Consider the following 72,089-nt stretch of genomic DNA (forward strand, 5'->3'; position numbering starts at 1 on the left):
TCAATGGATTCAATTGAGGATCAGTTCTTGGTGTTGATTTGAAATGTTCAAATTGACAAGAGGTATTTTGATTATATATGATATGATCAGTATGATGTATCTATTTTTAGTAAGTTTTTTGTCAAAAATTGTTTTGAGATTTCTCTCTCCGAAAAAGAAACTCATAAAAGCTGTCAAGCAAATACGGATTTACTAAATGACAACTTGAGCAAGCTAGACGATCGTGTAGTGTTTTGTAAGCGATAGACACAGTACTAAGCGATGAGTTAAACAATCGCTTAGCTTTTGCTAGACGATCGCTTAGCTTTTGCTAAATGATTAGGCATCGACCTATACGATAGGTTTCAGACATCTCCCACAAGCCCGATCGTGTACACGATTGTTGCTTCCTCCTTCATCTGCCTCAAACCAAGTCCACGCAGAGCCCACCCTCTAGATTCTCACACCGAGAATACCAAGGTACCCTTCTTGGTGGTGTCATACTCAATTCGACACTGTCAAGGTTCTGTGGAGGTCGTTTGTGTTGTTGGGGTGTTCGTGACCAAGGCGATCGTTGAGGACGAGTGTGTGAAGTGTTCGTGTTATCTAGCAGTCATGTTGTTCGAGCCTTTGAGGTTGCTGTGTTCGAGCATTCGTGAGCAAGGAGCGTGGAGATGAGTCGAAAAACGTTCGTAGCTTTTCTCCTTGTTCAGTTGTTGTTTCATGCTGTAATTTCTGTAACAATTGCATAACTGTTTGTTTGAGTTTACGACTGTAATTTGTAATGTTCATACATGATTGTAATTTGGAATGATCTATTTTCCGCTACTCATGGAAATCTCGGATTCGATTTCCTTCACAATCAACTATATGATAACCCTTCACAAATCGCTCGTAAGTACAGCTGGGCCAATTTACCGTTTTGCCTCTGTAGTTACATCTAACTCCTTAAGTACCACTGATTCCTCTAATGAAAAATAAGTCATAGTCCTACTATGACTGAGTCCTCTCTTCCAAAGAGAGGGTGTGGCCACTATGTTTAAAACCCGTAATCAGTTCTTAAAGGAGCAATTTATCTACTTACCCCTGCTTCGGGGAAGGAGTGAATTTCGTCTTGTGTAGCTGAGTTCCCAGCTCCCCAATCAGACGAATCCTCAAAAAGATAGGCTTGTTGAGTTGGCAATCTGGCCACTCTCACCCATACTAATCAAAGGATCACCCTCATAGGCAGGAGTTCCCAACTCACTCAGGATTAAGGTCATGTCACCTATGGTCATTTTAGTGAAATGTAAGTCTCATTATCAACGGCGTTATATAAAGAGACTAATCATCTTTGTATAGGTCACCTATGGTCATTTTAGTGTTAAACATTTTATTTTATCAATAACAATGACTTGTTGATTTTATATCTTATTATGAAAATCCAATAAACGCATCCTTGGCTATAATCTGAATGCTGTAACTTTATGTAATGACATAAACAGGATCAAGTTGACAGTATATAGCCTAAATGGTCTAATAAGTATATGGATGAAATTGGGTATCTCATTCTGGTAACACTATTGGATGCGGCCCACTCTATAGTTGTTACAAGAAGTTGTAAGGTGCTACAAACGATGTGATCTACAAATCGTTCATGTTGAGACATGAGAGTGTGGGCCTCCTATGCAATGAGTTTGCATATAGACTGGATGACGAAAATAGTCACTTTTCTTTATAACGGTCGTTTACTGTTAAAACTGACTATTTCATTTATTATATAACCTAGGTTAACTCGATCTTAATTCTAAGCTAACTATGAACTCCTGTTTGTTCGGGATTATCCTTTAATCTACAAACGGTGAGAGTAGTCCAACAGCACTACTCAATAAGCTTACCATTTTGGGGATAAAACCGGATGAATAGCTAGGGACATAGCCTTGCAAGATGGAATTCACTCCTACCCTATTTAGGGTTAGCAGATAGGTCGTTCTCTTAAGTATTGATTCCAAGTCTTGAACAATCGGGAACCCGCCTTCTCATGATAGAGAAAGGATTTGATTTCTTAGAGATATGAATCAGAATTGTTCATTAGAGGATCATTAGGAACTTAAGGAACAAGATGTATTCACAGGGATAAAACGGTATTTTTGACCTAGCTATGATTACGAACAACCTGTGAAGGATCGACTTATTGATTATGGTTATGGACATAATATATCTACAGTGAGAGAAGTTCAACTATGGGCTATAGTGGAGTGTCCCATTAGTTAACGAATGTGGGTTAGATCGGACTAATGAGTTTAGTCGATTAATCTCGAATCGTTGGAGCCCATGATCTATAGGTCCACGAGGTCCCCCTAATAGCTTGTAAATGGATAAGCTTTAGAGTAGCTTGAGAAATTAATCTGAGACGTTCAAATTAAATGAAACAAGAGAATATATATTTAAATATGATTTAAATATATGAAGATGATTATTGTGCAAAAATTAATTTAATATTTGATATTAAATTAATTTATGAAATTAATATTAGAAAATCATTTTTCAATCAAAATGGTTTTGAAATCATTTTGTGTTTTAAAAGAAAAATGAAAATCGTTTATGCATGTTGCACAAAATGGAAAATGCACTTTTTCCATTATCTTCATCTTCATGCTCACACAAAAGTCATTATCTTCTCTTCATTAATTCTCCAAGCATGAGTTGCAAGCCATACACTTCATTTCTTTGCATGTTCATCTACAATACATAAAGAAGTTTAGAGTCATTTGAGAAGTGGGAAATGCAAAAATTTTGAGATAAAATCTCTGTGAGAAGAAAAGGGTTCTTCCTATCCGGCTACTGTGTGTTCTTCATTGTTCTTCCTTTTCAAGCTGTTCTTAAGTCCCACAACTCTACCTAAAGCTCCAAGATGATAGTAGAGAAGGCTTTGAGGTGGCTCACGGTGATTTCTGGTGAAGACAGCCGCTGTATAATCAGATCCTTGGAGAGTTCTTCAAAGGTATGATCTTGAAACCCTCTTTTTAGAAGAGCATGCTTTATTTTCTGCCAAAATTAGTGAGTTTGAATGCTTATAGATCCTTGATACTTCTGTTGCATGTTATTTAACGCTTTCAGTAACATCTACAAAGCGGGTCGTATCCATAATATCACTAGGATAAAGTATCCCTCCTTTATCCTTATACTACAGACCATTTAGGTTATTACTTACGGCATGATCCACTTTTATGTCTCACATACATGCTTAAGTTACATGAAATAATCACAGATCTTAGTTTATTGGATATGAGTAAATGCAAATAAAATAACATTTATTTTATTAATAACAATGTGTACAAAATGTTTTCAAACTACGAGACCACCAAGAGAATTAGGACACCTATCCCAACACTTTGAACATGTATCAAAACAAAATTTTGGTTCTGATGAGGTAGCATTGTTATGCTGTTGAAATTTTTGTTGATGTTTTTAAAATTTGTTTTTGGGTGAATGTCAACTTAGCTTTCATAAGATCCCTTAAGTTGTGTTTATTCTAGGGTTGTCATCGTATGCCTATGCCCTTTAAGAAAGAACAAGCACAACATAAATTTTGTGCTCAATGCTGCTTAATTTTGGTGGATGCATACCAAGAACGTAAATAGGTCTTCAAAAAAAGATTTGGTTAGATATTCCACGTATGACCAAAGACCTGAAAATGATTTTAGAGGAGCCAAGTTCAATATGATTATACTAGCAATAACAAGATCGATACTATATAAAATAGGATCTAAAGCCACCAAAGAAGTGACAAGAGTCAGAGCCATACTCCCAAGTTCGAATCGAAAGGCCCAACTTACAAACAGTCGTCCACGATGTCCCACTTTGGAAGTGGGGGCTAATGTTGTGGATGAATTTGGGCCCAACTAAATAAGCCAAAATCAGGAAAAGATAAGATAGGATAAGATAAGATAATTTTATCCTAGCTTATTTGAGATTAGAAAAACTGATATCTTAATTATAATAGGATTAAGATAAACCCTAGATCAAATCCCTTATAAATACACCATTATAACTCTATATGAGATAACTAAAAATTTCTGACTTCTTCTCTATTAGAAAGTTCTAACCTTTTCTTTGTTTTATAGGTCCTCTCTTTCTTAAATTACTAATTTACCGTTGTTGTCAAAAGTCAAGTACATTTTTCCATGTCTAGATTTTGTTGTCTAGGAGAAAAACAAATTTAAGAAACAAATGTTATGATTATGTGTTCTAATAATGATCCATCAGGAAACACAGCAGTAATAGGCTTCACTTATCAGCAATAAACAAATGACGCAATTTAAAGATGAGTTTGGACTTTGTCATGGCTTTGAAAGCAATATATACGACCACACTCAATTTCCTTTATTTCGCCTCCAACAATGACAACATAGTGACAACAATCGGAGTTGTTTGTTCTTCCCCCGACAACCCTTGATGGTCGAAAGCAACAAACAAAATCTTTCCAGATACCAAACAAATCAAGTATAGAGGACAAGAGCGAGAAAAGTGCGCCAAAATCAAAATATGCAAGAACTAGAAAGTGAATAAGAAAATGAGAGCAGAGAGAGAAAATGAAATAGAACGAGAACGAGAGTTGAGGAAGTGAGATGGAATTAGAACAAGAGTGAGAAAAGAAAAAATAATTCGAAAAAGGGCTCGGAAACACTAGCAAAAGATTAGAGACTTTGTTTTTAGAAAGGGTCAAATTTCCTTTTTGAAAAAAGAATTAAGTTCATCTCTATAGAAAAATCCCATGGACCACTTTGATCAAATTATATGTTAGCTCCATGTTAAATGTTAGCTCGCATGTTTATATGGGCCTTCAAACTTTCCAGTTGTTTTTAATACATCTCTATATATTATTAGACACGTTTTTAAAAATTTTAAACCAATTGAATATTAGTTCGAAAGTTTAAAAATTTGCTACATATTTTCTTCAAAAAATCAAACACTTATTTGGCACAAAATAAATGTTCAGAAATATATTCATCACTTATTCAAATTTTTGGATGTGCCTTGAAAGGTAAAGGACTAAAACTTATAGTTTAATGAAACATGTTTTTTTTAACCTAAATAAGAATAAATCGGAAGTAATTGACATGTATCTATTTCTTTAGATTCAAATCTCCATACTTAGTCTTTTGTACTAAAAGAACCAAATCGAATATGATTTTCTTATATCTTGAAATTTTGAAAAGAAAAAAGCTAATTGAATGCCAAAACAAGTACTCGTAATTTAAAATCACTATAGAAATTAGGGCAAATATCAACTTACACTCCTAAATTTTGGGATATTCGATAAAACATCAAACTAGTAATTGTATCTCTTTAAAACCTAAACTTTCATAATTGAATCCATTTAAGACCACACGTTACTAATTTACAACTATTTTTACTTGATTCCATTTAAAATCTCGCCAAAGTCACCTAAATAAAATTATTCTTATAAAAAAGTCCATCAATTTACCAAAAAGAAAAACAAGCATGTAATTCTTTTAAATAAGTGCATAAAAATAGAGAAAGACGAGCAAATGAAAATATGCTCAAATTTTGAAAAATCATCGTTAAATATTTTATTTTCACATTTCTCTTTAGTTTACTTTTTTATATATAATATGGGGAGAAGGATATCAAACATCTAACCTCAAGATTGATAGTACCTCTTTAATTTACATAATCCTTGCATTAAAGAAGTCTTGTTCACTTGAAAAAGTTATGCATTATCGCTCCTAAAATGAAATTCAAATGAAGAGTCCAAATTGATTCATTAATAAAAATTTAAGATTTAAATTTATACAAATCATCAGTTTTAAGTTTAAGTTAATTTAACTTCCAACCTTTAGAAATATAAATGGATTCTTTCTTTAAAAATAATTCAAAATCAAGTAGAAATGCATGAAAATCAAAGACAAAGACAAAGTGACCCTATAATAATGTGAAGAGAATAATTCAATAGATCATCATCAAATTATTGAATTGTATGTTTATTGAAAGAATTCAACATAGAGAAACAGAATGTATCTAGGAAAGGGTATTTTCCACACTCACACACATGGTTTGTTGATTCTCTTCTCAGCATCAAAGTATGCAAAGAGTTTCACTTTTTGGGCATATCATTCTCTAAACTTTTTCAAAACTAACACAAACCCTTCAATGGGATAACAACATTTTGAAGAATTTTTAGGAAAAAAGTCAAAGCAAAAATTGAAAACATATGATTCCACAAACAAAGTTGCATTTTCATTTTGGTTAGATTTTAAATTCCGAAAAAAAATTAAAATTTAGTCCTTGAAATTTTAAAAGTCGGAATTTAAATCTTATACTTTGATAAAAATTTCATAAATAGTCCATATTGTAGAGATTATTTATGAGAGTTCTATCAAATCCTAGGGACCTAGAATCTAATTATGAACAATCATTGAGATTAAATTCTAATTTTTTCCTAGTTATAGGAAGAAAATTTGCAATTTAATCTTTCAATTTTTTTTAAATATATTTTTGGTAGCAAATTTAGAAATTGAATTTCGATTTAAATAATTGTTCGAAATATTGTTTGATAATATATATATTTATAAATCATAAAATTAGTTATTTTTTTGACACTATAAAATCAATTGTAGTACTCACTAAATATTATGATGGATATAAATTATTTTAATTAATTTATGGTCATGTTTTATGTTAAAATTTTTGTACAATGATTATTTTGTAATAAATATAATATGATTTAAAGTACATATTAAATTTAACAAAAAAAAATTGAGTCTATAACAAATATTATTTTTATAAATTTTTTATTATTTTAATATAATTATGCATTTAGAATTTTTAAATTCAAAATCATAACAACGTCGTTTTCTCAAGTTTACACTATTTGGATCACAAAATTCAAAAATGATATTCAAAATAGAATCTAGATTGCTTATCGGGTACATCGCTGAACTTAATAAATTTGATAACACAAAATAAAATCTAAATTGTCTATTGAACAGACCCTAAACCTTCCTTTAATTCGATAATAAAATCGTTGAATATTGAGGCTGAAATTTATGGAGAAATTCTTTTGCAATCTATTGAAATTTGAGATGCTTCCCTTATTTGAAAATTTACACGACTGGACAAGATTATTGTAGTTGCATTTGCAATTCTGCAATTTTTATCCTTAACCATCATAAAACATGAAAAATATAAGATCAAACTCCCAAAATATCAAGGATCAAAATTATCTGACATTCTCACAAGAATTTTTTCTATTCTCACATGACCAATTCCTAAATTAAGCCAATAGTATGTCAAAATAATTCAATCATTTTGGTTTTTAGAGGCTTAAGTCTCATAATTGAGACTTACAAGAAACCTAGAGAGTAACTTTGAGATCAAAAAACTTCTCTTTCCAAAAAAAAAAAAAATGGAGTGTCACACCCTTGACATTATTAATCGATGCCTTTGGGAGTTTGATCTTATATTTTTCAAGATACTAAGTTGAGTTATGAAGTTTGACATTCATATATTTGTGGACTTAATATGCATGTAGAGTGAGAAGTTTGTGTTTAGGGTGGTGTATAGTTGATTAATTATAAGTCGAGATATCTGGTACAGTTTTTTTTAATCTAAAGAAGTTGTTTGTTAACTTTTTATTCAACCATTCAATTAAACATATATTTTCCTAATATTCAATTAAAAACTTCACATATATTTTACAATTTTTTGCATATAACTATTATACTTGATTTAGATAAAATACTCTTATTTTATACAAATAACAAAATTATAATTTTCACATGAGTGGAATATATGAAAAAGAAAAGAAAGGAAAGGTTGGAAAAAAAAAGAAAAAGAAAGAAAAAGGCGAGCAAGGGGTTTAATATTTAATGGCATCTTATGTCAAATGTAAGTTATGATTTATATTGGATGAATGTTGCCCTCTTCATAAACATGACTTAGAAAATTTTAACAACATTAAAATGAGAATGCACATTTAAAAAAAAAATTATTTATTTGTTTTATGAAAAAATACATCTCAATTTTTTTTATGTACAAATGTATGTGTATTATATAGTTTTTCTTATGAAATAAGAAATGTTATTGTTATTATTATTCTTTTGTAACTACATATGTATTGTGGGGTTAAAAGAAAATATGGAATGTGTTAATGCTATTGTTTAACATGTCGTTTGGTGTTTTATATATATATATATATATATATATATATATATATATATATATATATATATATATATATATATATAAAAAAAAAAAAACTTGAATTATGGCCTATTGGGATAGTCCCGGGAAAAAATACATTTCAAAAAGTCATTTTCATTTAAACACTTTTTGCTCTAAAAGATGATCATTAAACATTATGAACTAATAATTTCCATCTTGTATTAAAAAATACTTTTACTTGTTGAGCTTTTTTTTTTTGTTTGTAGTTTTTTTAAGTGCATGATCGATTAAGTTGGTTGTTAAACTTAATCGTCAAAGTTAGTTGTTGGAGATGATTGATGGAGTCGGTTGGAGGCGATCACCAAAATTGATCGACAAATGTGGTCTTCACCGGAGGTAGCTGTCATCGAAGTTGCCCACTAGATATGGTCGTCAAAGAATCAATGATTGTTGTCAGAGTTGGTCGTAGGTAATGATTGTCGAATTAATTGTCGAAGGTAATTACCAAAGTTTTGGCATCAAAAGTGGCCATTAGAATTGATCACCAGTGTGGTATTTGTCAGCGGTAGTTGTCGCACGCAGTGGCATTAGAGCATGCCATCAATGATGATTGTTACCAGAGTATGGCGAAAATAGTCGCCGATGGTGGTTGTTGTGAGAGTTGGTCGTCAGTGGTGATCGTCGAAGTTGACCATTAAAGGTAGTCGTTGAGTTTGGCATTGAAGGTGATCTTTGGAATTAGCATAGATGTGGTCTTCGCTAGAGTTGGGCGCCAGAAGTGGTTGTCGGTGATGATCATCAAAGTTGGTTGCCTGAGGTAGTCGTCAGAAGTAGTCATTGTAATTGATCGCCATATGTGGTCTTTGCCAGAGGTAGATTTACCGTAATGTGCTAAGAACAAAAGTCTAGAGAGATAGGGGACTCAAGGATGGAGATGGAGGCCCGAGATGACAAGCAAAATGCTAGTAGGACCCACAATTGACTAATAACTATCCATGACCTTAGGAGACTGATATGAATAGATTAGTCAGAATCCATGACTTTAGGAGACTGATATGAATAGATTAGTCAGAATCCATGAAAGAGCTTAAAAGATTCATGGAAAACCTTAGCAGGACCCATAAGGGAGATTAGAAGACTCATGTGGGAGCTGAGAGGACCTAATAGAAGCTTGGAGGACCTCATTAATATCCCTATATGATTTTGGTAGGACTCATGAAGAATTTAATACTTGAAAATTTAGTAGCCAAAATAAAATACACGAAGTCCAATGACCAAATTACGTGCCAGTAATTATAAGCAATAAAAGAGAATAAGAAAATTCATTACGATCGATGGTTTTTACCAAACGTAGGAGGGAGTTAAAAAAAAATAAAGTTAAAAGACTAGAATATACATTTTGAAAGTAAAAAAAAAAAAAAAAAAAGATTCGTTTTTTTTAAATATAGACACAAATACCAAAAAGAACCTAAATTAACTTGCATAAAATTAAAGCTAATAGTAGCAAGTCAACAACCACCATAAAATTTTGGATGGGTAAAAGCGAGAGAAATGCAGAGGGAGAAAAAATATATTTTTTAATTTTCTAAAAGAAAGAAAGAAAAAAAAAAAAGATTTCTGCTGATTGAAGAGGTAAGTATTATCCAAAAAGTAGAAAATCTGAGAAACAAAACAAGGTTTAAACTTCGTAGTAATATAGAATAGGATTGATGGATACGGTATTAATAAAAAAAGCTAAGATCATAAGATGAATGATTCTCAAAGTGGTCCTCTTCAAAAAGCAGCTGCCACTGCCACTAATGCAATGCCAGCAATGGCTGACCCATCAAAGATGCTTCACTATCCGACATCCTCAGTTTATTATCTTTAATTTAACTTCTCATTTCATCAATTTCAATGCTTTTCCAAATAAATTCTCCCTCATTTTTCACTTTTCCCTCTCTTTCACTCTCCCAAAATATTCTCCGGGTCGACCCGGATTCAAATTCCGGCCTAAACTCTATTTTCAACCTCAATCTTGCCTCTACTTCGCTTTTTTGAGTTGGGTTTTCTCTTTTCCCATCTGGGGTTTGCTGTTTTTCGTCAAATCATTGAGCTTCTTTCCCCCTTTAATGGCGGATTCTTCTGGATCTTCTTTGCTGAAATTACTGTGTAATGTTGTTTATGAGCTTCCCCTTTTCAGTTTGAGCTGAAAAAGACTCTTTACCCATTCCCCCCCTTCTGATTCCAAGTGGATTTCACTTTCACTTTCACTTTCACTTTCTCGTTCCCACTTTTTGTTTTGGTTTCTCCCTTTTTCTTGTTGTTCTTTCTTTTGGGAAACTTTGAAGATGTTGAACAGCAAAATGGATTGTTGCTGTTTCTTGCGATGCTTCGTTGTTTTGGTTGTTTTGTTCTCAGTGGTTTGTTCTGTGGCGGCCATCGGCGCCAACTGGGGAACTCAATCGTCTCATCCGCTGCCGCCGGAGACCGTCGTTGGGATGCTGAGAGACAATCAGATTCAGAAAGTGAAGCTGTTTGATGCTGATTATGGAACTCTTAGAGCTCTGGGGAAGACTGGGATTGAAGTGATGGTTGGGATTCCAAATGATATGTTATCCACTTTTGCAAACAGTGAGAAAGCAGCTGAGAAATGGGTTGCAAAGAACGTCTCTGTTCACTTTAATGACAACAATGTTAACATTAGGTGAGTTTTTTTTTTTTCTTTCTTTCATGGCTTCTTGTTTTGTTTTGTTTGTGTGTTTTTGGAACTTTGGCTGACTTTTCCCAATAGAGTTGCTTTCTTTGAGTTCATTATAGTGTCTTAATCAGTTCCATATTTGTTGACTTATCAATTTGATTTTCTTTTTCCTCATTAATTAATTCTAGTAAGGTTAGATGTCATATCTGAATGATTGAGATGAATTTTATGTGTAGAGAAGTGGGAAAGTTATGTGATTGGTGCTTGTGTGCTATGGCAGACAGGTACAAATGTTCAACCATTGTCACTAGAACTCCTATATAATTAAGAATTAGCATATCCACCTAATAGAGTTTCAACTCTGCAAGAGAAAAATTTAACTGAGTTCTTGATCAGCTCCCTCGTCTTTTGTGGCTCTTGTAAGACATAATCTTAAAAACAAGGATGAGAGGACCTTTCAGTAGTCATAGAGCTGAGACTTTAATCATAGTTGGCTTACAGATAAGATTATCAGCTTCCTAGACCATTATTTTCTCTCCTCTGTAGCTTTCTTTTGTTTCCTTTTATATCCATTAAAGTCTGGGCTAGCTTGCATTTGTGCCCTCCCTGACTATTTTTATCGGACACTTTGCGCTACTAATTTGATTGCCTAGGTAACTTGGAGGATGATCAAGTTTAGCTTGGTCCTACTAATTTGAATGCCTATATTGAGAGATGTAACGCCCAAGTGTAAGAGAGTACATGGATGATACTCCAAAGTGAAGCGTGCATAGCTTGGAGCAATTCTATGTTGGGTGACCTTTTATGAAATTTGTAAGTGAATTCCGAGGTCATCAGGTGCCAAATCAATTTGGAATTTCTCGAATGATCCTTCCTTTTACCATGTTGTTCTTTGTCCTGATTTTTGCGCTATGATCTGTACATAGTGATTGAGTTTCCTCTGCATGTTGCACACTTCAGCCTCTATTCAAGTGAAAGAATTCTATTATTTTTCAGATGAGATTAATTGGAAGAAGCTCTCTCCCAACGAATTTTACTAACTGCTTATAGCAATCTATCCTCTCTAAAGTCACTTGTCTAATGAGGCAAGCAGAGTATAACATTTCCAAGCTACCTTTTTCACAAAAGTTAGATAGACCTGGTTTTCGGTCATAGCCTGAAGCTACTCACTCAATTCCGCCATCTGGAACAATTCCCATTAGTGCCTATTATTTGTAAAATTTTAAATCAAGAGGCAGAAATCTTCCATCCTTCTGATCAATCCTCACCTTAAGTCCGAAAGATTCTAAAAGACTCATGAACAGAGAGTTTGGATTAGAGTCTTACAATTGGTCATGGTTGAGGTAGAACGATGGTGCTGCACGACATAAATGGGAGGACTGTGATATGTCATGCAGGAAACTCAAAATGTTTTGCTCACATTGCTCAACTCATGGTTGATTTCCATGAAACTACTCCCCTTCTTTGAAATGGTCCGAATGATGTAACCCCATCATCCTGTCCTTTTCTGCCCAAAGAATTTTTTATTTTTACCACAACTTTTTTATAATGAAAAACCACACTTTCATAGAGGAAATGAAAGAATATACAATTGGGTAAATACAAAATGTCAATCTCAACCAATAGGAGCCAAAACTAAAACTAAAATCAAAGGCCCCACAAAACTGAATAAAAATACTCTGACTAGTAACTTTTCATGTAAGGAAGTTCATTTTTTTCCCCTATCAAATTCCTTGTTTGGTAGTCGAATTAGAAAACATCACTATTGCTGCTGCTTAAGAAGGGCAGAAAACCATCAGTTCTTGATTGTGTCTCTGTTACACTTTCAAGCCATTGTGAAACTTGAGAAGACTAAGCTTTGTGAGAATGTAAATATATAATATGTATGGATTAATTTTTTTTAAAAAGTAAGTTTTCTGGTTACCTCAAACTAAGGAGATGAACGTTTCATAAATTGCAATTTTATTAAAGACGCTGTATTTTATTATCATGCAATTACTTGCTGGAAAAGCCTTTCTTGCTTTGATCGATTCAAATGAAAAATAAAGAAGTTCTCATCTTATCATGTATGAATATGCAAGGTCGAATACATTACTGGCTTGCTTGAGCAGCTGTGCATGTTTCATGCCTCATGTTTGCATGTGATTTTTGTGTATTGTCCTGTACTTTTCTTAAGCTGACAAAATGTCATGCATTCCTTGATTTAATTCTAAGTCACCAAATTACTGAATTATGAATTTTCAGGTATGTTGCTGTAGGGAATGAGCCTTTCTTGGCAACTTACAATGGAAGCTTTCTCAGTACAACCTTTCCTGCTCTACGGAATATCCAGAGAGCCTTAATAAAAGCTAATCTAGGCAACCAAGTAAAGGTAACCTGTCCGCTGAATGCCGATGTCTACGCATCCTCAACCAGTTATCCATCGGGTGGCGACTTCCGAACTGATATACATGATTTGATGCTTGCCATTGTCAAGTTCTTGAGTGATTCTGGTTCTCCATTCACAGTGAACATTTATCCCTTCATCAGTCTCTATTCCGACCCCAACTTCCCTGTTGAATATGCTTTCTTCGATGGCAATGCATCACCCATAGTCGATGGCCAGACAACATATTTCAACATGTTTGATGCAAATTACGATACCCTTGTGTGGGCGCTTCAGAAGAATGGCTTTGGAAACTTACCGATCATTGTTGGGGAGATCGGTTGGCCTACGGACGGGGATCGTAATGCAAACCCCATCTACGCCCAACGATTCAATCAAGGCTTCATGTCACACATATTAGGCGGGAAAGGAACACCAATGAGGCCGGGTCCAATTGACGCCTACTTATTCAGTCTAATCGATGAAGACGCAAAGAGTATTGATCCAGGGAACTTCGAACGCCATTGGGGCATATTCTACTATGATGGTAGACCGAAATACCAGCTCAGTCTTGGAAATTCAAACAACGGATCCTTGGTTGGTGCGAGAGGTGTGCATTATCTGGAAAGAAAATGGTGTGTGATGAAGCCATCTGCTCACCTTGAAGATTCGCAGGTTGCGCCAAGTGTCAGCTATGCATGTTACCATGCTGATTGCACCAGCCTTGGGTATGGGACATCATGCTCAGGCCTAGATGCGAGGTCGAACATTTCATATGCATTTAACAGTTATTACCAGAGGAGTAATCAGGCAGAGGATGCTTGCAAGTTTTCAGGGTTGTCAACAGTGACAAATAATGATCCAAGCTTTGGGAATTGCAGGTTTGATATAATGATAGAGCCATATTATGGAGGGGCAGAAGGAAGATCAGGATGTTGTTTCACAAGGCTTTTAATGTTGCTTTCTGGGCTTGTTCTTGTTTTGTTGACAATTATGTGAATTCTTGAGGAATTCTGGATTCTAATTTATTTGTATGTCTTTAGGTATCTTTTGATGTGTAGAATTGAATCATTGATGCTGAAAATGCTGAAATTGTTTAAATTATGTAGCTGCCTGAAAGCTATGTTTACCCATTGAAAGAAATGGGATGGAAATGTGGGACCCACTGTTTAAGATTGGGGGAATTATTCTCCATAAAGATCCCCTGGAAAGTTGTCAGCAATTTTATTGGTTTTTATAGAAAAATATTAATTTATACCTCTAAAATTTAGGAAGTGTATCAATTTAAACTCTAAACTAATAATTATATTCATTTAAACATTGAATGTTTATAAGTGTATTAATTTATATTCTTTATTATTGTGACATCTCGAGTTTAGGAGGAGATATAATGAATTGAAATCACATCGAAATGAAAGGAGTCCTGAAGATATGAAAGTAAGTTTAAGAAAGGTTTAAAAAATTGAAAATCGCTATCTATATCAAGAAGGTGTATCTTCTTTTGGTGGTTCAATCATAGGAACTTCAAAGTGTGTTTAGTTTGAAGCAATCCTATGATGGGTTACCTCCTAGGAATTTTCTTATGATGCATTTGAGTGGTGAAAAAGCATGCTGAAAGGAAAATTGTTAGTTTGTGGGGACAGCTTTCACTTCTACGAGCATTCAAGGCAAGTAAGGATGACCTAATCAGGTTACAAGGAATGCAAGGGAATGCCAAGGCAATTGGATTCCAAATCTTAGTCTGAATCCTGGGCCTGAGGCATTAAAATATATTAGTTAAATGTACTACTTTTGAAGCTTTGATATGGTTTTGATGACATATTAATTACATTTAATTTAGCATATCAATTGTATAGGATATACTTCATATTTTGTATAATAGTTGACCTGCATATTGTAGACATCGTATTTGGTCCGACTCGATTTTAAATCTATGTTTTAAAATATTTTTTTTTTTGGTAACTTTTACATATTAATTGCCTATATATAAATTAATAATGAGCATATTGAGGAGAAAAATTAAGATGGGAGAGTGATAGGCAGAGTACAATACAAGTTGAGATTAGAGTGAAAGTGAGAGAAAATTTAATTATCAAAATATGTTAGAGAATTTAATATTAAATGTAATAGTTTTATACTATGTTATTAGATGTTAATTTAGTTTTAGGTTATTTCATTTGTAAAAGTTCATTGAACCTTAGTTTATAGTATTTAACTTTGTTCTTCTTCTTATTGTAAAAGTGATTGAGAAACTTTAATATGAATCTCCAAATTGCACCTCTTTAGACATCTCTCTGCCTCTCCTTAAACTTCACATGATATCAGAGCTCAATCTTGGACATTCTACATCTTTCTTGAAAATGGGTCCTCAACCACCATTGGAACTTCAACCTCCGACCGTTGTCACTCTTTCACAATTATGGTAATACTCATCCTCTATACACTTTTCTTCAACCTCTCTAGAATCATTCTCCTCTTCTTCACCTCTTAAAATCTTCTTCATCGTCTTGTTCTTGCCTCTTTTAATTCTAAATCTCATTCTTCTTCTATTTTGAGATTTTTTTTTAAAAAAAAAATCAGAATTGTTATAGATGATTTTGGACCGAATGACATAATTGACATTTAAAAATGATAAAGTTAAGAAAAAGTATAATATAAGTCAGTGGAAATTGAAGACCAAAATAGGCTAAAGAAAAAAATAGCTGGCTTGGATCATACTCAGCCTCAGTCGAGCCTTGAAATGCCTAACGGGATGTACATTACGCATGTCCCAACTTAAGAAAGCATCTTAGGACCGAGATATGGCCCAAACAAGATGCTCAGCCTCGGCCTTGCCAAACATAAAATTGGGCCCACCTTTTGGCCTGGTTGGTCGTCTAATATCCTTAAACGATTCTGAAACCCTAGGGAACAACCTAGGTCAATTTTTCCTATAAATACATTCCTTATGACTCCATATAAGGTAACTTAGAAGTTCTGATTTCTTCTATACATCTCTAGTTCTTACTCTCATAAATACACCCGTTGGCTTCATATAAGGTAACTTAGAAGCTCGATTTTTTTTTGTACATCTCTAGTTCTCACTAACTTCATTAGAGCCCTTTGCAGGTCCTCTCTTATCTAAATTAAAAATTCACAGTTGTTGTCACGTGGAGGCCAGGTACCTTTACCCTTAACCAAAATTTGGCATAAACAAGAATCATGCCTAAACTTCTTTATCTCCGTCTTCTCCATCAAATACATCTTCATCTTCTTTGTTTTCTCCTCTAAATCGGTTAGTGAAAATTTTCCAACTCTTCACCAAAATATATATATATATATAATATCTCTTGTCCTTTTGCTGAGTTTCTTGTACTTTGTTGAGCTAGTTATGTAGTTTTTATTGTTTTTTTCTGGGTAGCTCTACCTCCTCCACATTCTTCAAAATTTCCAAAAATCTCATATGCATACTTCTTTATCTTATTTCAATTTGTTGAAACACCTCAACATCTATATTCTACCTAGAGATGTCCACGGGGCAGGGAGCTGGGGGGCTGGGGATGGCTTTCCCGTCCCCTGTCTCCACTACCCATTTTATTTTCCATCCCCACAAAATTCCATACAAGGATCGGGGTGGAGATTCTCCACGGAAAAATCGTGAGCATCGGGTCCCCTGCAAGGAATTTTTTCCTGTTTGGATTTTTTTACAAAAAAAAAAAAAATAATTAACTTAAATCACTATGTCAAATTTTTTTACTTAAATAGTTAAATATCCTACTCATATGTGACAGATATCTGATTAAAGTATTTAATTTTCATAATTTCTAAAAATTAAAATTTAAATATTACAACAATATATCCTAATCTCTATCTAATAAGAAATAAATATATCAAATAAAAATTTATATATAATTAATTAACTATATAATTACATATATATATTATGTTATAAACATAGTTTGTATATATACATAAAAACTCATTGTGATTTTATATATTAAAACCTTATATAAAAATTAGATATGTATAACTAGGGCGGGGATAGGATCGAGATGAGATCGAAGAATATATTCTCCGTCCCCGTCCCCTTTTAGTTAACGAAAAAAAAAATTTCCACTCTCTAATAGGGATTCTCTACCTCATTCGATGTGGAATCCACGAGACTCCAGCCCTGCGAGTTAAATGGATATCTCTAATTCTACCTATTTCTTCTCATAAAAAAAAAAGTTATTTTATGTGTCAACGTCAAACCCTAAGCCAAAATGGATGATGTTTTTTCTTTGCTTCCTCCGAACTCTTTAACTTTTTTCGTATATTAAAAAAATTAAAAATAAATCTCATATTCTCTCTCTTATTTTCTCTTATCCCCATAAAATCAAATCAAATTTCATATTCTCTCATATCCTCTTTCTTCTTAATTTCTCATTCCTTTTATTTTCCTATCAAACTAATCTCTCTCCTTAATTAATCATGTCTTTTTTTCTCTCCCTTCATTTATTTCCTCTCACTCTCAAATACTACTAATCTCTCTAATTTAAACCTTTTCTTTTTCTCAATTTTTTCTCACCACATTTCTTATTACTTTTTATATCCTTCCTCTTCTCATTTTTTTTTTCATAAATGAGCAAAAAGAAAATGAAATATTTTTAGTTTAGCCATGGAGAGAAAAGAGAGAAAAAGAGAGAAGAGAATGTGAGAGAAAGAGGGAGAACGAAAAGGGGAAGAGAGGAGAGAAAATAATCAAATAACAATGGATACTATTATTCCAACGATTAGACCTTTCTTGGATATAAATTATCTATTTCGGATTTTTCATTTTTGTGGTACGGAAACGAAAAGACTGGAAATAATGGACAAGGGATGAGAAAATCTCCCTCCCGCTCAATGATACATGAATGATAGAATATTTTCTGGATCAAAACGTTACTTTACTTTCCTTCGGTCTCTTTACTTAGATTTCAGTGAAGGGGAGGACGAAATTGTCCGAACCCTTGTTTTTTAGTTAGGTTTAAGTCTGACGAGAATAATATTCTACAACAAGCAATTCATTTATTTTCAAACTGACCCATTTACTATCTATTATTTGATTGACTGATCCTGTATATTGCAATGGCTGAAGAGTCAAATGTTTTGGCAATTCCTGAGGGGGATGAATCAAGATAATTTTGAATAAGTGGCTTTTAGGGGTCCTTATATATATATATATATATATATATAGTTTTTTTTCTTTTTAATTCACGTATATATGGATTTTCTGATTAGATGAACCTTTTAAACTTATTTATGAAAACTCATGCATTAAATTTGCCAATTTTAAATATGGGACTCAATCTAAATACACTTATTCTTCATAACTCGAATAAAAAATGTAGTTTTTCCTTCTTTCTTTATTATCTTAATTCTTTTTCTCATCCAATCTCAAAATATCTCAATCTCTCTCTTCCTTCTCTAGATCTCGAACATTTTTCCTTCGTTCCTTTTCTCTCTCTTTTCTAAAAGAAAAAAAAAATCTATTTAAAATTTATGTAGAATCTTGTTCATCAATTATCTTCAAGCTTCGAGTCGTTCAACTGCCACTTACGCTTGTGAGGATGTTAGAGTATTTAGCATTAAGGTCACTATTTAATGGTAGTGCGAAAAGTGAACCCCATTTAATTACCTTTAGTATTATTTATTTGTGTTTTCTATCCGTACTAACACATGGAACCCAAATCCAAATTTGTAATAAAAAATCCAAATTGATTGATGAGCGGAGCGTGCTCAATCCAATTGCGTATGGAAATTACGTCGTACTATTACCGCTATAGTTATCGTAACCTTTATTGTTACTGTTTGAGTCGAAAAATTATGAATTTTGACACTTCTACTATTATCGTTACTATTACTGTTTCGTTTGACTTTTAGAGGTAAAGGTAACGATAACGGTAACGATAAATGTGACAAAATTTATAATTCTAAGTAAATGCGATCAAAAACAATTTAATTATATTTGCGATTCAGGCTCATTATACTTGATCCATCAATAAAATTTCATTACGATTATACCAATTTTAATAAACGTGGTCTAAATGTAATAGTTTTACCGTAGATGTTAATTTAGTTTTAGGTTATTTCATTTGTAAAAGTGATTGGCCCTTGTTCGTAATATTTAAGTTAGCTCTTCTTCTTATTGTAAAAGTGGCAAACGAGGCTCGACTCCTCGAATATCCAGCGAACCAGATCCAATGACCGATTTCAGACCCAACAGGGCTCACGCACAGTTCCGACAACCCACTACCCATGTGACTACTCCGACGAACAATGCTCGACTCCGGTGAAGCTCCGGTGACGCCGAAACAGCAGTCTTCTAAGGATGGAATGATGGTTTGTTGAGGAAGTGAAGGAAGGAAATTAAAAGAGAAGAGGAAGAGGTTTGTTGAGAGAGGAAGAAGAAAAGAAAGAGGAAAGAGGAAAGAGACAGTAAAATTGGTAAAGCTTAATAGTGATCCCATTTATTTAATTTATTGTTTGATTGATTTTAATTTTAATCATTTTTTTTCAAATCTTCAAAATAATGTTTCAAATTGGTTTTATTTTTTTAATTAAATTTGCAATTTGGTATTAATTGAGATTTTGCTAAAACAAACTTCAATTTTGTTGATTATGTTTTAATTTCCGTTTTCTAAATTACATTGCAATTTAAGTTTTCAAAAAGAAATTCAAAGTTAAAAGGGTGTCAAACCCTCAATTTATTTTAATGAATTTTCAAAATTTGTTTCAATTTGAAGTTTGGGTTTGAAATTTTCATAAACAAATATTAACTCGACGTTAAATTTGAATTACGTTGAAGTTTAATTTTCAAAATACCAAAAACTTATTTTAATTTGAAATCTCTAAATTTGATTTTCACCTCAATTTATCAAAGTAATTTTAATTGGAAGGGTTCACTACTCATCATAATAATTGATTCATATTATATTATTGTCAAATGTTTTAATTTTAAAATAAGAGTGAGATTTAGTGAGAAATTGTTAAAAATTAAATTTTGACATATAGGTGTTAATTTAATGTTGTATTTTAAAATTGGATTTCTAATATATAATAATTTCTGTTGATGAAATTTAAATAAAATTGACTATAAATCATAGTTCTATCTAGATTGAGGTATTTAAGTTGACTATAAGGGGACACATCTACTTGCAACTATTCAAGTAGTCACATTTCATTTAATTTCATTAAATTGTTTTAAGTTTTCTAATGGCTCCAAATCACTCATGATTATTTCAATATTTTATATGAATTAATAAAATTGGGACATTTTTAATAAAAATAAACAAAATTTTCACTCTCAAATGAATACATATTTAATAAAATAATATGAATAACAAGAATAAAATGTTTTCAAATTGGTATTGTAGGATATTGGTATATTCTCTAAACGACCCCAAACCTAACTTTGGTTAAGTAGACCATATTCTTTCTTTTAAATGGATGACCAATCACACCTCCATAATGATTGGTGGCAACTTTCCAAATCTTTCACCTCGAAAGAGAGCTTTAGGAAAAGATGTTGGTTGCTCTGCGTTGTATTGATGTTGCGACACATATCATATTTAGAAACGAAAAAGCATATCCATGATAGATGATATGCCAAATATGAAGTATATCATTGACATTTCAATTGTATATCAGTACTTATTTAAAATGTTTTTAAAGTATATTCTTAGTTACTCAATAGTGTATTCTCATTCCTTCAAAATGTAATACTAAGTATTACATTGATGTAACAATAGTTTATTGATGCCCATTCAAATATCATTTAAAATAGAACATTTATGTACCAATAATATATCATTAGTTATCAAAAATTCATTTCAAACACATCAGTAGTTTACATTAATATATCAACTCATATAATGGAATTTCAAGTATATTATTAGTATATCAATAGTTTATCAACACTCATTTAAAATTTATTTCAATTCAATAGAGTATCAACATTCATTAAGAACTCATTTCAAGTATGTCATTAGTGTGCCTTCAAAAAAGTATATCATTAGTTTATCAATAATATACCAACATTCATTCTAAATTAAGTTTCACGTGTAATACTGTAGTATTAATAGTATATATCAAAAGACTAAATATCTTAAACTCTGAAAAAAATAACCCTCCTTAAAATTTGAAGACCGGAGACTGTAGACTTAGGATACAAAACTTCGCTCAAGTTTTTGAAGACTTTGAAGCTGAAGCTTCAAGAAGACTTGGAAAAAATTCCTTCAATGTTTGAGATAAAGATAGAAACTATACTAACCAAAAACAAATCAATACAAATACGAATTTCATTCAACGAATTAAATTTCTTTGGAAATCTCGTAAAATAGTCTAATAAATCTATGAACTTTCATTTATAAGCCTCACCCATTTTAAAAAAGATAATAATAAATAAACTAAATTTTTCGTCTTCCTGAACCTGAAGTTTTCAAATTTTTAACTAATGGATGTCTCTTTTTTTGAAAAAAAAAATGTCAAATAGATGATGACTTATTATACACAAAATTAAACATTGTGTTTAATAAAACATTTAATTAAAAAATTCAAGTACGTTAAAAACTCTATTAGATACAAAATTAAAACTCCAACAACCTATTAGACACTTTTTATTTATAATTTTAGAGACCATATAGATACGAATCTAATAGTTAATTGTCTAACCTTGTAATTTAACATCAACATAAGAGTCAGATATATCATAAGTTAAGTGTCTATCCTTGTGATTTAACAACAATATATGCATATTGTTGAACTTAAAAAAAAAATTGTACTTTAACTTTATATGAAGCTTTAGGCATGGGAATAAGAGTGGGAATGGGTAAAGGATACCCATCCCTTGTTTGGTACAAATTTTGAAGTTTTAGGCATCCATGCATCCATTATACCCATGAATGATACCCATAGAAAAAGATGTGTTTTCTTTGTTCCCATTCTATCTCCTCTTTTAATGCATTTCTTTATTTTTTTTTATTTTATATATTATTAAAACTAATTAATTAAATTATTTATTATATGAAAATTAAATTTATATTTTATAAAACCATATTAAATTTTAAATTATAGTGTATGATTTTAACTACTCATATTTAATGAATTAATTAATTTAATATATATATATATATATATATATATATATATAAACAATTTAATATATCCTTAATATTTATTTTAGTTTAATAAAGTAATTTATATGTACACATATATACCTATTCTTATTTTTTAATAAACTGTTAATAACATATGCTTGTAGTTAGTTGATAATCATTATGATTAATATAATGTAAATTTAATTTTTAATAATTATAATTAGTTCATTATTGATTAATTAAAATTCATAGCTGTTTTATTAATTAATACATCATAATTATATAAGTTCATTAAATTGATCCCATCAAATTATGTAATAAGCAACTTTAATGGTAAATTGCTCATTTTACAAATACTTGCAAATAATAATTTAATTAATATTATTATTTGATTGTTAAATAATTAGTTTTTCTCAACTTTGAACTAAATTTATTGTTTATCAATTAATCTATTAAAATTTTACAGAATTTTCATAGATTAATCTTACAAATTAAATACAAAAATAATTTATTTCCATAAAATGCTAATAACATTCTTATGCACAACCAAACACAGTCACCCTTGGTTTCCATTGTTCTTATTTAGGCTTATTATTCCCAAACATTATTAATTTCTGGGTATCTATAAAACTTTATACCAAATGGTCCTATATGAAGTTGTGCCCATTTACCAAGTTGAACATAATTCAACTGACTTAATGTTTGTACTATCAATCTCAAGATCAATATTACTGTTTGTTAAAAGTCAATAATTTAAGAATAATGTGGGCCTAATAGAATAAACCTTTGACATGTCAAATGCTAAAAAAATAGATGTACTAGAAAATTTCACAACATAACATAGATATGAATATTCAATTTTTGAAAGAGACAAAAAAAAAATGGATATATATTTGATGTTGAAATGATTGTTTATTAATGACATTGACCATTGTTCTCCGAAAACATTGGTCCACCAAAATAATAAATTTCTTAAGAAAAAAAACATTCCTTTTTCCATTTTTTGAACCATATAGTTAGTTTGTTCTTCCACTTCAATCATTCCATTTGTCAGAGAATGAATTATTTCTGAGTTTACTTTAAGCCTTTCCCTTTTAACCCATTTCCCATTTTTGGAGAAATGGTGAGATGGAAAGTCCAATGGCTTCCAGTGGAGGAATTCTCAGAGCCGAAGAATTCTTTGTGTGTGAGAGAGAACGAGAAACAAAGCCCTTAAACCAACAATTTCTCTCTTCAAATCACACAGAGAAACAACAGAAAGACAAACTTAAATCGTTTGTTTTTCTTGTTCTTCCTCTAAATTTTTCTTACCATTCAATCGCGAATCTCTCTCTCTATCTCTCTTTATCTATTTCGTTTTCTTATCTTTAGCAGGCTTTTTCATTGATTGTTCATAGTTGTCAATACCTTTCCCTTTATTCCCTCTTTTGATCTTTGTAGGGGAAAGGTAAAAGAAAACATTGTAGGGATTTTGAAACCTAGTTTCGAATTTGGGGATTTGGGTTTTGCTCGAAATCGCTGTGAAAAGTGGCTATAATCATGGATCTCGAGCGCCAGGTTTTTGTGGGTTTGTTGTTATTGTCATTTTGTTTACCTGGGTTCTGCAATTTGGTGTTTGAAGTTCAACATAAGTTTAAGGGTCGAGAGAGATCACTGAATGCTTTGAAGTCTCATGATGTTCGTCGCCATGGTAGGCTTCTCTCTGTCATTGATCTCGAACTTGGTGGCAACGGACACCCTGCTGAAACAGGGTTAGCCATTTCTCTTATGATATTTTCATATTCTTAATGTTTATTTCCTGTGTTTTGGTCTCTGATTTTGATGGTTTTGATCATACATTTTATTTGTGGGATGTGATGATCCTTTAGTCTTTGTTATATTATGGTTTCAAATGGTTCTAGAGATCAATTTTTTAGATGGTTTCATGTTGTCTTAGTTCGTTAAATCAGAAATCTGGACTATGTTATTATGCATAAATTATGTTTTTGATCATTGAAGCTTGGGTAGGATGACACAACATAATGCCACACCATTCTATTCAAATCATGACTTTGTTACTTAGGATTTATAACTTTCAAATCATTTCTCTTCAAACCCATTAAAGGAAATTTGTTCTGTCACCATCAACGGTTGAGACTTCTACTTATTTCCTTAAGGTCAGAAGGTCAAATTCCACTCCATATTTGTTGTACTCCAAAAGATGAAAAAGAAATATGTTCTTAGAGACCATTTAGAACCATTTCTAAAGGTTAGGGATCAAAGTTTTGGATTTCCAAACCTAGGGATTAGAAGGAAACTAAATCCAAACTTTTGGAGACTAGATGATAAAATGAAAAAGCGAATGATTCTCAAATGGGTTACGTTTACAGCTTACCTCTCATCTTTCCTGTTAATTCCTTTGTGCACTTGGGATATTAAATGGTTTCTTTTGGTGATCCATAAAGGTTATACTTCGCCAGAATTGGCCTTGGAACTCCTCCAAACGATTACCATGTGCAAGTGGATACAGGGAGTGACATTTTATGGGTGAACTGTGTCGGTTGCAGCAATTGTCCGAAGAAAAGTGATATTGGTGTATGATTCTTCAACATTGAAATTTTCTGTAAATTGGTAACATCTGGTGGATCATGATGAAAAATAACCATCGATTGTTCACTTACAGATAGAGTTGCAACTGTATGATCCGAAGGGCTCCAGCAGTTCAAGCTTGATTACTTGTGATCAACCATTTTGCTCGGCCACATACGATGCTCCGATCCCTGGTTGCAAGCCAGATCTACTCTGCCAATATAAAGTTATCTATGGGGATGGAAGTGCAACAGCTGGATATTTTGTGAAGGATCATGTTCAACTCCAACAAGCAGTAGGAAACCGTCAAACTAAAGTAACTAATGGCAGTATAATATTTGGGTAATTCCTTTTTCTTTTCCTTGGTGGGCTCCTCTACTTTTATTACCTAACATTTAACAACCTTAACTATGCACAATTTTACTTGCGAGCATACAATGTTATTATTGGAAAATGAAAAGTATCCTACATTTGTATAGATAAAAGGGTAAACTAGACCAAAATGTTTAGCATTAATGTAATGGTGTTATAAGGTTATAAATACAGTCTCTGAATCATATATGAATTAAGATACAATTAAAGAAGGAAGTTATTACTCAGATACTGAATGAATTGTGGATGAACCGAGAAATAATCTACATTTATTTTAATAAGAAACCTCATTAAGCACTTACTGCTATAGTCAATTAACATAATAACTGCTGGCCTAGAAGGTCTATTTTAATCCTTGTGATATTTGCATCTGGAAAAGGGTTGGGTAGGAAAGTGATACCGATACCTGATCAATCAATTAAACAATCTCGTCATACTCCGAAATCTTCATTTATATTGTTGCTTCTTTAATGATCGTAATAGTCTAGGCTTAATTTGGTAAACATTTAGGCTCCGTTTGGTAACAATTTCGTTTTTGGTTTTTTGTTTTTGAAAATTAAGTCTATTTTCTCCCTATTTCTTACAATGATTTGCATCTTTCTCAAGTACAATGATTGAATTCTTAGCCAAATTTCAAAAACAAAAACAAGTTTTTAAAAGCTACTTTTTTAGTTTTAAAAAATTGGTTTTTTTTTGAAACCATTGGTAAAAAGTAGATAATAAAGGGAGAAATTTGGATATGGAAGAAGTGTTTATAGGCTTAATTTTTAAAAACAAAAAACAAAAAACAAAAAACAAAAAACAAAAAACAAAAAATAAAAAACCAAATAGTTACCAAACGGGGTCTTAGTTTTTGGTCTTTGATGTTTGAAAATTAAACCTATTTCCACTCAATTTCTTACATGGTTTGCATGTTTCATAAGTATAAGGGTTGAATTATCAGTCAAAATACAAAAACAAAAACAAGTTTTTAAAAACTACTTTTTTTAGTTTTCAAAATTTAGCTTGGTTTTTTAAAATATTGGTATAAGGTAGATAATAATTAAGAAATTTTGAGGTGGAAGGGATGTTGTATAGATTTAATTTTCAATAACTAAAAACCAAAAAAGAAATGGTTACTCTACGGGGCCTGATCTATTCAAATGTCTCCTCCTTGCTTTGTTTCAAATCCTGCAACTCTTTCTCATTACAAACACTTGGACTTATTTTGAATCGAGATATATGATGTGTCTAGCTTCACTTGGACTTATCTCTGTTTTTTTTTTTTTTTGGTGGGAAGTTTCGAGATATGGCTTCCAATCTAATCCAGTGTTTAATGTACTTTTATTCTCTTTAATTGAGCACTTGTTGATCATTAAAAGTTTCACCTTATGTAGTCGGAAAAATCTTAAGATCATACAAGTTCAGTTAACTAATGCTGCTTTTACTTCTTTATCTCAAGTTGACTTGTGTGGTTTAGGTGTGGAGCTAAACAATCTGGGGAGCTTGGTACGTCATCCGAAGCACTTGATGGAATACTTGGTTTTGGACAGGCTAATTCATCTATGATTTCTCAGTTGGCTGCAACTGGGAAGGTGAAAAAGATTTTTGCACACTGCTTGGATAGTATATCAGGGGGTGGGATTTTTGCAATTGGAGAAGTAGTTGAGCCAAAAATGAAAACATCACCAGTGGTACCTAATCAGTATGTGAACTACCTCTCCAAATCTTATTTGTTCTGATCTTCACACATTTTCAAGCTGCTTACCCTCCTTATCAATCATATTTTGTCCCTTATGATGCATAAAAAATTAAGAAAAGATGTTTTGTATGAGTCATTTTCGTACATGTTTGTGAACATTTTGAAATTGTTAAAATCATTTCTATCGCGTTATCATATTCAAAGTCACCCCGAAACGTGTCTTTAAACACTCAAATACAATTTAATGTTTAACTTTAGAGTTTTACACACTTTTCATGTCATCAAAATTTGTTTTAAATGATTAAAAGCATGTTTTAGAATGATTTTGAAAATAACAAAAGTGATTTAACCATTTCAGAATCACTCCAAGCATGCCCTTATTTTGTCCCACTAACTTTGGCTATTCCCCCTTTTCCTAACACTTGTCCAATAAGAATTCCATGTCACCATTAAGTTCGTATTTACTTTTCAAAATTGAAGAATCCCCGTCTTTCGGAACTGGCTTTAACTTTTGAAGGTCCTACAAAGCGTGTCGCATGCTTCTGTACTTGACATTTTTAAAGTTTAAAGACTAAACCAAATAGGTACAACAACCAAACTTGACATTCCAAGTTTATGATTGAACAAAGTTCGTTTTTTTCCACTCTCCAAAGTTTGCTTCTTGTGTACAAGAATTTAGAAGTCTTCTACTTATTACAATGAAGTTTTTTACATTTTACCTTTTTTCCTTCTTCCATCTACAAATTTCAGGGCTCACTACAATCTTGTTCTAAATAGAGTTAAGGTAGGGGGCACCGCTCTTGATCTTCCTCTTGGAATATTTGAAACTGTTTACAGAAGAGGAGTAATCATTGACAGTGGCACAACACTAGCTTATCTTCCTGAGAGCATTTACCTGCCATTAATGGAGAAGGTACTGAGCAAAAATTTTGCTTCTTTTTGTAAGCATTTATGCAACTAAAGTCTAAATTCCTTTTTCCTAAAAAAATATATAACTTGTGTTGTAGATCTTGGGTGCCCAACCTGGTCTGAAACTACATACTATTGATGACCAGTTTACTTGTTTTCTGTATGATGGAAAGTAAGATGCTTACTCTTATCCTTATTGTTTAGTACTCTTACAACTAGACATATCATTTGATGTTTGGAATGTACATTATGTTCTAGCATTTTCGATTTTGTTGATGTTTAAATATCATTCAATGACAGTGCTGGGAAGAAACTTAATAGCAGAATAGTGACCTGATATATATAAAATATTGTGTTTGAGATGTTTTTAGTCTTTCTTGGATTGAAAACCCACCTGATCCTTCTAGTCACACAATCCAATTACTAAGAGGAAAAGAGGGTGATGATTTTCATTACATTATTTAGAGGTTTGACAACTTTTTAGAACAGGACATATGAATAGACCATATTTGATAAAAAAAGTTCGAATGTCATAATCACCATTTTATTGTTCAATTTTAACGTCATCAAACAAGTTTTTGATCGAAAACTTTTGAAAGATTAGAGACGGAATTCGACATGTATGCTCTTGGGACTAAGTGTTGTATATGGGGACTTCCATTCAATCTGTTGAAGTGAAAATGCTGTCATTCTTGATATTGTTCGACTGTTCTGAAGAAATTTTGGTCACTTTTCTATTTTGTTTTGTACTATTTCAGTGTGGACGACGGATTTCCAACAGTGACATTCGAATTTGAGGAGGCCCTAATCTTGGTTGTTTACCCTCATGAGTATCTCTTTCAGATTCGAGTAAGTAATCTACTTTTTGTTAACATTTTGACTGTTTGTTTTTATTATAGTCGTTCAAACTTTTGGACCTTAATATGCTTTTAGTTTACAAGTTTGTTTTTTCGTTCTAACTTTTTGGGATGAAAACAACTTACAAAACTATTTTTTTACTTATCAAAATGGCCAAGTTTCAAAAGAGTTTTCAACAAGTAGATTTTAAAACCGTTTAAATCTTATGAACTTTGCCTGAAAGATCGTCTTAATGTTTGACATTGACTTCTTTCTTTTTCTTTTTAAGATTATTTAACAGAAACATGATATAGATACTTGTTTGCTAAGGCCCCATTTGGTAATGACTTATTTTTACGTTTTTTTGTTTTTAAAGGCTATGCTTATAAAGACTACTTCCACCTATAAGTTTCTTCGCTTTGTTATCTACTTTCTACCAATGTTTTTTAAGCCAAACCAAAATTTAAAAACTTAAAAAAGTAGTTTTAAAAAACTTGGTTTTGTTTTTAGAATTAAATTAAAAATTCAAATATTTCTTTAAGAAATATGAAATAACATAAATTTCAAAAACAAAATCGTTAACAAATGAGGCTTAAATTATCTTAAGAGTATATTTTCATACAAACAATTATTTAAAAATCACAAGTCATACGTAGTAATAGTGGGGTTAAGTACTAAAGTTCGAGAACACGTTCAAATTTTTGTTAAATAATCAATAAAAAATCAACCACAATAACTTAAATATATTTTCATAGACTAAGAAACCATAAAATCTATTTTTTTTTACAAGAAACAAATTCTATTAATGATAAAATCTTAAAACATGAGGGTTATGAATAATGAAGGTTCTCTATGTTTTGGGGTGTGCAGGATGATGTATGGTGTGTTGGATGGCAGGATAGTGGAGCTCAATCCAAAGATGGAAAGGAAGTCACTCTCTTGGGAGGTATCTTCTTATCTTCATTATCATCAATGTCTTACCATATGTTTATACTGTTTAGGTTAAAATATCATTTCAATCCTTGTTCTTTTGATAAATCTTGAATTTAGTCCTTACAACTAGTTTATTGTTGATTTTTCGGTAACTTTCTATTATCTATTAGCATTTTGACTATAAATTATGAGAACATATTTGCAAAGAAGTTATTATTCAATTTCGATAAAAATTAAATTTGAAGAACTAAATTTAAGATTCATTAAAAGTACATGAACCAAAATAGTAAAATTTTGGAAGTACGTGAATTGGGTTGGTATCTTAGCCAACACTTTTAGATTGCAACTTAGATGAAGGAAGTAAGTTAAAATATCATTTTGGTCCTTGTACTTTGGAAATTATTCAATTTTAGCCTCCCTACTTTTATGACCAATTTCAGTTCATGTATTTTCAATAAGCTTTAAATTTAGTTTTCGTTACTAGTTTATGGTTGATTTTTCAAAAACTTTTTATTATATATTAGCATTTTCACTATATATTTTAGAAACATATTTGCATGCTATTATATTTCTTTCCATGAAAACTATTATTATTTAACCAATTTCGATAAAAGTTAACTTCCAAGGGACTTTTAAGGCTTATTAAAAGTATACAAGGACCTAAAATTGAACAAAATTTGATGTACGAGAGTCAAAATTGTATTTTAACCAAGAAAAGAAAAACTTAATCTAAACTTTTTAGTATATTGTTTGACAATTTTAAAACCAACTATATGATGACCATTATGGTGCATATTTTAGTAGAATGTTAGCTTGATTTCCTTTTTCATGGGTTTTGAATTGCAGACTTGGTTCTTCAAAACAAGTTGGTTTACTATAATCTTGAAAATCAGACCATTGGTTGGGTTGAGTACAACTGTGAGTTTCTATCTACCTTAAAACTTAATTTCCTTTTTGCTTTTTATTCAATCATTTTCTTATGGGAGTTGAAATAAATTACTTGAAAAAAACTCAAATGAATCTAACCTAAACCATTTTGAAGAAAATAATTATTTCTAGATCGAATATTAAAATAACTATTCTTCACAATTTTAAGATTAATAGACCAAATATGCTATGGTTGGATTGAGTTGCGTCATTGTTTAACTAAGGCCACTTGCAATGTTGACAAAGGAAAGAAAAACAAAATTCATCTACCTAGGATTTAATATCCTATGGGTTTTCTTGACGCCCAAATATTGTAGGATCAGACAGGTTGTCTGTGAGATTAGTCGAGGTGTGCATAAGTTAGTCCAAACACCCGTGGATATAAAAAAAATTCTTTTAAAAAAAAAATCAATAGCTTGTTTAAGATACTCAAACCATCTTTTAACTTTTCAGTTTGAAAAATTATGAAAAGTTAAAAAAATTATGAGGTAAAGAATAAGCTTACTTTTTATTCATTGGCTATATATTTGAAGGCTAAGATATGGTTTGATGGAATGGGATTAAATTGATAAGAATAGAAGGAAATGTTAGATTTTGACCATATGTGATGCATTGGTGGATTGAACAGGCTCTTCAGGCATAAAATTGAAAGATGGAAAATCAGGAGAAATTTATACAGTTGGAGCCCACAAACTGTCTTCTGCAGAATCCCTTGTAGTGGTTGGGAGACTACTTCCATGGTGCTTGTTAGCTTTCACCTTCTTTTTTATTCAATAGATTCTTTACAACAGGCACAACATTTTTTTTTTCTTTTTCAATTTTTGTTGTACCATAATGTAATCCCCCAAAATGGAAATAACTAATTCCTTTTCCCCAGAAAAGAAAAAAGAAATCCTCAGTTTTCTTTTGTTGTTTCTTTGAATTTGTTGATATTGGAAGAGAGAGATTTGTTTGTGAGTATATATATATTTGTGAATGAAGACAATGGAATGGTTGTTGTAATTTGCTTTAATGCTAATACTGAATTGATACTTATGTTCATCTCTCTTTTCACTTCATTGTTTTATTTAATTGAATTCTAAACTCCCAAAAAAAAAAAACATTTTGTTAGTTCAAATCTGGCCTTAGATGGAGATGGTTAATCCATTACTATAGAATTTGTTTTTTTTTTTCCTTTTTGAAAAATATCATTAAGTATATCAATTTATATCTTATTACGTTTTGTTTAGAAAAATCTTGTGTGAAATTTATAATTGTATCAATTAAATCCTTAAATTCAAATAAACTTAAATTGATCAATTTAAATTCTTAGTCAAAATTTCTTTTGAGAATTGTTCATGCATTGATTCTAATTGGCCATTTTGTAAAACCGACATTTGAAGAAATCTACACACATTTGAGAATCAATGCATGAATGATTTAAAAAAATAATTGTAAAGAAAAGTCTAAATTGGTTGGCTTATAAAAATTTAGGAGTATAATTAACTCAATCATAATTTTCATACAATATTAGTTGAACGACATATGGAGAAGAGTGTAAAATTGATACACTTACAAAAGTTTGAAGTCTAAATTGATAAAATCACCAATTCAAGGTTTTAATTAATACAACCCCCAAAATTGGGGTATAAATTGATGTTTGCCTTTTTTCAATATCTGTAAATATTTTGACCAATTTACATGCACCTCAACTAATCTCATAGATATATAAATGAAGCATATCTTTTGCTCATGTTAACTATCATAAGCGTAGGGATACAATTATAGATTAAATTTAGGGGTGATTTTACTTTTTAGAATACAACTAACCATTATAGTTATATCATGCATCCAAAGCTAAGGATGTTGGTCGGTTCGGTTTTGTGAATTTTCGAATCAATTAAGAAACAAACCAAATCAATCGATTTTGTAAATAAGAGATCCAAACCGATGTCTAATAAAAAACAAAACCAATTGATTGGTTTTATTTGGTTCAATTTATCATTGGTTTGATTCTTGGTTTTTAAAATTATATTTTTTTCTTCTAAATTTTAATTTGTATTTTCAATTTTGTTTCGAATGGGTCCTTTTTGCAAATTTTAAATTAAAATTGGGTCAATTTCTTTTTCTATAGATTGAAATTTGACATTTTTTTTTCTTGACACTTTTTAAATTAAAAAAAAAACATGTACACTCCATATTTATTTGTCTTTTTTCTAAACAATAAATATAAATACACCATAATAATTAAAACACTAAAATATACCTAATGTTAAAGTTGATTTTTAAGCGTATATATACCTTCGATTCGGTTTTGATTGGTTTTTCCATTTAAAATTCGATCCAAACCAATATTTTTTGGTCTTTTCCAAATACAAACTAATATATCTAATTTTATACTAAAAATCCAAACCAAAACCAATGGGTTGATTTGGATTGGTTTGATTTTTCGATTTTTCGGTATTTTTGTTGTACTCCTATCCAAAACTAGGGCAAAGAAAAATCCATGATTACACACATACATTATTGTTCGACTTTGACTAAAATATGAAATTTTCGTCGTAAAAAATATACATTAATTACACACGATGAGGTTTCGTGTAATGTAGTATAGAGAACATACCTTAGTATTGTTGCATTTACAGTGTGGCCCTCAAAAACTGTACAACAAAATAGAGGATAGCCAGCAGCAGAGCAAATTGGTATGCATCTCTTTGGAAGTTGTCCTCACCTTGAAAGAACTACATACAATTCCGACGGTAAGTGATTAACGGTATGTTTGAAAATGCTTTAAATTGGAGTAATTTAGGTTCTGTTTGTTAACTATTTTGTTTTTTATTTTTATTTTTTAAAACACTTTAAACTACTTTTTGAAAACTACTCTTTCTAGTTCTCAAAATTTGACTTATTTTTTAAATCATTGGTGAAAAATAGATAACAAATGAAGAAATTTGAAAGTGGAAATAGTGTCTATAAGCTTAATTTTTAAAAATAAAAACAAAAAACAAAATGGTTATGAAATGAGGGCCTTAGTTAAGCACTTTAGTATAAGCAAAATTTTGTTTGATTTAATATTAGGTTTTACTTACAAGTGATTTTGAAGTACCCTTTTTAAAATGTTGTCACACACTTGATTATTATCCCTAAAAATGCTACCTATTACAATTACTCTTAAGTTAAATTACAAATTTAGTCATTGAACTTTGAAATTTATATTTATTTGGTCCTTAAACTTTAAAATTACAAAATTAGTCCTTGAGCTTTCAAATTTTTAAAATAGAAAATCTACTAGACACAAAATGAATGTTTAATTAGGATTCCATTAGATATGAAATTCAAATTTATATCTAATAGAACAATTAATTTTTATAAATTTCAAATCTGTTCAAGTCCTATTAGATAAAAAATTTAAAAGTTTGATTTATTAGACCCACTTGAAAATTCAAAGACAAAATATATACGAAAACAAACTATATGTCACTCTGATCTTGACAATTTTGAGTGAGGAGTGCTTTTGATATTACAGAGGGAATTTAAATGAGAAGCAAACATGATTATAAATTAGCTGCTCTACACATGTGGTTTGAGTCAAATTTGAGAGGTTCTCGGGTAAACTATTTCGAGAATGAATTTCTATCTTAGTTTTTAAAATTATTTTTGAAACAATAGAAGGTAAACTATTCTTTTAAACTCCCTATTTGACAACTATTGTTTAATTGGGTAATCATTCGATTTTTTAAAAATAAATTTATTTCTTTTCAATTTTTTATGACGATTTTCATTTTACTTGAATAAAAGAGTTGAATTCTTAGCTAAATTTTAAAAATAGAAACAGATTTTTAAAAACTATTTTTCTTTTTTCTTTTTTTTTGTCTTCGAAACTAACCTTTTAAAATATTGATAGAGAGTATAAAACAAAGCAAGAAACTTTGAAGAGATGTTTGTAGGTTTAATTTTCAAAAAATTAAAAATAAAAATTAAAGGGTAACCAAAGAGTATCTACGTTTTTTATTTTTGGTTTTTGAAAATTAAACTTAAAAATAATTCTTTTGTTTTGCAATTGACAATTGAACAGGTAATGAATCAACTGGAAAATCAATAACAGAAACATTTTGTTCTTAATCAACTCCAGCAGCATCAAAGAAAACAAATGAAGGTACCTAAAATTAAAGAGTTACTGTGAAGTAATAAACCTTACCTTGTAAAATAAAAGTTTATTTGTTTTTTCAACCACTTTCTACCTATGATTTCAAAATCAAGCCAACTTTTGGTAACTAAAAATAATCAGTTCCATAAACTTTTTTTTGTTTGTGAAATAACTTAAACAAATTTAAATTTCAGAAAGAGAAAACTAAAAATAAATATATTATCAACACGATCTAAGAGAACACAACTTTTCCAAAAACTAGAAACAAGAAACATTATCTCGAAAAAAATAATCCCTAAAAATGAGAAAGTACACCAACAAGCTATTACCAATTTAAAGACCTTTAAAAAAACAGAAAAACAAACACAAAAAAAAAAAAAATAGAAAATCATCATCAAACAGACATGTTTTTCTCAAAAACCAAACAAAACACAGTTACATTACTAAAAGACCTAAAAAAGAGACATAAGTAACCATAAACAAGTAATGGTTACCAATGCTATATTTTCAGAAGTTAAAAAATAAGAGGAATAAAATAGCGCATTGGTGAAAATGGGAAGATTAATTTAGCTTGACAAAGATAGACAATAAGATGGATAAAGAACACTAACCTTGGTAGGATCACCGGAAGGGTCAGGGAACATTTCCAAGTTCTGTTTCTCGGTAGAGACTCGACCGGTGAGGCTGCTGACAGAATCAGCCAAGTCCTTTCCCGCCTCGGCGGAGGCGAAGAGATAGCGTGAGGCCCAAAAGAAAGCTTGCGAAATGGCAGAAGAACTCGATACGTCCCAACGCTCTTCGTGTTCGATAACTTGGCCACTGATTTGGTTGAGAGTGAACTGTGAATCAACTTTGATAATGAGATCTCCTCCTATGGCTGAAACCAAGGATTTAGGTTTCCCTTTGATTGTCCACTTGATGTTTAGTATGCTTGTTGACACCATCACCATTTCTTGCACACTCTGTCGTTACAAACCATACTGATTATGACAAAATTACATGACGGCTGGTTGAGATTTGAGTTAAATTTCTTTTTTAAGTACACCTGTGAGGATGGGGGATTGAACCTCCAATCTTTAGGAAGAAAGCGCATGTCAATTATCATTGAGCTAAACTTACTTTGACAAAACAAACGGTGTAGACTTGAAAACCCGACGGTGATTCGAACGTCTTACCTTTTAGTTGAGGTTTTAATACGTTATTGAGCTACACTCAAATTGTCAGACGAGAGAAAGTGAGGCTGCTAACATCTAGCCTGTGTTTAGTATATTTGAGTCTTCTTAATGAAAAGAGTTAAATTACTAGGAGAACCAACGGTGAAGACTTAGATTTTAGTTGCTCTTTTCACTAATAAGTCTCAAATATATTTAAAGTAGGCTAAGTATTAGTAGTCTCATTTTCTCTCTCTAACTAACTTGAGTATAGTTCAATAAGACATTAAAATCTAGATCGAAAGATAAGAAGTTCAAATCACTTATACATGCATCTCTAGTTCATCTTTCTATTTATTTCCTGGAATATCTTTCTCTAAAATATCCACATAAATATGACTATAATGATAAAGCCTGAAAAGTATATTATTTGAATTTTAAAAGTACATAGGTCGTTTTTATAATTAAATTCTAAATTTGTGATTTGATGATTGCTGCGTGTGTGAATATATTTATATATTATTAAACAGAAGAAACCTAGAAACGTAGAAAACGTTATCAAATATGTTTTTACGTTTTGTTTTTTCAAAAAGAGAGCTACAAGTAATTATTATTATTATTATTATATGATTATTATTTTTTAAAAATAAAAGGACCAGAAAATAGAAATGTTATTGAATTAATATTTTTAAACTTTAGCCATGAGTTTGAAAAAAAAAAATCTAGAATATAGGTTTTCTTTAAAGGAATTCTACAATATAGATTAATTGTCAATTACCATTTTTAAGAAAAAAAATTGGTTATAAAAAATCATAAGAAAGTAGTTATTTTATTCTTTCTAAAACTTAGAAAAGAAAAGAAAAAAAGGTTTTAATTTAAAAACGATATGATTAATTATCTAATCTAATTCTAAATTGGTTTAAATTCATTTTCGTTTTTCAATTTAAAATTTTATCTATTTTTATCAACTTCCAAATTTTTCATTTTAATACTTGAATTTTTTTTTCAAAACAAAAAATTATTTTAGTTCTTAGACTGACAAAATGTCATTTATTTCAGTCTTCCAACTTGAAAAAACTAACCAAGTTTCATTTATAAACTATTTTGCTACCTAATATTTATTTATCCAATACCCAGTATGTGGCCTTTTTTTAGAGTATTCGACATATGTGGTTTTAATATACATGTTCTAACTTCTAAGTCACATTTTAATTATTCTAAAAAAAAAGTAACATTTTAATTTGTCAAAAAAAAATGTAAAAACATAAATGATTATTGATTGTTTTCTAACAATAGAGGACTAAAATTTCTCGAAAATAAATAATTATATAAAGATAGAGGATTAAAATAATCCTTTCATTTTTAATTGTTTCTTTTTTAAAATTAAAACTATAAATCTAAGCCTAAGTTATGAAAACTAAAAGGAGTGATTTTTAAAAATTTGTTTTTCTCCTAGAATTTGATTAAGAATTCAAACCTTCATTTAAAGAAGGTAAAAGTCATAATAAAGAAGTTGGGAAGAAATCATCTTAAAAATTAAAAATAAAAATCTAGGAATCAAAATAAACATTTTCAAAGTAGGAACAAAACGAACCAATTTGAAACTCTTGAACCAAATTAGTATTTAAACCTAAAAAAACTAAAATCTAAAAAACTCAAGACTGATTTTAAAATTACAATTTGATAACTATTTATTTTTTAGTTTTTTAAAATTATGCTTATTTTTTTTAACTTGATTTTCAATCGGTTACCAAAGGAATCCAAATAACTAGCCTAAATTATCTAAATAACTAAAAATAAAATTCCAACCTTATACGTTTTAATAACTTTTTCACTCAAATTCGTCCTACTGTAAGGGCATTTTCTTTGCACAGTAAAAAAAAAAAAAAAAAAATGAAAATTTAATAGAAAAAAATTGCTACACGACGATTTGTGCTTTTTTTTTTTAATTAAATTTTTTAATATTGTAATACTCAGAAAAAGGCATTACCGTAGTTGGATTCTCAAGCGCACTGGTTGCCCAGAGTTGTCTTTTATACTTTTCTCGACCCGTGAATTTCCTAATCGGATCCTGCATTTCACAATTTCAACTAAATTTCAATCACTTTCCCTCTAAATTTCATCTTCAAAACAGTTCAGAACAATCACAACAAAGCAATTGATCGATGAAATCCATAAAAATTAGGGCAAAAAAAATTCGATACCTTATACTTGACAAAGACCGCAAAATTTCCAAGAGATCGATCGCCTTGGCGAAGTTGAAGAATGTCTCTAGCAAGTTGCCTAGCGGTAGATTCAACCAAGGGACTACTGATGCACTCAAATTCGTTGCAAAGCTCACCGAAATCCATGCCGTCTACGATTTTATCAGCTTCCGATCTTTCGACGGCGGATTCCGCCGTCAATTGATCGGTGCTGTTCGAATCGTTCGCGGCGGCTGCAAAATAGAAACCCTGAACCTATCAGAGACATTGAGAAATATCGTGATTAAAAAGAGAAAAGTTGTGTGGAGAAAAAATGCAGGCCTCTGAGAGAAAGAGCATGGCGGGAGTGAGGAGGAACGGCGAGAGGCGTGGCGGCGCCAAGGCGGCTCTTGCGGCGGAAGAATGCGGTGGCGGCCGCTGGAGATGGAGCGGCGAAAGCAGGAGAGGAAACGCAGGTACTCATCTCTCCGTCCCATTGTGATTACAGGCTCTAGCCATTAGTTACTTGTGGTTGGATTTCAGCCTCTAATTCCTCTTGATTTTTCCTTTTTTTTTTCCCTTGCTTTCTTTTAAATTTTTTCTTTTATTTTTCCTTTTTTCCAAAAAAAAAAAAAAAAACATGTGGAAACATGAATTTAAATATTTAACATTTTGATCGATGATATACCTCTTAATTAGTTACAATACTGAGTTTGACAAAACAACGATGAATTCTATCTTAGACCTTAGAAATGGTAATATGAATTTTATCCTAGACTTTATTATTAATTTAAATCTCATTTTGCATTTTAAAAGTTTGAGGTTTTTACATTGTAATTTCATAATATATATCTTGGTTTCATAATATATTTCATAATATATGCGCCAAGGCGGCTCATATAAGTAAGTCAAGAAAAATCTTTATGCAATCTTGGTTGCATTCGACCAAATATTTTTGTTTGTTTGTTTTTTTAATTTATTTTATTTTTCTATATACAAATAAGAAATATGGGATTAGATATAATCTAAGCTGTACCTAATCACTGTTAATAAATTAATAATTTAGACCGACTTTCAAAAGTATGTTATTTGTTTATCAAATTAAGTTGATATTTGACTAACACTAGTATTATTGGAGTAACAAAATGTAAAAATATGAAATTAAATTAACATTTTATAATTTTAAAGTTCAAATACGCAATAGAAAAGTTAGTAGACTAAACAGGAAAGTTCTCGATAATAGAAGATGAAATTTAAACATTTTTATTTAATTAAATAATTGGAAATAATATTTATTCTTTCATTATTCAAAAATCTTCGTAATATGGTGGTGAGGAGGGACCATGTGTGACCAATTTCATTGGTTAATGTAGGAGACACGTGTGAATATGTCATTGGTTAATGCACATAACGAATAAGATGGACTTAGGAGCTGATTTTTAAATCAAAGAATGGTGTGAATCTGTGATACTTTTGTCAAGTCTGTATTTGTGGTCGTGGGAGGGGGACAAGTTTATTATAATTTATTCTATAACAAATATTTAAATTTTATTTTAGTAATTAAATTATATATTTATTCATTATTTCTTTTTGACATATTTTAAGTTTCATTTTAGTGTAAACCTAAGCATGGTTGAAGCAAATATCATTAATTATGCGGTTAAAAGTTTGAAACCCTATCCCGCATATTGTAAGACTCTCGAAGGGAAGGTTTTCTGAGTTATGCTATCTTTTATTCTTTAGTTGAGAGAATATCATGCGAACTTCAGATAGTGGAATCTGACTTGGTGTATATCATTTGTATTCTCAAAAAGTCATTTGCTAACATGTCAAAAATTGATAAAGTGATGGACGCTTTTGTTGTGCTCGCTCATCGTCTGGATGTTTTTTTTTTTTTTTTTGTTAATTGTAAGCTTTCATATAATTTTATAACGCATGTTGCTATTTAGTTGTTTTGATCTCCCAGTTCTTTCCTCTAATATTGAAGGTTAGGAGGCTCGTTGGAATTATGTTTATCACAATGAGATGTTTATGCACTTAACGATGATTTTGATTAATTGTAGTTAGTTTGTGGTTTGATATTCTTTTTTAGAAAAATAGTGCACGAACAATGTTTAAAATTTAAGAATAAAAGTTGAGTAAGCATTAAAGTTTGAGAATTAAAACATTAACATTTAAACCTTTTGAAAAGTACCAATAATATAAATTTTTTAAGGAAAAAATGTCTTTTTGATGTCTAGTTTCTATTTAGTCTATAGGTTTCAAAATGTTACATATTTAGTTCTTAAATTTTGAGTTGGTTTCAATTCAGTCCCTAAGTTTCAAAATGTTACAATTTTACCCTTAACATTTGAGTTTTGCTTCAATTTGATCTCTATGTTTCAAGATTTACACTTAAATTCGACTTTTCACTAAATACTCACTTTTCGTCTTTAGTACTAATTCATGTTAATAAATTAAAGATCATTAAAAGAACTATAATTAATTAAATTTCACTATTTTTATCACATTTTAAATTAAATTCAAAATTTCACTTCATTTATTTTTAATTAATTAATAGAAATTGACGTCAATGACTGAAAGTGAGTAGTTAACTAAAAATTGAGGTTAAAAATGTAAAATCTTCAAACTTAGAGACCAAATTAAAACAAAACTAAAATCTCAATAGTAAAATTATAACCTTTTGAGACTTAGGGACTAAATTGAAACACAACTCAAAACTTAAAAACCAAATGTGTAACTTTTGAAATCTAGGGACCAAATAGAAATTATATCCAAGATCGAGGGATTGAAAATGTATTTTACCCATTCTTTTAATAATATTATTGTTGGAAGATGAAAAATAGCATGTTTCAGATCAAGAGCAATTTAACACAAGACAGAGATATAGTATCTCTTCTTTTATATGTGTGAAGCAAGACAAGTTAAACAACAATAACAAGAAGAATAACAATGTAATAAAAGGGTAAGGACAAGAAAATGTAAATGTAGGAGATATACTAGTTTGCCTCAAAATTGAGACTAGGTATTAGTCTTCTGTAGTTGCAAGTTATACTATAATATGAAGATTACAAAGGGCTCTCATATAACATTACAAATCACTCCTCAAAAAGCCATAACTACCTTGATTTCTAGCCATCACAACGTGATAGTTGTTCATTAGAATTACACAAAGAATAACCATCAAACCCACCTAGGAATAGTTGGTGATTGAGATTATGCGACTTCTTTACTCTCAAAATTGCCCCACAATCAACGCACGGGTGCAGAGCAGGGCACGCGATACTAGCGCATGGGATACCTGAACGCCTACGAGACGTGCGCGCAACTCATTCGAAAGCAGTTCAAAAATATTGTCATGCATAGAACCATGGCGATGAATAAGGAAAATCGACGGACATATATTTTCAACTCACCAAAAAAACTACAAAAATAAGGATTTTATTTTTTAAAAAAACTGCGACAACTTTGCAGCACTACAAATATTAAGCATTTAAAGGGACGTTTGGGACAAGAGTTATCATCAAAATATAATAACCACCAATACTATTTCAAAACTCCCATTTGCTATAATATTTCCTATTTACTATTTACTACAATTTTTACAATTTTGCATTCATCATTTTTTATTATTTGCTATGGTATTTACTATTTCCTTCTCAAACTAAAATAATTTATACCTCAAACACATACTATTATAACTCAAACTAAAATAATCTACACCCCAAACGCAAACTATCATAACCCCATTATAATAATCTAGGACTATAATAACTAATTCATTGCCTCAAATACCGCCTAACAATATTGAATAAGTGCTCACAATGTCAGAGAGATATTTGTGGTAGCAGTGAGATCATGTTACGTTTAGCTTTTCACACACTACAAATATGTAGTGTGTTCTTTTTTTGATTAACTGATCTTGCAACAATATTGTTGCTCTACAAACCCAATAATTAACTGTTATATTTGAATAATGAATCAATTAAGAGGCAACTAAAATTAAGTAGCTCATTTTTAACATGTAACCTCAAATCAATGTTGTCAACCACTTGTGTTATTCTACGAGACTAAGAAAAAAGTTAAGAACAAGCTTGCATAACCAGGTTTTCTAATCTATTTGGATTCACTTAGGTTGTACCAATTTTCATGCATCCTATTTAATTACGTGATAAAAAAAGTTTTAAAATATTCTTGTTAAAAAATAAAAGTTTATCAGATGATAAACATCGAATGGATAATGAGTGGGTTGCACATGGGTGCGCTAGGATGCACCTGAGTATTTTTCTTTCTAAACTTCTAATATTGTTGTGTGATGTTGTCAACTTCGGATTATCACTAGAAGAGAAGAATCCTCATCTTCGTGCAACTCATCCAATTGTCTAAACATATAATTTATCACGTGCTTTTTTGTTTTTATTTATAAAAAAGTATTTTTGAATTTTTTAGGTTAAAAAATACTTTTGGTTCCTAAACGTTTATGAAAATAACAATTTAGTTCCTGAACTTTGATACGTAATGATTTAGTATATGAACTTTCAATTTAATAATAATTTAATATGTGAACTTTAGTATGTAATAATTTTAGTCTTTGTTCTTTTAAAGTTGCAACTATTTAGTCCTTGATGTGAAAAAAATTATCAAAATTAAATGTTACTTTTTATTATTTTATGATATAAACTTTATATTTTATAAAACTATTGAGTTTCTAATTAGTTTATCAGTTTATTTATGTAAGAAATCTCATCAAATCTTAACATCAATTTCTATCATAAAGACTAAATTGTTGTAAATTTTAAAGTGCAATGACTAAATTGTTTCTTAGCAAAGTTTAGAGGCTAAATTGTTACAAAATTAAGAGTACAAAAACTAAATCTTTTCAAACAAAAGTTAATAAACTAAACCGTTACTTCTATAAAACTTTATGGACTAAATGTGATTTTTAATTTTTTTTATTGTGTGATTCGAGTGTGTTGCCGTTGCACAACCGTCTAAGATGCACCAAGTATTAGAGCATGTTCGAAATGATTTTTTAAGTGCTTAAAAAATATTTTAGAATTATATATATATACACACACACTTTTAAAGGGTGTTTGGGGCACTGAGTGGGTTATAATAGTTTGTGTTTGGTGTGCAGATTATTTTAGTTTGTGTTTGGAGTGCAAATTATTATAGTCTATGATATAGTAGTCTGTGTTTGGTGTGCAGGTTATTATAGTCTCTGGTATAATAGTCTGCGTTTGTTGTACAGATTATTATAGGCTGGGTTATAATAATCTGTGTTTGGGGTGCATTATAATAGCCGGTTATAACAGTATGTAAACTAAATGCATGTTATCTTAGTATATATCACAATTAATTCTACTTTTCCGTATATCAAAGGAAAAAAATTTAAAGGAAATATTATATTTTCACGAACCTAAATAAATTTTTTTGTTCCACCAATTTGTATAAAATGTGTTGAACGTTGCATTGTCCATTCCACCAATTTTAACCTTGTTTGACGTATCAAACTTTGTGAGCATGTAACAAATACAATTTCATTCTCTTCAAAGGATATTAATCATTTCCCAACACATTAATGTATGTAGAGATAGAGAAATTTCACAAACAGCAAAAAAAGAAAACCAAATCACATTCATGTTCATGAAATAGTACAAAGTCAAACATAAAAAATATTATAGAGTACAAGTCATAATTTAGATATGTCAAAATTAAATATGAAAAAGCAGATGATGAAAATAGTTGGTCATGCGTTGTCTATAAGAAAAAGCTCGCAATACTCCAATTTCATATCTGCTGGAACAGACAAAAAACTCTTTGTATTATGCACATTGCAGAATATGATATTCATAAGCTTCACCTTCTGTTAGGTTTGCAGTTCTGGAATATCGTTAAGTTCATTCACAACCTTGGCACGTAGCTCAACCTCTGTTGCACGCTGCTCTTTCAGCCATTCAGAAATGGACTTTAGTTGGTCATTTGCAAAGTCCATTGTATTCTTAAAAACCTCAACCAACTCAGACGATATCCATCAAGTCATAATTTAGATATGTCAAAATTAAATATGAAAAAGCATATGATGAAAATAGTTGGTCATGCGTTGTCTATAAGAAAAAGCTCGCAATACTCCAATTTCATATCTGCTGGAACAGACAAAAAACTCTTTGTATTATGCACATTGCAGAATATGATATTCATAAGCTTCACCTTTTGTTAGGTTTGTAGTTCTGGAATATCGTTAAGTTCATTCACAACCTTGGCACGTAGCTCAACCTCTGTTGCACGCTGCTCTTTCAGCCATTCAGAAATGGACTTTAGTTGGTCATTTGCAAAGTCCATTGTATTCTTAAAAACCTCAACCAACTCAGACGATATCCATAATGCTTTCTTTTACTACCCCTTGATGAATTGCCTCCTTTGAAACCAAGTGCAGTCGGGATTCCATCAAGCTCATCCAGTGACAGGTCATGTGTTGGGTTGTATATCCTAAAACTTGTAGTTTTGTAAACAGTAAACATATATGAAGTTTATTCAGACAAGTGTTGTTGATTGTTTAATAACTCTAAATTCAATAAACTACGAGTCCTTGGCTATTGTCATGAATACTTGGACTTTATGTGGAGACATAAACTTGATCAAGTTCGAGTAAAATAGCCTAAACCGTCTATAGTACTTGGATTAGATTGGGTACTTATTTCTGGAGATACTATTGAATACGACCCGTTTTATGATTGTTACAAATGTTGTAAAGTATCATAAACGATGTGATCAGTTCGCTCATGTAGAGATATGTGAGCGTAGGTGTTCTACACGATGAGATTGTGTAAGACAGACCACGAAATAATCACTGTTACATATTAACCTATTTACAGTTAACACTGATTAATTTTACTTCTTAATGACCTAGATAACTTGATCGGAATCCTGAGCTATCTATAAACTCCTATTTATTAGCGATTGTCGTTTGATCTGCATAGGTGAGGATAAGCCCAGTGTCGCTGCTCAATATGCCTCCCATTTCATGGATAAGACCGAGTAGATGGCTGGGGACATAGAATTTGCAAGATGGAATTCACTCCTACCTATTTTAGGGATAGTAGAAAGGTTATTCCCTTGAGGGTTAATCCCAGGTCTTGAACAAGGAGCTCTATCCTCTCATTGGCCTGAGAGTGAATGGATTTAGTGATTATGATCCTAAATCAATTGTTCATTAGAGGGATAGTGGTACTTAAGGAGAAAAGATGTAACTCAGAGGTATTTCGATATTTGACCTAGCCGAGGTTACGAACAACCTATGAATGATCAACTTATTAATGACGATTATATCAAATGGACACATAATATATCTACAGTGAGGAGAGTGCAACTATAGGCTATAATGGATAGTCCTGTTAGTTAACGAATGTTGATTAACTAGGTTAAAGAGTTTGACCGGTTAGTCTGAGATCGTTGGAGCCCATGATCTGTAGGTCCATCGAGTCTCCTTGCTAGCTCAATACGGACAAAATTGAAAAACTATGTGAAGTGAGAATTTGAAATGTTCAAATTCGGTCTTAAGGGAATATTGTATTTTATATGAGATATATTTTAGAATTATTTATTTATTTATTTATTAGGGTATACTTGATCATTAGCATGAAAGTTTTTTTTTTTTTAACTTGATTAATGTGATTAATCAAAGCTAGGTGTCTAACACAATTTAATAATTTATTTATTTTTTTATTTAATTGAAATTATTTTAATTAAATATTTTTCTAAAATTTGAAAATTGTTTTTCATTTTTTTTATTAAAAAATTAGTTAATGGAAAAATCCAATTGTTGGATTTTCCCACTAACTAAGTGGACATTGAAGTTACATTTCCCAAGCTTGACACCTAGAGATTACATGCTAATGGAGTTTGAGGTGGAAGACATGCAAATGGGATTTTGCATGTATTTTCTCTACAAAAGACTTTGTTTTTTAATTTTGCAAGACTAATACTTCCACAACTTTTGACCTAAATTCTTCCACCACAAATTTTCTTTAGACTCCTTCTTTCTATAGTGAAATTCTCTTATTTTCACTAACATAACGGTCCTACAACTGTGTTCTTCAACTGGAGAATAGCGAAATTTACCGTTGGTGGTGTTGATCGAGCTCGGGAGAGGAAGTTTGCTGTGGAGTCTTCAAAGGTTGTATTCTTTAACCCTTTGCATGCTTATTCTTATTTTTAATGAAATTAGAATTTGTCGCTTTCATCACTTCCATTGTGCACGAGTTTTTTTATGTTCCATCATCATGTTCTTGTGAATCGCCAGTAGGAGCACCTTCATGCTTACGCCCTAGCACATTTGAGGCCATGTCACCAGGTGTCTCTGCCCCTTCTCTAGTTGCCCGGTCCTTGGGCTAAGTCATCAAAATATGGGAATGACTTGTTCATAAGCCCTTTTGCTGTATGATGGCTCTACATGGAGAGTATGACTGGTCAATATAACGGGGGATGATGAATGAAAAAAATGTTTATGAAATTTTACCTTCACCCAACCATCGAACGTCTCTTTCTCCACAGTTATGCATTAGAATTCTTCATTCCAACCAAACCCGCCGCATATCGGTTCTAGCATTTCTGCTATAGCTTGGTACGTTCTTTTAAGGCTCCTTACCCTACAATCTATGGTGGGGTCCCTTGTACTGTACAGCCAAATATCCTATCAGCCAAATATCCTATCAGCCATCATACGCTGTAACTGTGTCAGGTACCTAGGGCGAAAGGTCCTATTGTTTGATCTCCATCCACCAGATTCAACCAAAGTCACCAAACATTCCACCTGCTTTGACTCTTCCTCCCTCGTCCAAGTGTGCTTTGGAGCTTTAGAAGAACTTGCCATCCTGCTACATGTACCTAGTACAATTTAAGTAGTAAAGAAAGAAATTGTAAGGTAATGTGTTATTTACAATGTATAAGGTAGTAAATCTAATTATATTAAGAAATTTAAAAATTGATTTACAAAATCGCATACATGAAATTAAAAAAATACATTGTAAAAGCCACAAACTAAGCATGAAGCTACTGATTGTTATGTAACTCCCAATCAGAAGACATATTATGTGCCAATTCATCTCTCCATTGTGTCAATTTGTTTGAACTCTCAATATAATTGATCTCGTCCCCACCAATGGTAGTAGAATGTGAGTCCACCTCGTCTAGATCCTCGGGCATTTCGATAGTATTCATCTCTCGATTAATAAGATTATGAAGAAGACAACACGCTGTGATCGTCTGAGTTTGGACTTGCACGGGGTAGTATAATTTTTCGCAGAGTATTGCCCATCTCCCTTTCAACAGCCCAAATGCCCTTTCGATGACATTCCTCGCAAAAGAGTGTTTCACATTAAAAACATCTCTTACAGTTGTTGGTGCATTTTCTCCTCCACGCCATTCTGAAATATGATATCATTCTCCTCTATATGGTGCCAAGAAGCCCTCCGCATTTGGGTACCCAACATCACATAAATAACAATGCCCAATTGCATGAAATCATAATCGTTGAGTACTACGATTTACGACAAGAAGTTGTGCGTAAAATTTATTACCATTCAAAACCTTCAATCCGTTAGGTCGTAATATTGCATCTCTAAGAACACGAGAATCAGCTGCAGAACCTTCTTACCAAGGTAAGACAAACACGAAATCGCCATTCGTGTCACAAACACCAAGAACATTTGTGGCGATTTCACCCTTCCTCGTCTTGTACCTTGGTCGATCAGTGGCACTCAAATTGGCCTTTATGTACGTACCATTTAAGGCACCTAGACAATCTTGTACGAACACAACGTATGAAATATTCATATACATAAGTTATCTAAACTAGACATGGACAGCGCACCAACATTTTTTTAGTTTCACTATACCTCAAACCATCTCTATCTCGGATCTGTACAGGAGGTTGTGATTGGCAAAGGTTTTTTCAATAGTATTTCATGTAGTTGTAAAACGATGTTGGGAACGGAGTTGAAATGCCTAGAATCTGTTTCACCTGACCTAATAAACTGTCTACGAACTACTCTATTCTTAACATCATGGGCTAAGATATGTAGGAACATGGCGAGCATCTCCTCAACATCTACAACTTGTGTTCCCACTAATCCGCCAGTTGTCCTTAGTAAAGTACATAAAATGGCAAAAACATCTTCTATCCATTCACATGCTTTCACGACAACTTAAATTAGACTCATGGATTAGCCGAAACATGCTAATTGCCTAATATGATGTCTAATATGATGTGGAGGGTATTCTATCCTCCTATGGTCATTGAGTAACAACTCTAGTATTAGCAATAATTGACGTTGGATAGTTGTGAACATTGTTAGTATGGTTACTGGTGGGTTTTATGTCTTAAAACTCGTGGTTTGTAAAAAATAGAACTTATTCTGAAAATTCAATAAGTTGTTATTGAATATATTGTTTTTTGGAAATCCAATAAACCAAAGTCCCTTGACTATTATACGAGTACTTGAACTTTATGTGGAGACATACAAGTGGATCAGGTTCGAGTAAATAGTCAAAATGATCTATAGTATATGAATAAGATTGGGTGTCTTAGTCTGGTAACACTATTCGATGCGGCCTACTTTGTAGTTGTTACAAAGAGTTGTAAAGTACTACAAACGAAGTGATCCTAATTCATTCATGTTAGGACGTGAGGAGTGGAGGTATCCTATGCAAATGAGTTTTGTGCAAGATCAGACCACGAAACCAAGTCACTCTTACTTTATAACACTGTTTACTGTTTAAGATTGACTATTTCAAAGCGATGACCGAGATAACTTTACCTTAATCCTGAGCTAACTATGAACTCTTGTTTGTTAGGGATTATCCTTTGATCTGTAAACGGTGAGAGTAGACCAACTGTCTCTACTCAATAAGCTTACAATTTTGGGGATAAGACCGGATGAATAGCTGGGAACATAGGGTGCAAGACGGAATTCACTCTTACCCGATTAGGGATAGTCGAGAGGTTGTTCCCTTTAAGTGCTGATTCTGGGTCTTGAATAAGAGGCCTCACCCTCTCATTGGCCCAAGAGGGATTCGATTTGTTGATTGGATCACAAATCAATTGTTCATTAGGAGATCAGTGTAACTTAAGGAACAAGAGGTAATTTTGGGGGTAAAACAGAGATTCGACCCAACCGTTATTACGCTCAACCTGTGAAGGGTTAACTTACTAATCATGGTTATATCGAGTGGACATAATATATCTACAGTGAGGGGAGTTCAACTATGAGCTTTAGTGGAATCACCCATTAGTTAACAAATGGGGGTTAGATTGGTCTAATGAGTTTAGCCGATTAATCTCAGATCGTTGGAGCCCATGATCTGTAGGTCCGCGAGGTCCCCCTACTAGCTCGTAAATAGATTAGCTCTAGAATATGATAAGTTAATTTGAAGTGTTCAAATTAGAATTAAATGAAATTAGAGAAATAATATTTAAATATGATTTAAATATTTGAAGATGGAATTGTGTAAAATTAATTTAATATTTGATATTAAATTAATTAGAATTATTTAAATTGTTTAAATAATTATTTATTAATTTTATTAAGAAAGTTAATTTATGAAATTAATTTTGTAAAATTAATAATATTTTCAATTTTATTAAATAAAATTGATTTATGAAATCAGTTTTGATAAAATTGAAAAAGAAGAAAGAGAACACAAAAATGGAAAAATTGGATTTTTCATGTCTTCATGTAGTAGCTCACTAACAACCCACATCTTCAACCTTCATTAACTCCAAGCATGAGCTGCATCTCATGCAGTAAATCTCTTCGCATGAATGTCTACAATATATTGAAGAGAATGGAGTGTTTTGAAGGGAAGGCAACCAATCAATTTTTCTAAAAAATTAGTGAGAGAAGAAGCTATTCTTGGTTGCTGCTGTGAGTATTCTCCAAATTCCCTTAATTCAAGCTTATTTTGAGTCCCACTACTCAATTTAGAGCACCAAGAGGATAGTAGGGAAGATCTTGGGGTGGTCTACAACAATATTCAGAGGAGATTTGCAGCTGAATTCAAGCTTAGAGAAAGTTCTTCAAATGTATGTCATGAAACTCATTTATTTCTGCTAAAGCATGTTTTCTTTTCTGCCAAAATTAATGAATTAGAGTGTTTATGGATCTTGGTTTCTTCTGCTACGTATTGGTATATTCCAACACTTACTACTTCTTGGGGGTCCATTATACCGTAGATTACGAAAATTGGCTCTTGAAACATTTTTTCATGAGTGGTTTTTCAAATTTACGCAAAATATAATTTTAAATGCATACAAAATTGTATGATATAGCTTAGCAATAGTAGTAATAGTAGCTTGCAATACTTTTTAATATTTAACGTTAAGATTGAAATTTTTATCTAAATTTAGAGTGTAATTGCATAAAATTGAGAGGGTGTTTGGAACTAAAATATAAAGAGTTTGGAACTAAATTTAAAAAGTACATTAGTAAAAGTATATTCTCTACATACAATTTTGGAATTATTACTACTATTACTAAGCTATATCATAATTTTAGTTCCAAACTAATGTACTTTTAATCTAGACAAGAATATACATATCATGGAATTTTAAATGCATGCAAAATTGTATGATATAGCTTAGTAATAGTTGTACTAGTAGCTTGTAATACTATTTAATGTTTAACGTTAACATTGAAACTTTTATCTAAATTTTGAGTGCAATTGGATGAAATTGAGGGGGCTTTTGGAACTAAAATCTAAAGTACATTAGTTTGAAACTAAAATTAAAACGTATATTAGTAAAAGTATATTCTCTACATACAATTTTGGAACTATTGTCTATTACTACTCTTCTCTCTTTTCTACTTCTTTAACAAATAAGTTTAAATCGTTATCTACGGACTTTTAAGTTTGTTCACATTAATCCTTAAAGATAGTTAATTTAGATATAATTAGTAGCGGTTACTTTACTAATAATTTATCAATAAAAATTTTTGTTTGCATTTTTATCAAATATGTTCAACTTATTAATTTATTTTAATGAATAACAATAACCATATTCTATTTCATGCAATGTTGTCGAATAATTCCATTTTTTAATATGAACACGGAAACTAAAATTCTCATTGATAAAACAGTCTTGATTTTAGTAGGTTTCATTTTAGGCTCATGATTAAATCTTGAGTTTTCAATGAAAAATAAATCAAGAAAAAGAAACATGTGATGAAGCCTAACAAGTATTTAGGAAGAAAATCAACAAACAATTGAAAGAAAAGATTAATATATAACTGAAAGAAAATCAACTGCAAAAGCATAATTAATATATAACTAAATTATTTTAAGTTTATAAATATATAGGATAAAAAGTTTAAATGAAAAATTAAAGTTTCGTATCAACGAACACTTCAAATATCCAAGATACTTTAGAAGAGTACCACCTTATGTATAATAGAAGGAGGAAATGTGAAGCTTCGCTTGTTCTGTAATAAGTTGAGCACTATGACAATCAATAAACAGATGATTTAGTAATAATATAAAGAAAAAAAATGAAAGTGACTTCAAGAGACATGATAAGCAACACAAAAGAGAATGAGGGAGAAGGGGCTTACCAACAATGGTATGGTGAAGATGGGGTTGTCCTCATAGTTGTAAGTGAAGGAAATCGGAAACGGGATTTCCGTGAGCAGCAGAAGCAAGATTATTCCAAATTACAATCATGAATCAACAATACATTTACAGTCGACTTCAACACAAACGGTTATGCAAATATACAGAGAAATTACAACATGAATATCAAAAGTACAAAGAGAAAAACTATACTAACAAAGGCAGAAGCGTCTCCACGCTCCGATGCACGACTGCTTGAACAACAGTGACCACGAACACTCGATCTACATGACTGCACCATTGCACAAACACAACACGAACACTTCGGGCTCATCCTCAATGATCTCCTCGTTCACGATCTCCTCCGCAACACGAACGAACAACGCGCTCGTCCTCAGCGACACCAACAAGTTGAGTCTTACAACACGAATGACTTCCGAAAAACCTCGACGGTGTCGAGTTGAGTCTTACACCACCAATAAGGCGACCTTGGTATTCTTGGTGTGAGAATCCAGAGGGTGGGCTCTGTTCGGACTTGGTGTGAGGCAGACGAATGGAGGAAACAATGATCGTGTACACGACTGGGCAAGTGGGAGAAGTCGGAGACCTATCGCACAGGTCGATGCCCAATCTTTTAGATAAAACTATGTGATCATCTAGCAAAAGCTATGCGATCGTTTAGCTCTATCGTCTAGCTCGGTTTGTCATCTATAGACTCTACACGATCATGTACCTTGGGCCAACGATCGTCTAGCAAAGCTATGCGATTGTTTAGTAAACACTACACGATCGTTTAACTCGTACCTGCACGATCGTTTAGCTCGTCCAACCGTCATTTAGTAAATCTGTATTTACTTGACGACTTTGGTGAGTTTCTTTTCACCGGAGAGAAAACTCAAAATTATTTTCAAACTTTTGTGAAAACTTCTTCTTTTTCAAAAAATAGGAAACCACTTTCCTTTATACTCACGGTTACCATGATCCAATAACCACCCACTACATTTGGTTATTTAAAAGAAAAAGTATTAATTATCTAATAATTAATATTATTATAAATATAAATGATAACCAACTTATCATACTATATTTATAACCTATAGTTTTAATATTTCATCTCATGAAACATATAAACCATAGTTCTTTTTCTATTCCATGGTACTTAATATAAATCTCATTTACATCAATCTTCCACTAGATGTATCTCATACATCATATCGATTATATCATATATATAATCAAAATACCTCTTATCAATTTGAACATTTCAAATCAACACCAAGAACTGATCCTCAACATAAATCCAAGCTATCAAGGGGACCTCATGGACCTGTAGATCCGAAGCTCCAATGGTACATGAATAACTGACTAAACTCTTTAGTCACGGGATCCACCATCCGTTAACTATCAGGCACTCCACTAAAGACTGACAACTGAACTTTTCTCACTATAGATATATTATGTGTCCATCTTAACTAATTGGTAGTGTGACAACCCTCCACAGATCACTCATAAGTACAGCAGGGCCAATAACCGTTATGCCCCTATAGTTACATCTGTCTTCTTAAGTACCACTGATTCCTCTAATGAACATAAATCATAGTCCTACTATGACTGAGTCTTCTCTTCCAAAGAGAAGTTGTGGCCACTATGTTCAAGCCCCTGAATCAGCCCTTAAGGGAGTAATCTCTCTACTTATCCCTGCTTCGGGAAAGGAATGAATTCCATACTGTGCATTGAGTTCCCAGCTCCTAGATCAGACAAGTCCCCAAAAAGGTAGGCATGTTGGCAATCTGACCACTCTCACCCATACTAATCAAAGGACCGCCCTCAAAGGCAGGAGTTCACAAAACACTCAGGATTGAGGTCGTGTCACCTATGGTCGTTTAGGGGAGATGTAAGTCTCTAGTATCAACGACGTTATATACAGAGTCTAGTCATCTCGTGGTCCAGGTCTTATACAAACTCTTTGTATAGGACACCCCCGCTCCACATCTCCACATGAATGGTCAGGATCTACCATCTGTAGTAGTTTACAACACTTGCAAACCTCTACAAAGCGGGCCGTATCCGTAGTGTCACCAGGATCATGTATCCCACCTTAATCCTTATACTACAGGCTGATTTAGGTTATCACTTAAGGCATGATCCACTTGTATATCACATATACATATTTAAGTTCACATAAGATAACCAAGGAGCTTTGTTTATTGGATATGAGTAAATGCCAGAATTAAATAACACTTATTTTATTCATTGAACCATGTGTATCTTTACAAAACAACGAGACTCCGGGAGAATTAGGACACCAATCCCAACAGTAAGGAAAATAGGTCTCGTTTATAGAGAAGAGAAATCAAGTACACCTTGGAAATAAGTAGGTCTCATTCATGGGTAGGTCATGAGTAGGAAAATAGGTAGTAAGTACACCTTGGAAACACCACCTAGTGAAATAAAGTGAATAGTATACCATTGAGATTGGGAATCAAACACATCAATTCACTACTGTCAATCACATCAACAAGGTACTTGCAAACCACTACTTGCAATCAAACTAGAGTAAACCAAATAAGTTAGGAACCAAACAAGAGTTATGACATAGTTGCAATGAGATTGGAAAAAAAAAAAAGAAGGAAGCCAACAAACAATCAACTATCCTAATATTATGCTTAGACAGTAAGAACCAGTCTTAGAACAACGAAATTCTTTCTTAAGTTTGTTCAGAATTTTGGATAATATGATGTATCATGGTAAATCAGATACATTGATCATTAGAGTCAATGAAAAAAGAGTCATTGAAATAGTAGCAAAATAATCAAAGACCGATAATCAAAGACCAATAATAGAAGCGGTGTAAAAGAAGTCATTGAAATAGTAGTAAAATAATCAAAGACCGATTATCAAAGACCAATAATCAATGACCAAGAACAGTAGCAATGCAAAAAGAGTTATTGAAATAGGGCAAAATAATCAAAAACCAATAACCATATACCAAAAACAGTAGCAATGCAAAAAGAGTCATCAAAATAGGGGCAAAATAATCAAAGAACAATAATTAAAGACCAATAATCAAATACCAAGAACAGTAGCAATGCAAAAAGAGTCATCGAAATAAGGGCAAAATAATCAAAGACCAATAATCATATATCAAGAACAAAACACTGAAATCAAGCATAGAGACCATAATCAGGCAAAAATAGTCATTGAACAGAACAGATATATTGATCTCAGAGACTGATAATCAAAGACCAAGAATATAATATTGAAATCAAGCATAGAGAAAAATAAGCTTACATTTTGTTAAAAAAAAAAAAAAGAAGGAAAAAAAATATACAGTGGCTCATCATTGGCTGGTGAAGAGAAAGAAGACTCCATTGGATCTGGTAACCCTACCAAGATCTGAACACCATCCTCTATTCCCTACCATGCTCCAAACGAGGATCTCCATCCTCTACCAAGCAAGATCTTAGCTCCAACATGGTTGTACGATTCAGACTCAGATAGACAAGAGAGACAACACAAAAGATTGGTGAACCGAAAGAAGCGACAAGGGGAAACCCTCGTTTGGAGAAAAGAGAGCAAAGAGAACTAAAAGAAGTGGCGTTCAGAACGAAAAGATGAAAGAGGACGGATTACGGATCTAGAGAAAAATACACATCTAGACTACCAAACGTACCGTAGTCTAGATCTACAAATGATTTCTTCAAATCCGACCAAAGAGAACCACAATGGCAGTCGATTGGCAGGAATGGAGAAGAGGAAGCTCCAAAACCCACTAGGAACGACGCCAATTGGGAACAATGGTGAAACCCTAAGGAGAAGAGATGGAAGGAAACAGAGCAAAATAATCGAGCGCTAATAGTGTTGGGTTGTATGTCCTAAAACTCGTAGTTTTGTAAACAGTAAACATATATGAAATTTATTCAGACAGGTCTTGTTGATTGTTTAATAACTCTAAATCCAATAAACCACGAATGCTTGCCTATTGTCTTTAGAATTGGTGTCCTAATTCTCTCGATGGTCTCGTAGTTTGTAAACATTTTGTACACATTATTATTAATAAAATAAATGTTATTTTATATGCATTTACTCAAATCTAATAAACTAAGATCCGTGGTTATTTCATGTAACTTAAGCATGTATGTGAGACATATATGTGGATCATGTCTTAAGTAATAACTTAAATGGTCTATAGTATATGGATAAAGAAGGGATACCTTATCCTGGTGGCAATACGGATACGACCCGCTTAGTCGATGTTACAAGTGTTGTAAAGTGCTACAAATGGTTTGATCCTAACCATTCATGTGGAGACATATGAGCGGGGATATCTTATACAAAGAGTTTGTATAAGACCGAACCACGAGATGATTAGTCTCTTTATATAACGCCATTAATAATTGAGACTTACATTTCACTAAAATGACCATAGGTGATATGACCTTAATCCAGAGTGAGTTGGGAACTCCTGCCTGAGGGCGGTCCTTTGATTTGTATAGGTGAGATGGCCAGATTGCCAACTCAACAAGCCTACCATTTTGGAGATTTGTCTGATTGGGGAGCTGGGAGCTCAGCTACACAAGACGAAATTCACTCCTTCCCTGAAGTAGGAGTAAGTAGATAAGTTGTTCTCTTAAGGGTTGATTTCAGGTATAGTGCCCACACCTTCTCTTTGGAAGAGAAGACTTAGTCATAGTAGGACTATGACTTATTGTTCATTAGATGAATCAGTTGTATTTAAGGAGTTAGATGTAACTATAGGGGCAAAATGGTAAATTGGTCCAGCTGTACTTACGAGCAATTTATGAAGGGTCATCGCACTATTGATTGGTCATATGAACACAGAAATATATCTGTAGTGCGAAGAGTGCAGCCGTCAGTCTTCAGTGGAGTGACCAACAGTTAACGGATGGTGGATCTCACGATTAAAGAGTTTAATCAGTTATTCTTGTATCGTTGGAGCTTCACACTACAGGTCCATAAGGTCCCCTTGGTAGCTCAATGGAATCAAGTTGAGAATCAGTTTTTGGGTTAGTTTAAAGTGTTCAAATTAACAAGAGGGAGTTTAATTTTATATGATATAATTAAATTGGTTCAATTACAAGTGATATAATTGATTTGATGTATTAGGTACATTAATTAGAGGAATTGATATAAATATGATTTACATTAAATAAAGGAAAAAGAACTATGATTTAAATATTACATATGATGTGATATTAAAACTATAGGTTATAAATATAATATGATAAGTTAGTTATTATATTTATTTATAATAAAAATAATTATGAGATAATTGTTTAGTTGGTTTTTTCTTTTCTCCATTAACCGTGAAAGTGGGAGGTTATTTTCAGTTTTACTAACTGAAGAATAAAATGAAAAAAGTTTTCATTTTATGAACGATCGCTTCATTATTGATTTACTAATCGATCGCTCACGAGAAACTATATGATAGCCCTCATGAGAGACTAAACGATCGAGCGAGAGATTACTAGACGATTGCTCACGAGAGCAAGAGATTGCTAGACGATTTGCTAGACGATTGCTCACGAGAGCGAGAGATACTAAATGATCATGTACCCACTGTCTATATGATAGACAAAACCTTTCTCCCACTTACTTGGTCTTGTAGTTCGATCGTATACTTCCTCCTTCCCTCTACAAAATTCACACAGAGCCCACACCTCCTGGATTCTCACTTTGAGAATACCAAGAGTACCGAGTGGTAGTGTCAAGGGTTGCTGTTCGAGGATCAAACTGTTCGTGATTGTGACAACAGCGAGAGGTTGCTAGACGATTGTTCACGAAAGCGAGATATTGTCGGTCGATTGCTTACGAGAGCGAGAGATTTTCAGAAGAAGAGTTCTTCAAAGGCATGTCTCTCAATTCCTTTTGTTTTAGTAAGAAAGCATGCTGTAATTTTCTATACAATGCATAACTATTCTTGTATGTTTGTGAATGCGTTTATTCTTTCACAATGGGCTTGGAAAGATCTTGTTTTCACTCACTGGTTCTCTTGAATAAGAGATCCTTCAATTGGTAATAGAGCCAAGTTGTTCCGATATTCCAAATCCATTGGTGTATTGAATTGCATTTACATTCTTGGTGGGTTGTAAGCATATGTCTATATTATATTTAAGTGTTAAATGTATTTGTGGATGTGGATTAATGGAGTTTCTGGTATGATTGCCTCTAGTTATTTCTTTCTTTTACATTTCAAAGTTAATTGTAAAGGCCTCTGTGTTTTTGGACATATTAACTTGCTATCAAGTCTGTAATTCAAAGAGTTTGAGTTTGTATGAGTCGCTTGTGATGAAGCTTCAAGGCATGGAGATGCAGTTTATTCGAGCAAGAAGAAGACCAAAAGATGGTTAGATTGTGTAACCCAGGCTAAAGGAACGAGTAAAGTGTTTACTCAATCGGTTTATGTTGTCTACTCGATCGTGTAAACGATGGGGGTAAACGATCATTGAGTATGGGATACTCGTTGCATGGTATGCACGCGCACTAAACGATCGTGTACGCCAACATGCTTCATTGCATATCCACTGGCTACACGACCACTCGATAAGTGTTACTCAGTGCTTTCTCTTCGATCTTCTAGATGATCATGCTTCATCGCATAGCTGTCGTCTATTTGATCGTTTAGCCTGGCGATTGTACGATCGAACGGCCTTCATGGTTCATTGTATAGTCAAAGGTACTCGATTGTTGCTACACGATCGTGGTTACTTGACCAACTTTACTAGACGATCACAAGGAAAAGCTACAAGATCAGGGATCGAGGCTTTGCCCGGGTGGTTCAAGACCTGGTTCGCCTATATGAACCAGTTTACTCGATGGTTTGTGTTATAGATAGTTTTCCTTTCCCTTTTTTTTAGGCTAATCATCCTAGTCCATTAATTTTGGTGAATGTACATGAGATGTATGTTTAAATTATATGTCATATAGTTTTAAATCCCACCATAGGTTATTGGTGACAAAAATTAGTGAACGTAATATGCGATGCATGTCTTAAGCTATGCATTAATTCTCATGCATAGGTGGTCATGCGTTGGAGTGAAACTATGCGTTTATGAATGTATGCGATGACCATGCGTTCCCATCACAAGTTTTCTTGTGCTCACGCCAAGTATAACACGAACGCAAGTTTCTCGGGTGATTCGAGGTCGAACTCATGTATGAATAAAAGAATGTTGTAGGGGTTTTAAGCTACAAACTACTCCTACTCCTAACTAACAGACAAAGCATTGGAAATATGAATGAGAGGTAGAGACACGACAACATTTGACACGTAGTAAATGCATGGAAAAATAGATAAAATGTGAAGATATCTTCATGAAAACTCTAGGCTTGACCGCAAGGGCAACCTTAGCCAATGCAAGCTTATGCGATCATGCTACACACACTTGTGCCTAACTTTAGGACGTATGCGATGTATATACAAAGTGTCGAGAGGCCTCATTCCTAAGTCTCTATTCCTACTCATGTGCTCCCTCACATAAACAAGATGACTTCATACCACCGTATCCTATTTCTTTGACACATGCAATATCCTTTCCGTAGGCTGCATACGCTGTGTAATAGCAAACGGAGCTTATTCCTAAGTTCCCCATTCTTGCTTATGCGTTCCAATCCGCTCTCTCGAGTCTTAGATTTGGTTTTTAGACTACTCTCTCAAGTATGCCTAAATGATGAATGATGCGCTCATAAGACAAGGTAACCGCATAAACTTGACTGACGTAAGATTATTCCTATCTCTAGTGAATACTTGCTTACATTGCTTAATGCGACCAACCATTTACCTTCCTGAGCAGTTAGTTGTTGCTGACTCTACTCATAGACAAGCGTTGCGTCTGCCTATAGACAGACATTGCTACAGCTTCACACTAAGCAAATAAGGTTTTCTCACAATACTCACACAACGCACACCTCCTAGTGATTTGCTACATGCTTCATATTCCTATGCCGCATGATTAAGTGTGCGATACTCTAGCAATCTCACTAAGTGATGCAATGAAAGTAAAGATGCTAAGTAAATGAAGATGGAGATGGAATCGAAGGAAACGTAGAAATGCATTGATCACAAAATGTATTAATTTCTGAAGCCAAAATGTAATACAATACAATATAAGAAAAGAAGAGAAAATGAAAGGACCAGCTGGAAGCAATGTCTTGCTTCCAGCAGATGTGTGTCAAGGCTGTCGGTGGTGCCATGGAAGGGCGGTGGAGCTGACTCTCTCGAGATCTAACTCCGACGAAGGCTCCAGTCATCACTCGGAATGGATGAAGGAGATGAAGAACTCTCAAGCTTTCTTCTAACGCGTTCGTCTAGATCACAAGGATCCGCCCGAAGGCTGAAACTTGGATGATTTGAAATTCTGCTCATCAACTTCTATTTATAGAGCTTGATCGCCGACAACATTAATGGACCTGCTCTGATTCTGACATTTGCGGCATGTTAGTCCTTTTCTGAATATCTGCTGCTAACGGCGTGGTAGGTGAAATGTCAACATCATCTTTTGATTTTTTCGAGATATGCGTTGATGCTTCCATTCCACCAACCTTGTGGTGATCCCACTATTATGGTTCATCGTGTAGCCGCAATCTTGCAATGACCGCATTCGCTTGATTATCGCAACTTCTACACGATGACCACAATCGCTTGACGATCGCAACTCCTATGCGATGGACGCATGCGGTTGATTACCGTAACACCCATGCGTTGAACGTATGCATTCACGTTTGCAATGGAGAATTTCTCCGCATGCGGTCATCTATGCAATAGCTCGGCTTCCACGTCTGCATCTGTTTTTTTGCGTTAACTATAAAGATAGACAATTTAATGCATAATAACGCATAATAGTAAGTTAGCCGAGATTCTTAATGCTAAACAACGAAAACTCATTTTTTATGAATTCCTAACATAATTGCCGCATATTCTACTTAACAGCCCTCATAATTCTAAATAAAAGGCCTATGTCATCAGTTATGCATTTTTCGTGCATCATCTCTATATTGTAAGAGTTATGATATAATTGCTTGCATGATTAAATTACTTTAAGAGCATGTTCATGCATCATATAATATAAGAGTTATATTTATGCATGCATTAAGCATATTCATGCAACATCTTTATATTATAAGTGTTATAGTATAAGGGTGCATGGAAGCATGCATGCTTAGTTCATTACTTTTTATATAAGAGTTATATATAGTAATGAATGGACATTACATGAAGCATAACACATCGGTTAAATTTATAAGAGTTATAAATACCTAGTCTAGCTTAGCAATGTGAATGATTTTGTTTCCTTTTATAAGTGTTACAATGGAAATTAGAACTAAAATCAATAAGAAAGAGTTGCATGCGAACTTAGGTGAACTCATGTTTTAAAAGGGTTTTAAAATTTTATTGAGATAGACCTAAGTTCATGGTTCTAATAAGATTAGATACCTAAGTTTAATCTTTTGAATTGGTTTAATAGGATTAAATTGATTTTGATAAAAAGATTAAATTTGTATTAAATCTATCTATAAGGGACCTTTTGTCTAAGGCGGATTCTAGTTAGGTTGGGGTATTTAAGCTGATGGAAATAGAACACCCCTACCTGGGAACCTACCTGGAAAGGTGAATTAGATAGATTTACTACAAGCATGCAATAGTTGATCAAAAACTTTGTTAAAGTGTTTAATGAATGCTGATCCAAAGTTGTTCAACTTTCCAAAGTAAAAGTTACTTTTGGGAAAAACCTAAAAAGTCATTTAGTTAAAATCATTAGTCATGCTTTTTCTAAGTAAACTAAACCTTAGGTTTTAAAATACTCAGTGGGAGGAAAAGATATATATATATATATATATATATATATATATATATATATAATTTCACTAACGTATCTCCCTGAATGTTCACAGTCTCGTGGTGCCCTTGGAGCATCCCCCTTCGGATGGTGTTTGTAAGCCAATATCAAGGGTGATGGAGAGAGTATTTATAGTAAGTGGGTGAAGGATAAGAGTATTGATGCATGGAAAATGGAGCGTAAATATGCGTGCATCTTATGATATGTGTTGGTCTCCATGCATCGATGATCATGTATTGGACTAAGAAATATGCAACCTAGGTTTAAGAATATATGTGATGACCATGCGTTCCTTCCATAAGTTTTCTTGCTCTCTTGCCAAGTATAACAAGATCACAAGTTTCTCGGGGTGATTCAAGGTCGAACTCAGGGACTTGTAACTAAATGTTGCAAAGCAATGCGTTTGAGGCGATAAATAAAAGAATAAGGGAGTTAAAAGACTATGTGCTATTCCTACTCCTAACTAAACAGATTGTGCAATGGAAGTATGACTATGAGAATTGGTAGAGATGCGACAACTGTTAACGCGAAATAAGATGCATGGAAAAATAGATAAAATGGTGGAGATAAATTCATCGCATCATTAAGCTTGATCGCAAGGGTAGCCCCAACTAGCACAAGTTATGCGATCATGTTATACACAAATATACGCATGCGATGAATATGCCAAAACCGTCGATAGAACTTATTTCTAAGTTTCTATTCTTGCTTACGCGCACATAAGACAAGATGACTGCATACCACCATTCCTATATCTAGAGCGCATGCAATGTGTAAATAGTATATAGAACTTATGTCTAATTTTCTACTCTTGCTTATGCGATCTAATCTGACTCTCTCAAGGCTAGACTCTATCTTTAAACTACTCTCTCGAGTACGTCCAAAGGGTGAATGACGCACATATAAGATAAAATGATCACATAAAGCATGATTGTGTTGAACATAAGATTATTCCTATCTCTAGGAACACTGCTTACTTTGCTTAGTGAGTTCCACTACTTACCCTTTCGGGCAGTTAGTTGTCGCTAATCAGCTCATAGACAAGCATTGCGACCGCTCATAGACAAGCGTTGCTGATGCATTATTTTATGCGATGAAATAATGAAAGGAATTGTGGTGATGGAATATGTGTTGTGCAACAAGTTTTCTCAGTAGGACCCAAGTATAAATCCTATTGACTTTCCTGGTAAACCCAGGGTCGAACTTAGGGACTAAGAAAAACAATATGCGACAATAATTTTTAGATTACTTTGCGGTAACCAATAAATCAAAGAGTTGTTGGGTTGTTGTTTACAGTATAAAATGTATGCAGTGGAGTTAAGAAAAGAGTTAATATTACGAAATATGCGATGAATATGTGGGGGATGGGTTGAGAAGGGGTTCAGCTAACACTTTCTAGGATTGCATTCATGTTATGTGATAACGGGTAGAAATGCACGTTATCATAGTGCTAAGTTCTTAAACAATGTTGGATTGCGTTGATGAAATATGTTAAAATGCGTCTATTAAGCATAAATTCTATAATATTGCGGTCGCATGTGTCCAACGCATTAGAGCAGTTGATCTTTACATTTTTTTGCAGAATATGCGTTAATGCAATGCAGAGATTGCGATCATAGGAATACATTGGTCGAGCGCAACTTTACCGCAAGACTTTGCGTTGATCGTGCTCGCAAACATTCGTCCAAGAAGAATCACCGCAACTTGGTCAGCGCAACATGGTGGGTGCATCCGGGTGATAGGATAATTAAGAGCGATGGGATAGAAAGCTGATGACAGTCGGATCCAAATTAAGTTGACAGCCGATAACGGTCACAAAGTACATTCAGCTTTATCGGTAACAATCATCCGGCGCGTCAATCAGGAATTAAAGCTATCCCATATGTACAATTGGGAGAGAGAAGTCACCTTTTACCTTTGATGCCCTATAAATACCAAGTGCAATCTTCAGAAAAGGGGTTGATCAGTTAACAAATTCATCAGTGCTCTTTCATAGTTTCTTTTCCATTTTATGGCGGAGCAAGATAAGAGTGGTGACACTGGAGATTGCCTAAGGAAGCTCGAGAGAGAACCTTGAGGCATAAGAGCAGAGAGTGGGCCGACTCTGGCGAGAGCAAGAATATCTTTAGAGCACGAGTAGAAACAGTGTAAACATCTGGCAGTAAGAAATTGCTACCAGGCTCTTTACTATTCTTGCATTGTTATTTTGTACTTCATCTCATATCTATTCAATGGAAATTCTATTTCTACATCTGCTCACTCTCTTAATACGCATGAGTAGCTAAACTAGTTAAATGGGTTAAGAAGAACTAAGCTAACATGACCTAGGAAGTTCATCGCTTGCGATTGTCTTATTATATGCTGTGCAAAATACCCTTTAGAGTTACTCGAGAGAGAATCTAAAGAAAGAACCTAATGTCTCAAGAGAGCTAGGTTAGAATCTGAACTCGAAAGAGCAAGATTAGACCTGCATAAACAAAAGATAGGGACTTAGAGATAAGCTTTGTTTGTCAACTTGCATCGCATGCATCCTAGGAATGGGAGTGATATTATGTGGTCGCATATTTGTGTGAACGTCATGTTGTCATCGCATAAATAGAGATAGAGGTTTATGTGTAAATCCTATAGACTTATCGCATGCGTTCTAGCCTTCGAAGCCGTAGCATTCATGCCGAGAGGTGGTTTACTATTGTATGCATGTTGCATGATCGCAAAGCATGAACACATTCTAGGGAGTGTTAGCCAAAACGTTTCTCAACCCGTTCACTGCATATTCATCATATTTCCCATTTACCAACTCTTTTCAAACTCTGCCGCATTCGTTATTTATTTTCATCAACGCAAACAATAAACCCAACGATTTATTTATTTAACTGGTTACCGCAAGTTTTCATAAAAATCACCAACGCAACTATTTTCACAAGTCCCTGTGTTCGACCTTGGACTTACCAGGAAACTCAGAGGAATTTACACTTGAATTCCCTCGGGAAACTTGAGTGCACAACGCAATCCATCAACGCATATCATCCATAATTCCATTCAATAAAATAACGCATCAAGTTTTTGGCATCGTTGCCGAGGATTTCGACAAAATAGTTGTTAACGGTAATTTTTGTAATTTCTTTGTAGAACTCTCAATCTCTGGCGAACTACGACCCGGAGATTGAGAGAACAATTCAAAGAAGACTACGAGACTGCCAACAACAACCACAATCCGATAAATAAAAGATGACAGAGCAGCCTAAAGGTGGAGCACCAAATGATAATAATGTCATGGCGAATCCGATTCTGTTAGCAAACAATCGCAATAGTCCTATTAGGGACTATGCATCGCCAAACCTCTATGATTTCTCTCCAGGAATCATGAGGCCTGCCCTCGACGGAAGCAGATTCGAGATGAAACCGTTGATGCTACAGAGGATCCAGACTGCAGGTCAATTTGTAAGAAGGCGTGGCGAGGATCCACATGCCCACCTCCGATGTTTTATTGAAATCTGCAATACTTTTGTGTTCCCGAACATCTCTACTGAAGAAGTTCGACTAATGTTGTTCCCATTTTCTTTCTGTGATCAGGCTAGGAAATGGGTTTATTCGCTCGAACCAAGAGAGATTACTTTTTTTGAGTAGGTAGTGGAGAAATTCATGAAAAAGTATTTTCCACCTACCGAGAACGCAAGATGAAGAAAGCTTATTACTAATTTTGAACAAGAGATGGATGAATCGCTCAGCGATGCTTGGGCGAGGTTTAGAAGGTTGGTCCGAGATTGTCCGCATAATGGGCTAACAGACTGCCTTCAAATGGAAATTTTCTATGACGATTTGAATCTTGCTTTTCAGACCGCTGCCAATGCGGCAGCCGCTTGTGGTCTGTTTGAAAAAACTTACAAGGAGGTGAAGAATATTCTGGACCACATCTCCAAGAACCATGAAGGCTAACGGGAGAGTGACCAGAGATTAAGACTCAAAGATTCTGACACAAATAATGGTGCCTTTGTTTCGTTGCAAGACCAAATGACTACAATGATGAATTTGATTCAAAGAATGGCGATCAGCAACCCAACACCGCAAGGTGGGCAAATTAACGTAATAAGTCAAAACATCGCAAGGTGTACGACTTGCGATGATGGGCATGTGATGGAAGATTGCCCGTAAAATCCATAGTCTGTATATTTTGTAAAGAATAATCCCTTTTTAAACACTTATAACCCCAGGTGGAGAAACCACCCCAATTTTGCTTGGAAGAATCAACAACAAAATTTTCAATCTGTGGCGCAAAAAGAAGGGTCACCAGGATTCTTCCAACGCAACAATGGTCAATAGAGCAACCAAGCAAGTAGCTTACAATGACCAGCACAATCTTCTTCTCTAGAGAGCCTATTGAAGCAATATATAGAGAAAAATGAGACAGTGCTTCAAAGTCAGGCTACGTCCATCCGCAACCTTGAATTACAAATGGGCCAGATTGCGAATAAGCTGAAGAGTCGACCGCAAAGGGCGTTGTCAAGTTCTACCGAGCTTCCACGCAACCTAGGGGGATCAGGTAAGGAGCAATGTCAGGTTGTGACATTGCATAGTGGAAAGACTGTGGAGGGAGAAAGGAAGGATCAGAGTAGAACAACTTCCATTGCATCTAAGTCTGAGATTATGGTAATGCAAGAAGAAGAAAGAGAGAATGAAGTAGTGGAACCTGAGGTTGCATCGACCTCAAAGTCAAATGAAACAGGAACCGTGAAAGTCCAGTTACCACCTTTCCCTCAGAGGTTAAGAAAAAAGAAAAAGAAGAGGTACAGTACCAACGCTTCTTATCTATGTTAAAGTAATTACATGTTAACATTCCTTTTAGTGAAGCGATTGAGGAAATGTCTGCCTATGTCAAGTATTTGAAGGACATGGTAAATAAGAAAAGAAGCACTGGAAAATTTGCCACGGTGGCATTAACGCAAGGTTCCAAATCCATAATCCCACTGAAGATGAGCGATCATGGAAGCTTCACGATTCCTTGCTCCATAAGAGGATTCTATATTGGGCAAGCCCTGTGTAACTTGGGGGCCAGCATAAATTTGATGTCGCTGTCAATCTTTAGACAATTAAATGTGGGGCAACTTGTGCCCACATCAGTGACTCTTCAATTGACTGACAGATCTCTGGTTCATCCAGAAGGTAAGGTGAAGGACATGCTGATCACAATTGATAAATTTATTTTGCCAGCAAACTTCATCATCCTAGACTATGAGGCCGATAAGGATGTACCCATCATTTTGGGGCAACCTTTTCTATCAATGGGTCGAGTTCAAATTGATATGCACAAGGGAGAAATCACTTTGAGCATAAATGGACAAAAGCTCAAGTTTAATATAATTCGTGCCATGAAATTCTCGGATGAGGAAGATCTACAAGATTCTGATGATGACCTGAATTTGATTGAAAAAGAAAAGTCTGATGAATAGTGTGAAGAAGAGGATGCCAACGCATCTGTAGCTGCCTATAATGCGATTGTAGCAAAAACAAACAAAGAAGAAGGAATGATCGCAACGTAAGAAAAAGAACCAAAAGAAGAAAGAAAAACAACATAACCTTCCCTCTGGAACCACCAACACTTAAACTAAAACCTTACCAACACATTTGAAGTACGCATTTCTGGGGCAGAATGAGAAGCTACCAGTGATAATTTCCTCTACGCCCAACGCAGATCAAAAGAATGCATTAATGAGCATTCTCAAGAAACATGAGCGAGCAGTTGGCTTGACGCTCGCTGACATCAGATGAATTAGCCTCGCGTATTGCATGCACCACATTCGTCTAGAGGACGACCACAAAGCAAGTATTGAAAATTAACACAGACTTAACCCTGCGATGAAGAAGGTCGTCAAAAAGGAGATTATCAAGTGGCTGGATGCAGGCATTATCTATCCCATTGCAGATAGCACGTGGGTCAGCCCCGTGCAATGTGTGCCGAAGAAGGGTGGAATGACGGTAGTCCCTAATGAGAACAACGAATTAGTACCACAAAGAACCATCACTGGATGGTGCATATGAATGGACTACCACAAATTAAATGCGGCCACAAAGAAAGATCATTTCCCTCTGCCATTCATTGATCAAATGCTAGACAGACTAGCAGAGAATGATTTTTACTGCTAAGTTCTTAAACAATGTCGGATTGTGTTGATGAAATATGTTAAATTGCATCCATTAAGCATAAATTCTATAATATTGCGATCACATGCGTCCAACACATTAGAGTAGTTGATCTTTACATTTGTTTGTAGAATATGCCTTAACGCAATGCAGAGATTGTGATTATAGGAATACATTGGTCGAGCGCAACTTCACCACAAGACTTTGCGTTGATCGTGCTTCCAAACATTCGTCTAAGAAGAATCACCGCAACTTGGTCAGTGCAACATGGTGGGCGCATCTAGGTGATAGGATAATTAAGAGCAATGGACAGAAAGTTGATGACAGTCGGATCCAAATTAAGTTGACAGCCGATAACGGTCATAAAGTATATTCAGCTTTATCGGTAACAATCATCCGGCGCATCAATCAGGAATTAAAGTTGTCCCATCTGTACAACTGGGAGAGAGAAGTTTCCTTTCACCTTTGATGCCCTATAAATATCAAGTGCAATCTTCAGAAAAGAGGTTGATCAGTTAACAAATTCATCAGTGCTCTGTTCATAGTTTCTTTTCCATTTTACGGAGGAGCAAGATAAGAGTGGTGACGTCGGAGATTGCCCAGGGCAGCTCGAGAGAGAACCTTGGGGCGTAAGAGGAGAAAGTGGGCCAACTCTCGTGAGAGCGAGAATATATTTAGAGCACGAGTAGAAACAATATAAACGCCTGGCAGCAAGAAATTGCTACCAGGCTCTTTACTATACTTGCATTGTTATTTTGTACTTCATCTCATATCTATTCAATGGAAGTTCTATTTCTACAACTGCTCACTCTCTTAATACGCATGAGTAGCTAAACTAGTTGAATGGGTTGAGAAGAACTAAGCTAACATGACCTAAGAAGTTCATCGCTTGCAACTTGTTGTATGCTGTGCAAAATACCCTTTAGAGTTACTCGAGAGAGAATCTAAAGAAAGAACCTAATGTCTCGAGAGAGCTAGGTTAGAATCTGAACTCGAAAGAGCAAGATTAGGACTGCATAAACAAGAGATAGGGACTTGGAGATAATCTCTGTTTGTCAACTTGCTTCGCATGCATCCTAGGAATGGGAGTGATATTATGTGGTCGCATATTTGTGTGAACGTCATGTTGTCATCGCATAAATAAAGATAGAGGTTTATGTGTAAACCCTGTAGACTTATCGCATATTTATCACATGCGTTCTAGCTTTAGAAGCCATAGCATTCACACCAAGATGTGTTTTACTATTGTATGCATGTTGCATGATCAGAAAGCATGAACGCATTCTAGGGAGTGTTAGCCGAAACTTTTCTCAACCCATTCACCACATATTCATCGTATTTCCCATTTACCAACTCTTTTCAAACTTTGCCGCATTCGTTATTTATTTCATCAACGCAAACAACAAACCCAACGATTTATTTATTTAACTGGTTACTGCACGTTTTCATAGAAATCACCAACGCAACTATTTTCATAAGTCCCTATGTTCGACCCTGGACTTACCAGGAAACTCAGAGGAATTTAAACTTGAATTCTGCTGGGGAAACTTGAGTGCACAACGCAATCCATCAACGCATATCATCCATAATTCTATTCAATAAAATAATGCATCATTATGCAATCATGCTACACACATACAATAGCAAATCATCTCTCAATGCAAATGCTACGGTTTCTAGTTTTAGAACGCATGCGATATATGTGATGATGTCTATAGGACTTACACATAAGCCTCTATTCTTGTCTATGCGATGACGATTGACACACACACATACAAGGCGACCGTATAATACCATAACCTATCTCTAGGGTGCAGGCGATACATGTTGACAAACAGAGCTTATCTCTAAGTCTCTATCTCTTGCTTATGTAGATCTAATCTTGCTTTCTCGAGTTTAGATTCTAACCTAGCTCTCTCAAGTCTTAGGTTCTTTCTTTAGACTCTCTCTCGAGTAGCTTTAAAAGGGTGATGGGCGCAACATAAGACAAGATGATCGCATGCAATGAAAATCCTAGGTCATGTTAGCTAAGTTCTTCTCAACCCATTCGATAGATTTAGCTACTCATGCGTGCTTTTACGAGAGTGAACAGATGTAGATAAGCAAGTTCCATTTTATAGATATATAATCGAAATACAAAATGACAATGCAGAATAAGAATAAAGAGTATGGTAGCAATTTCTTGCTTTCCAAGGCTTTTACACTATTCTTCTCTACTCTGCTCAAAAGATAATCTTGTTCTTGCAAGAGTCGGCCCTCTCTCTTTTTTTCCACGCTTCCTAGGTTCTCTCTCGAGCTGACCAAGCGATCTTCCGACATCCTTTCCCTTCTCTCGCTCTACCTTCTAAGTATAAGAAAACTATGAACAAGGCTACTTTTATCTAAAGGGAAAATAATCTAACTAAACGAACTCCTTCACTGAAAGTGGCCTCTGGTATTTATAGAGCTTCGGGGTGAAAGGCTTCTTCTCTCTTATGATTGTACTTATGGGATGACATTAATTCTCTCTGATGCATCGAATATTTTTCACCGAAAGGTTGAGTGTACTTGCTACAGTAGTTCGTTAACGACTTGTCAACTTAATTCGGAATCGACCGCCATCAGCTTTCTGTCCCATCGTGATTTATTATGCTTTTCACCCAGATGCACCTACCATGATGTGTCGGCTCTAAGCGGAAACCTTCTTGAGCAGATAATCATGAGTGCAAATATCGCATAGCCTTGCGTTAACACAATCTCTTAATGCGCTCGGCTGTTGATTTCTTTGGATCGCATTTTCTGGCGTGCGTCAACACATATTCTGCACAAAAATACATAATTTAATTTTTTTAATGCGATGAACTCATGCGATCACCATAATGTGAACTCAATTCTTTTGGATGCAATATTGTATATTTTTATCATCGCAACCCTGCATTGTTTTATAACTTTGCGCTGTAATAACGTGCATTTCTACCTGTTATCAATTGTTACAGCCTCACACTAAGCATAGAGAATTAATTCACTATACTCGTGCAATGCACACCTCTCGGTGGTTTGCTACATGCTTCATATGTCTATGCCGCATGATTGAGTATGCGATAACTCTTGCAGTCTTGCTTAGTTCATTGCAATGAAAGTAAGGGATGATAAAGAAGAAGTTAATGAAGATGGAATCGAAGGAAATAAAGAGATGCATTGATTCCAAAATGTATTGTCAACATCATCTTTTTGATACTCCCAAGGTATGCGTTCATGCTTGTTTTCCGAAGTACCATCGCATTCCACCAACCTTGCGATCACCCTTCTGTCATGGTTATTACTTTGTAGCCGCAACATCCATGCGATGAACACATGCGATCAAGAGCCGCAATATCCATACGATGCATGTATGCGATCACCCTTGCGATGATTTTGGATTCATCGCATGCGATCGATTCCTACGATAGCTACAAAAATAGACATTTTGACGTAGAATAACGCATAATATTGGGTTAGCAGAGATTTCCCACGCTGATCGACGCAAGCTCACTTTTCACATGAATTCTTAGTATAATCACCGCATATTCTACTTTTTAGCCCTCATAATTCTAAATAAAAGGCTACAATAACTTGTATTTCTACCATCTATCAAGTATTTATAGTAAGTGGGTGAAGAATGTGTGTCAACATGTCCTGCGGTCTCCTTAATTGGTTTGTACCATGAGAGCTTCTTGCACGGCCTCGTGGTGCCCTAGGAGTGTCCCCCTTTGGATGGTTTGTGCAATTGGTCAATATCAAGGTGAACTCCAGAAATGGATAGGGTCGCTTTAGTTTTTGCTCCAATCGGATTTTTCCCTTCGGATTGGCTGCTTAGGGCGGAACTCTATAATCTAAAATGAAGGGTCACACTTAGGGGAAATTGTTAAACATGTTAATGATTTCTTGACCAAATCAATGATGGCTAGTCGTTATAGGAACAAGAGTCTTTTTGGTGTTAATGACTGGTTGAGAGTGTCTTAATTCAGATGAGGGATAAACTGACTACTCTTCGGTGGCTTTTGTCCTAAACCACTAAAGTGTCGTTGCAAAACTAGATATCACACAAGGTTCATTTAAATTTTGCTAAACCAAATTGGATTTTATTTTTCAAGAGTATTTGCTAAAATCTAATGTAGATTAATGTGTTTGTTTTTTCAGCAAATGTTATTGTTTGATTTTCCGTTAGTTACCTCTTTTAATTTGACCGATTACATACATTGGAAAGAGTTTGTTAAAATGTATTTCATGGTTAACGACCTCGAGTTTGTCATGGTTGAGGAGTGTTCTCAAGTCTCGACCCTTGATGCACCGCGAAATGCTCATAATGTATATGAGGTATAGATGAAGGCTAATTCGATGGCTCGCCTTCACATTTTGGCTAGCATACCTGATGCATTAGCCAAAAGAACTGAGAACATGGTCATTGCATGTCAGATCATGAACTCGTTGCAAGAATTGTTTGAATGTCAGTTCTCACTTTTTAAGAAAAAAGGGATGGATGACAAAGAAAC

The 72,089-nt window shown here is 33.4% G+C and overlaps 3 protein-coding genes across 5 annotated transcripts; 2 read left to right on the top strand and 1 right to left on the bottom strand.

Annotated features, from left to right (window-relative positions):
• Positions 1 to 9,838: 9,838 nt before the first annotated feature.
• LOC120071462 (O-Glycosyl hydrolases family 17 protein) lies at positions 9,839 to 14,347 on the top strand. Its single transcript, XM_039023760.2, has 2 exons — positions 9,839 to 10,834; positions 13,073 to 14,347. The coding sequence occupies exons 1-2, from the start codon at positions 10,479 to 10,481 to the stop codon at positions 14,190 to 14,192; spliced, it is 1,476 nt and encodes a 491-aa protein (XP_038879688.1). The 5' UTR covers positions 9,839 to 10,478; the 3' UTR covers positions 14,193 to 14,347.
• An 8,877-nt stretch (positions 14,348 to 23,224) lies between these two features.
• On the top strand, positions 23,225 to 31,559 carry LOC120071317 (aspartic proteinase 39-like). Its single transcript, XM_039023516.2, has 10 exons — positions 23,225 to 24,042; positions 24,736 to 24,865; positions 24,954 to 25,201; positions 26,691 to 26,915; positions 27,663 to 27,825; positions 27,920 to 27,993; positions 28,580 to 28,670; positions 29,529 to 29,604; positions 30,438 to 30,509; positions 31,147 to 31,559. The coding sequence occupies exons 1-10, from the start codon at positions 23,831 to 23,833 to the stop codon at positions 31,293 to 31,295; spliced, it is 1,440 nt and encodes a 479-aa protein (XP_038879444.1). The 5' UTR covers positions 23,225 to 23,830; the 3' UTR covers positions 31,296 to 31,559.
• Positions 25,352 to 38,806, bottom strand: LOC120071318 (transmembrane protein, putative (DUF2358)). 3 transcript variants are annotated; one of them, XM_039023519.2, is made up of 6 exons: positions 38,321 to 38,806; positions 38,000 to 38,232; positions 37,786 to 37,866; positions 35,256 to 35,606; positions 33,121 to 33,238; positions 25,352 to 25,637 (listed from the first exon to the last, which is right to left on the bottom strand). In XM_039023519.2, exons 1-5 carry the CDS (start codon positions 38,460 to 38,462, stop codon positions 33,137 to 33,139), a joined length of 909 nt encoding a protein of 302 aa, XP_038879447.1. In that variant the 5' UTR covers positions 38,463 to 38,806; the 3' UTR covers positions 25,352 to 25,637; positions 33,121 to 33,136. The 3 variants fall into 3 exon arrangements, with proteins under 3 accessions (XP_038879447.1, XP_038879446.1, XP_038879445.1); XM_039023518.2 differs by lacking the exon at positions 25,352 to 25,637 and adding an exon at positions 27,495 to 27,807; XM_039023517.2 differs by lacking the exon at positions 25,352 to 25,637 and having other exon boundaries at positions 33,008 to 33,238.
• Positions 38,807 to 72,089: the final 33,283 nt, after the last annotated feature.

Source organism: Benincasa hispida, chromosome 2, assembly GCF_027475165.1.
Source record: "Benincasa hispida cultivar pf3 chromosome 2, pf3_genome.v1.1, whole genome shotgun sequence".
Taxonomy (NCBI): Eukaryota; Viridiplantae; Streptophyta; class Magnoliopsida; order Cucurbitales; family Cucurbitaceae; genus Benincasa; species Benincasa hispida.

Coding starts and splice junctions, on each gene's coding strand:
- LOC120071318 (XM_039023519.2), bottom strand. CDS start 38,462: ATGAGTACCTGCGTTTCCTCTCCTGCTTTCGCCGCTCCATCTCCAGCG. Junction 38,233..38,320: donor CCATGCTCTTTCTCTCAGAG/GCCTGCATTTTT, acceptor TCTATTTTGCAG/CCGCCGCGAACGATTCGAAC. Junction 37,867..37,999: donor CGGTCTTTGTCAAGTATAAG/GTATCGAATTTT, acceptor TGTGAAATGCAG/GATCCGATTAGGAAATTCAC.
- LOC120071317 (XM_039023516.2), top strand. CDS start 23,831: ATGGATCTCGAGCGCCAGGTTTTTGTGGGTTTGTTGTTATTGTCATTT. Junction 26,916..27,662: donor TCACCAGTGGTACCTAATCA/GTATGTGAACTA, acceptor TACAAATTTCAG/GGCTCACTACAATCTTGTTC. Junction 29,605..30,437: donor GGAAGTCACTCTCTTGGGAG/GTATCTTCTTAT, acceptor TTTGAATTGCAG/ACTTGGTTCTTCAAAACAAG.
- LOC120071462 (XM_039023760.2), top strand. CDS start 10,479: ATGTTGAACAGCAAAATGGATTGTTGCTGTTTCTTGCGATGCTTCGTT. Junction 10,835..13,072: donor GACAACAATGTTAACATTAG/GTGAGTTTTTTT, acceptor ATGAATTTTCAG/GTATGTTGCTGTAGGGAATG.